At 40.1% G+C, this 71,162-nt stretch overlaps 1 protein-coding gene and 1 long non-coding RNA gene across 2 annotated transcripts; both read left to right on the forward strand.

Annotated features, from left to right (window-relative positions):
* The first annotated feature begins 10,829 nt into the window (after positions 1–10,829).
* On the forward strand, positions 10,830–11,813 carry LOC122049335. Its single transcript, XR_006130931.1, has 4 exons — positions 10,830–11,129; positions 11,211–11,423; positions 11,516–11,608; positions 11,707–11,813. It is a non-coding gene; the product is annotated as an uncharacterized LOC122049335 (long non-coding RNA).
* A 31,670-nt stretch (positions 11,814–43,483) lies between these two features.
* Positions 43,484–54,059, forward strand: LOC122046497 (toMV susceptible protein tm-1(GCR26)-like). Its single transcript, XM_042607218.1, has 3 exons — positions 43,484–43,961; positions 52,924–53,568; positions 53,845–54,059. The coding sequence occupies exons 1-3, from the start codon at positions 43,836–43,838 to the stop codon at positions 54,055–54,057; spliced, it is 984 nt and encodes a 327-aa protein (XP_042463152.1). The 5' UTR covers positions 43,484–43,835; the 3' UTR covers positions 54,058–54,059.
* The last annotated feature ends 17,103 nt before the right edge of the window (positions 54,060–71,162 follow it).

The following is a 71,162-nucleotide window of genomic DNA, read 5'->3' on the forward strand; positions in this document are numbered from 1 at the left end:
TTGATCAAGTTTCGATCAACTGAACTAAAGCTACATCAGCAAAGGGATGAGAAAAGACCATCAAGTGGATGAGCATTATCTGCTACATCATTGGTTTCTAGTCAATCGAATGACCTATCTGGTCGATCGAAGGAGCCACATCAATAGCTTGAATAGAGACTATAAAAGGAGGTGAGGAGCTCAGCTAAAGAACACACATCCATGAACAGAGCTTTAATTTCAGTCTTGAGCTTAAATTTCTATCTCAAGCTTTCATTATTTCCTTTCTTCTTGTATTAAATCATTGTAAGAGGTTTTTCCACCTCTGACATTTTACCGATGAGGAGAAGGTTAGCGGACAGTAGCTAGACTATACATAAGGATTTGGAAATAGTACCTTGGGAGTTATGAACCAAGTAAATCCTCTTATCCCGACTCTTTTATGTTTTATATTATTTTAATTTAATGTGTGTACTTGCTAAGCCGTTTGCAAGATAATAGAATTTTTATTGCAGGTACACTGCCCATCCCTTTCCTCTAGCGATCTAAATCACTTCTGCGACACCAACAAACTACGTAGTTTAGTAAATTGCTGAAAAATCTATCCAGAATTTATAAGCATTCATCCTAAAGAATTTATCCTCTTTATATAGAAAGGTGTTGATGATTTTGTGTAAAATATCAAAAAATGGTGAATAACCATAAGGGAATTTTTCAAAATTTTTAGAAATTTTCTGAGAATTTTTCGAAGCTCGTATGGCAAGTTTAAGGGGATCAAATATTGGGCATCGAGAAAACCTGTTTAAGGTACCTCATTTAAATGAGGAAAAGTTTGTTTTTTCTCTCTTTTTTTTTATTTTATTTTTCTTTTCTCCCCCGCCGAACCCATGCTCGTGCCCTAACCTCCTCGCGCCGAGCCTCTTCTCCTCTCATGCCCGATCTCCTTTTTCCTAACCGGCGCCACACGCGACAGTTCCTTTCTCCCCCACATACAAAACCCCTCGGCCAAGGGTCTCATTTCTTCTTCTCACCACTGCCTGAACCCCTCCTCTGCCCCATCGTGCCGCGGAGATCCCATATATCGTGCCAACGTCGATCTGCCGACCACCAGTCATTGGGCATCAGTGTGGGCAACCACGAAGTGATTGGATGCCACTGGCTCAGAGCATGTTGCGACCGCGATAGGAGCAGCGGTCGTCTCTCACAGCCGCCTCACGCCACCAGTGCTCTGCCACTTCGCCGCCACTTCGCGAGCGCCGACGCCGATTGACAACCATCGCCTCGCACCAGAGCAACCTCACCCTCTGCACGAAGGAGACGAGCCCTAGTCTCACCTCACGTGCCCTAGACTCATCACCGAGCCTTCTTCTTTCTTCATCCAATAGTCGTCGACAAAGAGGGAACGAGGGGCACCGATTCAGGTAGGGCAGATTTGGGTATTGCACTATGATTGGGATGTTTGTATGAGTTGTTGGTTGATCACAGTGATATTTGTCACTATTGTTTCCGCAGTAGCTTCTTCAAATTTTGACAAGGAGTTCTTCAGGATTGGATCAGCGGCTGAGGCATCGGTTTTGGGTGAGTTTTGTAGTATGTTTCATGGTTCGCCTAATCCTATATGATGGGGGGATTCGAATCCAAAGTAGTGGTGATACGATTTTGGTTAATTGTTAGGTTTTGTTGCAAAAAGAAAATTTGTAGGGTCAGTAGCATTAATTTGAGCCGAATCATAAATCAGACTAGGATTTTGTTTAGCTAGTTACCAATCGGAATTAGCTAAAATTTTATGTTGGATATTACAAGATTTTGATTCGAGACAATGTCTCAACGAGGGATCTATTTCAGATACGATCTCTTATTGGAGGCAGGTACCTTGACTTATCTTTTAGATAATGTCATGTTGATATGCTTAATAGATTGTAACAAGTAGTAATAATTATATTTATATCTGCATCGGTATGTCACTATTTGTTTCCGAGCATATTTTATTTGTTACCTGTTTAGCACTCATGCCCCTGTTTATTAATTATGTTATAGAGATAGTGACATACCATGTCATGTGATATACCGAACTAGTCATTTATCATATCTGCCCTGTGTACCTAGATCTGATTATTTGATCTACGCATTTTGGTATATATTTTTGGAGGTAGATAGGATCAGGATATTTCCAACTTAGTGTCATGCATCATCTCGCATGATTGCATGTTGTGCGATTATTGACTCCATTATTGTTGAGCACATCACCAGTTATATGGATCTGCACACACAACCACTCATGGGTTAGTGATTTTTATCAGGCAGGGTGTGTTGCAACAAGTTGCTTTGGCAAGGGCTCCCCTGGTCCACTCATGGATAGTGTGACGCAGCGTGGTAGCAAGACAAGGATCCTTCTTTTGGATTGTCTCAAGAAGATGAGAGCATTGAGCTCTCCCACTTATGATTTGGGGTAAGGAGGATAGGTATACTCCGACAGCATCCCGTCCACTCGATGACTCAGGAACAGTGATGACAGAGTGCACAGTTGTCACAGCCCTACCCACTCGATCTCACCATTGTCTGTGAGACGACTGACTGGCGTCAGGGGTGACCAGGACAAGTTACATCATATGCACTGACTGCATTTATTGCTTGTGTTTGCTTCACTTTTTATGCTGCATATTTGGTGAATGCATATGTTTGACATGCATACAGGATTTATGATACTCTCGGTCTGACGACCTTGTTATCCCTATACTAGGTCCTGGTTAGTACAGATAATCCTTCTCCTTACAGTTTTACATTTTTCATATGATATATATCTAGGAGACTGTACGCATATTTATTATTAGTTGTTATTTCTTACTATGCATGTTAGTAGTTACCCGTTGAGGAGTTGACTCACCCCGTTGATATTTCTATTTCGGGTTGAGGTTGTCCGTAGGATTTCCAGTCGCTAGTTCGCCCTCCATATTACGAGGATTTCCATTTTGGATCTTTTCTTTGGTTTTCTTATTATGTTATCGTCTATGTTTTCAGACTTGTATCTTTTTGGCACTTGGATCTTGTATGGTCCTTTATTATCGATGGGTTTTCATCTAGTATATCTTTTTATATACCTGCCGGGACAGCAGAAGAGGTAGGTTTGGATGTATGTTGGTGATTTGAGTTTTATGAGTGTAGTTGAGTAGGATATAAGATTTGAGTTTTATGGGTGTAGTTGAGTAGGATATTGGAGATGATTTCCTTATCGTTGCTTAGGTTAGGGTTTACTATTATATTGCGTGGTTGTCACTTTTATTTTATTGTATGTTTCCAGTCGTGTTGGTCGTGTATGGTTATGTTGTATAAAGTTTCAGATTGTTATTCGTACAGGGGAGATGCTGCCGAAATTTTCTCTGACAGAAACTCCCCCGGGGAGTGACATTTTGTTTAATTGTTTGTAGAAGAAAATTAATTTATGTGGTATAACTAGTTAAAGAGGCTTGAAAGTTTTATAAAAGAAATTAAGTTGAGCCATCAAAATAGTGGATGATCTTGAGAGTCGAAGATAGTGAATCATCAAAGTCTGTCGACCATGTTGTCGAACATGGTTCAGAGATTAGCTTGGAAAAAAAACAATAGAATGTCTTGGACAAAAGTTGTTAACTCAAGCTTGGCTAAGATCTTTAGCAACAAAATCATCAAATTATGATAGATCAAGCCCTTTAACTTATTACAATTTTAACTACACATGGTTTCATCTGGTAAAAGGTGATTTGCTCATCCCAACGCCCCCGCCAATCTATCCTTAGGTCAACACGAATGAGGTAAATCACATATGACAACTAACCATTAGTACAAATAGCAAAATATGAAGGAGGTATATTTGAACACACCGAATTTCATATTTTTTCTAATAAGATTTTTTTTATCTAGGGCCTCATGTCTTGAATTTCTATGTAAATTGTTATATTTATATTGTTTTTATTCGTTTTGACCTCTAATGATGCTAATAAATAAGTCATGTTGATCTTTTTGTTCAACTTAATCAACAAGCATGAGTTAGAGAAAGTGTGACAAATATATTATAATGGGTAAAAAATTAATTTCGATGGTAGATACATGTATGCCCTTAGAAAAAAAAATTTCTCTCATGCTCTAGCTATCTGGCGATCGGTTATAAGTTGACGTTGTGATTTACATTTCTTCACATAACATGGGGACAGATGGTGAGAGATTTCTGGATAAGTATAATCATCTTTTACTCCAATGAGGTAAAGAAAGTTGACCCCACAAAATAGATGAGTTGGTACTTGAATGAGGTGTTGTTCCAATGGGTCTCGGGTTCGAATCACAGCGGCAACAATAACAATAAAGTTGCCCCGTGCAGATGCCCCCCTCACATAAGAGACCTCTTGGTAAGTTTAAAATATAATTTACCTCCCTTCACATGTTATGGGCCCCACAATGGAAGAGCCATCGGAGTCGACATAATCATCTATTGCTCCATTAACTTAAGAAAGTGAAAGAATACAAAGCATTGTATCCATATCAAAATACTCAACACATATCTATCCTTGACAAGTATATGCCCCTTGCAGTTTTAGATCGTGTTAATCCTACTCACCCACCATTAGTGGAACATGCCATATTTCTATTATATATATATATATATATATATATATATATATATATATATATATATATCATTCCAATAAAGGGGAATCAACCTTTTTCTTTGGAAAAAGATAAATCAATATTTAAAGCATCTTTAATGCTTTCTTTTAAATTATCTTCTCACTTTATCTATAAACAAGCTGATCCAATCTACTTTATATTGTAACTATTAAAAATGCGGGGGTGAATAGACGATAATTATGAAATAAAATAATAAAGAGCAAGAAGAAACTATTGTATTACGTGATTTGGTTGTCCCTATACATACGGTTATAATCGATAAGATGGATCACTCCTTGAAGCACTTCTATTTTTTGGAATTCTTTTAGATATGGAGAAACCCCTTACAAGCTCTTAGACTCTCTTCTTATGAGTTTGAGAATTTTGAGCACAAGAAGAGAAGAAAATATAGCATAATGAGAGCATAGTTACGGAGAATTTGTGAGCAAGAATGTGAAGATTTGATAGTTTTTCCATGCCTCCAAACCTTTGTTTATATAGAGTCTTTCTCTGCTTCAAGGTTAGTTACTGGTCTGCTATTCAGGTCATCATTAGTGGACTGATATAAAGTTATTAGAGATGATTAATTCCTCAACCACTGGATCTCTGGTTGTTTCTAACGATTGTTATTAGATCAATAGCTCCCTATTGTTTTCTCAATGACCAATTTACTGCTTACACAGTGATCAATAGAGATCTAATCGTTTCAGATAAATGAATCTATTTCAAAAAAATTTTGTTACATAAGTCAAATGCCTAAATGCTAAATCTTACTAGATGATAGATTAGATTTGAATTGACTAGCCAGTTGGCTGCCCCCAAAACAGAATTGAGCAAAATGGTTGTTCACTTCTATTGGTGTATGAGTCGACTACTCATTATCAGTTAACCGAATATGCCTAATAGAATAACTCATTGTGTTGAATTGGATTTGCATAATCTACTGATAAGTCGACTACCCAATTGACGGTTGCCTGGCCAAGATTAAATAGAAACCTTCTATTGAGTCCTGAGTCCACTACCAATTTGAGGCAGGGTCTACTTGACTACAAAGTCGACTCAAGGACCAATCGGCTGAAAACTTCCTTTCAGTCAACTATTCTTTTAACTTGATCACTTCTAAGCTCAAGACTGCTTTCTAGGTCTAATCCTCATAATCCCTAAGTTACATGTGCACTCACACCTCTGGAGCTCACATTGGTGCCAAGGAACCTCCTCATTCCTCTAGGACTTTCATATTGTCAAGAAATTATCAAGTCTATGAGCCTTCATCTCGCAAAAAAGAAGCTTCACGTCTCTAGGACATCATCTTGCCAAATCTTTGACCTTTATTTGTATATTTGGTCTTCCAATATTACTCCTAAAATTTATGTTCTATTTTCGTACACCTGCACACTTAACATATACATGAGTAAATAAGAATTACTTAACTTAAACTTTATCCAAACATCATAACACTATGTTGTGTTGGTACAGGAAGGACAATATAATTAAACTTGTATTTTGACGTTGACAAATAGTTTAAAGTTAAACTCTGGTAATATGATAGCTTTGTTAAGTTTCCATATGACTTAACAGGAAAATCCTAGTAAATCAAGTGGACAGGAAACTGGGCAAATAAAGTTTTATAAAATCAATTGGATTGGACACTAGGTAGAGGAAATCCATATGGTTTAGCGGGACCGGACATTTGACAAGACGGACTTGATGGGTCAGTGATGTGTGTCAACTACAAATGCACGACTATTGATGCCCTAAATATTATTCACTCTCTTTAATATTTATACGCATGTGGGTGGTCTATCTTGAGATAACCGGTATAAACTTTTATAATTATATAGGCATGCTTATCCAAACATGACACTTACTTTCAAGGTAGCCTTACTACAGTAATTGCTTTCTCAGGGAGGCAGCTATCACGATGTCCCATGGTCCTCTAGGTGTTATCCCCTACTTCATAATGCCAAATTGGGATAAACTCAGTAGGCTCTCTATGATAGCCAATGGTGCTCTCGTGAGGTTTTGGATTAGTTTCGTGAGCAATCCACTACAACAAAAATATATAGCTTTTCGCAGTTTGCTATTAACAGCGCACATTAAAAGCACGTCGTTAATAGTATTATTAACGACGTGCATGTTGATGCGCGCTGTTAATAGTATAAACTTGAAGAAGACGTACATTAAAAGTATGCCGTTAATACTATAAATATTTAATAACAATAACAGCGTGAAAAAATAGGCACCTGTGAATACTTTTATTTATTATCAACAGCATGTGTGATTAGTTTAAAAAAAATAAGAAAAGGCAATAATAAAATAAAGTTATCTTTAAAAAAAAACAAAAAAAAAACAAGAAAATGTAAGTAATCGTTGGTTAAAAAATAAGTAAAGAAAAATTAAAGTAAAAAAATGCAATAATAATAAAATAAAGATATCTTTAAAAAAAATTAAATAAAAAAACACATTGATTAAAAATGTAAGTAATCGTTGGTTAAAAAATAAGTAAAGAAAAATTAAAGTAAAACAAAAATGTAATAACTAAATAAAAAATACCATTAAAATCAAAAGAACGCACGAATTGTATTAGGTTAAAAAAACAAGTCGAAGTCGACTCCTCTCTGCCTCTCTGCATTGACCATCGCCGGCCGCACGACTCCACTCTGTCTCTCCGCACTCGTCGTCGTTTCGCGCAATACTTCCTTCCATAGTTTGTAGAATCGCGATCCTACGTAGAATCGATTTAGGGTCAGGATCGGATCGGTCAGGATTGGATCGTAGAATCGTACGATCCTACCAAAAACCCTTAAAATCTTATCATACATGATTAATAATTAGAAAAATACTTTAAAAACTCATTTACATATAAATAGATAACTAATTTTGCATATATGTGCAATCATTTACACTCAACACCTTAGATTACATAATTACATGTACAAATTTAAATTAACTAGTAATTTAACTACTATTCTCACATAGTAATAATATTTATATTTTCATATCATAAAATGAAAGAATATAAAATTTCTATTAACACAATAATAATAACACATTCAACGTCAAAAATATTTCCTTGGTTTATAAGATGATCCAATTTAAAGGTCAATAAAGCACCTAACGTACATAACAAAAGTTATTGGATCCTTTGATTCAAATATGAACGTCGAAAATAATCTTCTAAAGATTGGTTGATGTCACACAATACTAGACAATAGACATCCAAAAATTCATCATTTTGGGGGAAAATGACAGAATATTATTGATAAAAAACTAACTAAAAAATAATTAAATATATGTTTAAATAATTTAAAACCCTAACAAGATGAAAAAAATATAATAATAAAAAATAAAATCTTCTAGGCATCCGAAAAGGATTTAAATAATATTTTTTGGGTTTGAAATAGGGTGGTTAAGGATAAACTTTGAAATTTATTAAAGATCTCTGAACGAGCTTTGATTTGATATATTATAGGCCCCGTGGTTCAATCCGAGTCAAAAGTTATGACCTCTCAAAGCTTCCACCGATCCTGCTCCGATTCTGCTCCGATCCTGTTACGATCCTACCGATCTTGTTCCGATCCTACCGATCCTACCGATCCTGCTGCGATCCTACTGTAAAACTCGATTCTGCACGATCCTGGATCGATTTTGGGTCTTAGGATCGTAGGATAATACGATCCTACGATCCGGATCGCGTTTGCAAACTATGCTTCCATCACTCCGCATCGTAGGACCACAGCAAGAGTAAGCAAGCCCTCGACTAACCACTCCACACTCTGCATCAAGCCAAAAGCTCAAAGCCAAAGGTAACTCTAATCTCTAAGTCCCTAAACTTATTTGGGCGACAATGTTTGATGCTTTCACTTTTTGTGAACTTTGTTCGACTTTGATTGTTGTACGCTTAAATGCTCATTTTAGAAATGGATCAAAGATTTTTAAATGCTCTGATTTAGCAGAATCAGTTAGAGATGATCAATTCTATAGTGTGGTGGAGGAGTTGGATTAATAATTACAATTTCACATCCTCTTTTTGTGAGCGATCTAAGTAAAAGATTTTTATAGTTTTGATTGCTTAATGCTTCGATTTGTTGTCACCTTTGCTCTACATCTTGTGTGTTACATGCATAGAATAGACTGAAATGCACGTTGATTAGCTTAGAATTAAAATTGAGTACTGATCTTGTGTGTTAATACAATTCTATTAGTTATGTCACCCTTGCTCTACATGAAATGCACATTATTTAGTTTTTGGCATTGATATATTTTGTTTGATCTTTTGACACTAGTATATCAATTGAGACAATGATTGATACGGGTAACAAGAATGAATGGACGCAAAAATAATGATTAAATATATTAAACTAAAAAGAAAAATTATCATTCTTTCAAGTATGTGAATAATACTTTGACATGGCTAGGAATATTTATTTGTTTAAAATATAATGATGTAGGAATCAATTTTTTATATTTAAGTTTTTTTATTTATTATGTGGTATTTTCTTATACAAATATATTTTGATAAAATCTCATAATTATTTCATATAAATGAAAAGGTTTATTCATGAAATGAATAAGGAATGGATGCATCTGCCTTCAAGCCTTGTACCTGAATATGAAGAAGGGGTACAAAAATTTATTACACAAGCTAGGAACTATGTAAAAACACGTGAAGTAATCTTATGTCCTTACAAGCGTTGTAAAAATAAAAAATATATAAAATTTGACCAAGTGTACGACCACTTAATTATTAAGGGGTTTGATCCTTCTTGGGTCTTCCATGGTAAAACTTATAACTCACAATCTCAAGGTGAAGGTAGTTCAGGAGGAGTTTAGAAAGAGGATGAATGTAGAGAGGCATATCACTTATTTAAGGATGTTTTTATGCCGGAAGAAAAGGTTGGACACACTATAAGTCTGAGGCAAAAGATTATGAGTTTGATGATTTATTAGAAGACGCAGAAACACCTCTCTTTCCTGGTTGTACAGCTTATACAAAGTTGTCGATAGTCGTCACACTATACAATTACAAGTCTACTAATGGTCACACAGACAATAGTTTCAATGAGCTCCTTAAGATCTTAGGTGGACCATACTTAAAGTGAGTGTAGTTAATTTCATATTGTTAGTCTTGATCTATTATATATCTTATGTATTCTAACATCTCCCTTCAATGATTTTAAATAGGATGCACATTGATGAGCTTAAACAAGCAAATCGTCATTTCTCAAGTAATGAAACATTGTTACAAAAGAAACATATGAAAACATTTGCTGAATGGTTATCAAAACAGGTTTCTGTTAACTCTTCAAACCGAATTCAATGGCTAGCACACGGTCCAAGAAAGCATGTTACATCTTATATGGTATATATTGTAAATGGACATCGGTTCCACAGAATTGATGTTGGAAGGTCGACACAAGATAGTGGTGTTTCAATTGAAGCTGATACTGTTTGTCAATCTAATGCTAATGACAATTCACATACAATAGGAAGATTATCATACTATGGGGTTATACGAGATATTATTTTGCTAGATTACTATTCTTTTAAAGCGCCTATTTTTAAATGTGATTGGGCCAATCCTGGAACTGATATCAAAATTGAAGATGGTTTTACACTGGTCAACTTACACCAAGGATTAAAAACTTTTGAAAGTGATCCTTTCATTTTAGCATCACAAGCAAAGCAAGTATTCTATTCTAGGGATAATGATGAATCAAATTGGTATGTGTTGCTAAAAGCACCGCCTCGAGGTATTCATAACATGGATGTGCTTGAAGAAGATGCTTATACGTCATCAACACCTCTTGATGTGTCCCTACTTGAGATTAACATTACTGAGAAAGAACCGTACTCAAGGAATGTGTGAGGGAATTGATGTGATTGAGACATAATGGAAATTTTCAACTATATATTTTATAGTTATTTATTTTGATTTATACATGTTCTTATCAATACTTGCATAACTCTTTATTTAATGTTTCAATATATTTTTCTGCTTATTTATTTTCAGCAATGCATCATGTCATATTACATGTTTGAACAGGTCATTACATAGCTTTCAAAAGACAAATAAAATGGTAAAAAAAAACGTAGCAAAGGATCTGTAGCTGAAAATTCAGGTAATATTGTATTTTATTTTAAATCTTTGATTTATTTTACTAAATACATTTAAATATCTCTTTTTTCCTATTTTATAGGAAAATATAACTAATAGGTTATCGACAATGGACTCTAACAATTCATCACAAGATTTGCATGGTAAAGAACCAATTGGTGATGAGAAAATTGATAAGAAAAAAGGATGGGGTGCGTCAAAGTTGAAAATGGTTAGTGGCCAAGACAAGTGCAAAGAGCTAGAGCGTAATGAGTTTGGACAGCCGATTGGAGATAATTCAGTGAAGTATGCTTCTTTCCTAGGTTGCATGATAAAGGAATTTGTGCCATATACATTAGATGGATGGAATGATATTGATGAAGAAGTGAAGGATAGGATGTGGAGTTGTCTTCAGGTACTAGATTTAGTTACTTAATTTTTCATTTCAATTTTTATAACAAAATGAAGACATATTTTTGTGTTATTTAATGTACAGCTAACTTATAAAGTTGAGGATTGGGAAAAGAAATCAATTTGTCAAAAGTTAGCTAAATTGTGGCGTGATAGAAAATCCAAATTGCAAATACTTGTACAAGAAGCCAATACAAGTTAAGTGGCTTCACGAGATCTCAGTTTGTTGAAGCTTAAATTTATGGACCAGAATCAGTGGGACTTGTTTGTACAGAGGACATTATCATCTACCTTTCAAGTAAGTGTTTATTTTCTTGTTATGGTTGGGTAAGAGACTACTAAGTTTTAATATGTTGGAGAGTTTGATTATGTGATTTTAACTAATCTTAGGAAAAGAGTGCAAGTTTTAGAGCAATGAGGGAAAAACAAGTCCACATTCACACAATGAGCCGGAGAGGTTATGCCCGTTTAACTCACATTATGGTAATTATTTTTAATTTTTTATAATTTAAGTAATAAGTATTGATATATGTATCTTTTGAATATGTTGTAATGATTTTGTATATATTTCTATATTTAAGGAAAAGAGAAGTCCAGTAGATACAAAAATTACGAGATCACAAGTTTGGATTGAAGGTCACAAAAAAAAATGGGGAACCTAGTACTCAAGCTGTTGGAGAGAAAATGGCAAGTATGTCCACTCATTTTAGATTTCTTTGCCATTTTATTCCACTGATCTTGTTTTTCATAAGCATTTATACTTAAAATCTCTATTTATACTCTTACCATTGTCTCCATAATATCAACTCTATAAAAGATGGTTCAGCCAATGGTGCTCTCGTGAGGTTTTGGATTAGTTTCGTGAGCATATCCCTCATGTCTCGATCTTTATGGGTCATAGAGTTGGGTTTACCTTTCGATCCTTCTCCGAGTCCCAAGAGATATAAAGATGTACAGTTAATGTCATTGATCCTGTCCGAATGCTGAATCAACGGACGCTGGGCACGTGGCGCTCTCCGAGTCGCTGATGTAGATCTCCGGTTGGTCGTACGAAACTCCGGCGAACCTGCACAGAAGTCGGGCCGGGAAGGGGTTCCCGGCGACGACCCTCCGACGCTCCAGTCAGGCAAGCAAGTAATGAAAAAAGTGGCTCCAAAGGTGTTGAACGCGTACCTCCGGCGAAATGTGAGGCCCTTTATATAGAGAGGTGAAAGAGCTCCTGCACGTCCTCCGAGGCGCCTACGTGTCCGCAACCCATACCTCGGTATGTGTCTGTCAGAAAGCTTACCTGACGCCATACTGCTGCAGTCCACACATGTCTTCGATGGGACAACAGAACACCTCGTTGTCAGACTTGGAGTATGGCCTAGCCATAGGACTTGACAGCTGTCATAAGATGTTCTTGTCCTTCTCTACCTACCACAGGCCGGCCGGACGGGGAGTCCATCCGGCCAGCCCTCAACTTACGCGCCGGTCGGACGGCGCTCATATCACGTCCGTCCGGTCAGCCCTTGGCCTCAATATGCTGGGGATATTTTCGGTAGGGTGCTATGTAGGGACTGTTTAGCAGTATATCACCTTCTCTTAGGCCTTCCGCTCGGCTCTTTGCTACTGTTATATTGAGCGTCGGAACCCCGACTTCTGTCGGGGCGACTTTTGCCATCGGCTGTTCACCGGTCGGCCGGCCGGGAGGTCGGCTCATCCTTCTCCGGTCGACCACCTGGCCTTTTGACTCCCGCGTGGCATTGGCATCTCAAAATGGGGGTCCCCTGTTCTAACCGCAGGATCACTTGCCTCCCCATCAAGTCTAGTCGAAGGAGGCGAAGTCCGACTGACTGGACTGCCAATCTGACAGTAACGACCGATACATTAATCCGCTCGGCCGGACTTAGGGATGCCCATCCGTTCGGCGGTACTTTGCCCATGCCTAGCGTTCCCTTGGAATCCATGCCCCATCTTCTCCCCTACTGCCCATCACGTGGGCTGCGCACGGTAAGGGGCGATCATTAAATGCGACCTATATTCGGCTGACACGTGGCGATCATGCTTTTGTCAGCGCATGGCGGTGGCGTCACTTCTGATGGGACGGTCGCCGTTTGAAATGAACGGCTGGATGATGGCCTCGTTCTTCACGACCTGGATCGGACGGTGGAGGCTGCTCCCGGGCGGCAATATAAAGCCCACGACTCCTTTTTCGCCGCATTTTTCTCTTCATCCTCCTCCGGCGCCCCTCTGCTCTTTTTCTTCTCCGGCGACCTTGCTCCTCCATTCTTCGGCAACCCCCAGGCCCCAGTCGATCATCCCTTTTGCTCGTAAGACCCTTTTCCTCACTCCCTACGTTTTCTTCTTTCTATTAATCGTTTCATTCAGTCGGTTTCCTTTCATTCCCTGCTCGAGCCTTCCTTCTTGGTTCCGCATTCTTGTCTTTTGGCCATGACTAGCACCTCACAGTCGACCGGCGGCGCTCCTGGTCTATGGTACACGACCATGGAGAGCCGTTTTGACGAGGAGGACGCGTTGCGTCTCGCTCGGACCTATGACATTCCTTCCGATCATCACATAGTATTAGCCACACCGGCCGATCGGCCTCATGAACCGCCGCCCGGCACCGTTCTTTTCTTCCGAGACCAATTTTTGGCCGGGCTACGCTTTCCACCCCATAAGTTTTTCTTGCAAGTCTGCAACTACTTCCGCATCCCGCTCGACCAGCTAGTTCCAAATTCCGTAAGGCTGCTGAGCGAGGTGATAATTCTATTCAAACTGAACGGCATTCCCCTCGACCCCAAAGTTTTCCATTACTTCTACTACCCCAAGCAGTCCGAGTGGGGAACTTTTGTTTTTCAATCTAGGATAGGTTTCGTTCTTTTTGATAACATGCCGAGCTCCAACAAACATTGGAAGGAGCACTTTTTCTATATGCGTTTCCCCGAGCCGCCGACCTTCCGTGTCAAATGGCAGACGGCGATGCCCGCGCAACCAGAGTTCGGCAAGTTTAGAGGCGATGCGACCTACCTTCATGCAGCCGATCGGCTGGTCGGGCAGCGTTATCATATCGACAAGCTGCTCCTCCCAGGAATACTGTATATATTCGGCTTGTCTTCTACCCCGGCCGATCTGCCCTGCAGCATGAGTAAGTTCCCTTATCTTCCCGTTTGTTTTGTTCTAACTGATTTATTTTTTGCTTCTGCAGCTGAGGTCATGTGGCGCGCCAAGGAAACCGAAAAGCTCAAGCTGAAGGCCGCCAATATTGAGGCGGTGAAGGATAGGGAGGTCGTCGAGCGGGGCTCGACTTCAGCTGGTCCGGCCAGCGAAGAAGGTGAGGGGACCCAAACTATCCCCGAAGCCTTAGACGCCCCTGCTTCTCACGACGAGGCCGCGGGCGACATAGAACCCTCTGCTCAAGTCGAGGTAGAGGGTCGTTCGGCCGACGACGTTCCTCTGGCAACTCGGAAGCACAAACAGCCGGAGGCAACCTCTCAACCAAGTCCATCCGATGAACCGCAATCCGAGCGGGGCTACGAAGCTCCAGTGTTATCCGGGACGGTCTCTATCGAGAGTACCCCCACACCGCTCGGCTCTCCAAGGGCAACCTCTGAAGCGCCGCCCTCCAGTCCTCCAAGAACACTGCGACGTATTAGGCGGTTGGGCAACCATCCTTCTTCCTCCACCGGTGAGCCGTCCGGTAAGGCTGCTGCTTCTAAAGGTGATCCGAGCGGCCCGAAATTGATAAAAACCGTCCTGCGCCTCCTGTCGGAAGAATACATGGCGGCCGCCGATCGACCTGTTGTCCCCGAGCAGCAAATTACGCTTACTGGTCCTCTTGCCAAAGCTTGGGAGGATGCTCGGCTTAGAATTGCCATGATGACTCCCAGTCAGCTCGACGACAGCAATTTACAACAGGCGACCGGGGTATGTTCTTTTGCTTTGTTGGTTACTTTCGATCAAGCTCCTAACTTGCTCGTATCTGCTCGCAGAACTGGGTGGAGCAGATTGCCATCAGCAATCGCCTAGCCGAACTGGAGGACGAGCTGAAGAAGCTCAAGGCCGCTGGAGAAGGCTAAGAGATTGTTGGAAGCCGAACGGGGTAAATCCTCTGGCTTGACGAGTGAAGTGGCCCGCCTCGAAGCCTTAGTCAAGCAGCGGGACAAGGAAGTGAAGACCGCGACCGCTCGGAAGCTCAAGGCCATTGATGACATGGACCTGATGAAGGTAGAAAATCGGGGGCTGGAGCAGCGCGTCAAGGATCTAGATGCCCTTCTGGCCACCGAGAAGGAGAGCCGCTCGGCCGATCTGCTCAAATTTGAAGGAGACTTGAAGGATCTCCAGGCCGCCAACGATGCTTCCCGAGCCGCGCTCAAAGAGTATCAGGATGGGGAGTCAGCCCGCTCTGACGAAGTGAGGAAGGCATTTGTCCGTTCGGACGAATTCGGAGAGAAATTCACCGACAAGATTTCCCTCACTTTTGAAGAGGCGATCAAGGCGGCGGTGGATTACTTGAAGACTAAAGGCCACCTTCCCGCCGAGCTGACCATCCCCCCAGAGGATCTGGCTACCGTGATGGGCGCCATTCCCGATGCTCTTTTTGATTTTGACGCGTGAGGAGTGTTTTCTATCAATTTTTTTGTATCCTCGCCGTTCGGCAAAACTTATTTTTGCTGTAACTTCTTTTGTTTGCCCAGCGTTTGGCGTAAATAGATCATCTTTCCATTCTTGCAACTTTTATTTTGGCAAGAAATTTCTTTCGTCATGTTTCAAGTGTTCGTTAAAACTCCTCCGCTCGGCTTCATACTCTAATACGGAATCAAGCCAATTGTTTTCAGAAAATGTCTTTCACCATGCGCCTACATAGCCGCTCGGTGCGCAAACGTCACACGTTCACGTGCACACATCTTTAATTCTTATTAACCATCTTTTGCTTTGCACCTTACCTCAAAGAGGTTTTCCATATATTTTTGCTAAGCGAGCCGCTCGGCTGTATGTTGGCCTCAAAGTGTCGGAATGTATCACGTGGATGGCTATCCGCTCGGGCGCTTATAGACGCCGCCTCCTCGATATTTAACGAGCTCGGCGGTCTTCGGGCGTTTATAAACGCTCGTCTCGATATTTAACGCCGAGCTCGACGGCCTTCCGCTCGGACGTTTATAGGCGTCTCTCGATATTTAACGCCGAGCTCGACGGCCTTCCGCGGGGCTTATAGACGCCGGCTCGTCTCGATATTTAACGTCGGAGCTTGGCGGTCTTCCGCTCGGACGTTTATAGACGCCGGCTCGTCTCGATATTTAACGTCGAGCTCGGCGGTCTTCCGGGCGGGACGCCGGCTCGTCTCGATATTTAACGCCGAGCTCGACGGCCTTCCCCTCGAAGCTTTATAGACGCCTCGTCTCGATATTTAGCGTCGAGCTCGGCGACCTTCCGGATGTTTATAGACGCGCCGTCTCTTGATATTTAACGTCGAGCTCGACGGCCTTCCGCCGGGCGTTTAGACGCCGGCTCGTCTCGATATTTAACGTCGGTCATATATTTTTGCTCGGCGAGCTGCTCGGGCGTATGCTGGCCGGCTCGTCTCTCGATATTTAACGTCGGAGCTCGATGGTTTTCCGCTCGGACGTTTATAGACGTCGGCTCGTCTCTCGATATTTAACGTCGGAGCTCGACGGTCTTCTTAAGGCTAACTTCAATACTGCTGCTCGGCAAACCCGTTGGCCATCCTTTCAATTAATTTTGCTTCCTGCATTACAAGGACATGGGCGACTAGAATATACAAAAATGAGATACATCAATGCACCTTTCACCCAGCTCGATAAGGCTGGAGATGATTTGCGCTCCAAGGTCGGTCCAGCTGCCGCCCGTCTTCATCCTCCAAGTAGTAAGCGCCCGAGCGGAGCTTTTCGATAACCTTAAAGGGGCCCGCCCAGGGAGCTTCCAGCTTGCCGACATCGCCGACCGGCTTGACTTTCTTCCAGACAAGGTCGCCGACCTGGAATGATCTGGGAATTACGCGCCTGTTGTAGTTTTGCTTCATCCATTGACGATATGCCATCAGTCGGACGGACGCCTTGGCTCGCTCCTCATCAACCAAATCTAGCTCCATGTTACTCCGCTCGGCGTTGCCCTCATCGTAACACTGGGTCCGGACGGATTCGACCCCGACTTCGACAGGAATCACCGCTTCGCCGCCGTATACCAGATGAATACCCAGCTTCCTCCCAAGTGATCGAGCCGAGCGCGCAAAATGCGAAGAATTTCCTGATTGGCTACCTCGGCTTGACCGTTACTTTGGGGATAGGCCACGGACGTGAAGTGTTGCTCGATGCCATAGCTTTTGCACCAATCCTCGAGCAACTTCCCTGTGAATTGCCGCCCATTGTCGGATATCAGTCGACGAGGGATGCCGAACCGACAGATGATGTGTTGCCATATGAATTTTTTGACCATCTATTCGGTGATCTTGGCTAGCGGCTCAGCCTCCACCCACTTGGAAAAATAATCGACCACCACTAGCAGAAATTTCCGCTGCCCGGTCGTCATTGGCAATGGACCAACAATATCCATTCCCCATTGATCGAACGGACATGAAACTGTCGATGCCTTCATTTCCTCTGCCGGTCGGTGGTAGAAGTTATGGTACTTCTGGCACGACAGGCACGTCGACACGGTCCGAGCGGCGTCTGCTTGTAAGGTTGGCCAGAAGTACCCGGTCGCCCGGATGCCCTCCGCATGATCCTTGGTGTACTTCTTGGAGGATGTAAGCCAAGTCCTCCGAGCTCACGCATTTCAACAGCGGGTGTGAGAAATCCTTCTTGTAAAGCTGATCGCGGATGAGTGTGAACAGACCAGCTCTCCTCCTTAGCAGCTGGGCCTCATTCTGATCGGACGGCGTGGCGCCCGAGCGCAGAAACTCCGTGATGGGTGTCCTCCAGTCGCTCGGAAACGTAAGGCCTTCCATACGGTCGACATGCGCCACCAGCAATACTTGTTCTATTGGCTGCTGAATGGCGATCGGCGTTATTGAGCTCGCGAGTTTGGCTAACTCATCGGCCGCTTGATTTTCTGCTCTGGGTATCTTCTGGACAATAACTTCTCTAAAATTGGCTTTAAGCTTCTCAAAGGCTTCAGCGTAGAGCTTGAGCCGAGCACTGTTGATTTCGAAGGTACTGCGAATCGAAATAAAGCGTTACCGAACATGGCGGCCATGAGGGCTTCATACTCGCTTCATTGTTTGTGGCTTTATAATCCAACGGATAAATGCATCTTTTCTTCTTGAGGGAAGAGCAACAATCCCGCTTCCTAGCCGAGTGGACGATCCGTCCACAAATATTTTCCACACGGCCTCAGGCTCTGGCCTTTGTATCTCGTCACGAAATGTGCTTTGATTGCCGAGCGGGGCTTGTATTGGATGTCAAATTCACTTAACTCGTCCCATTTGATGAGTGACCGGACGCTCGATTGATACTGCCGAGCGGGCTATTGGTCTTGACAATGATGGTATCGCCGAAGTATGGGCGAGAACCGAGAGCCCAGTGTAGCGAGATTCAGCATCTTTTAAAATATGACTAAGAAAATACACAGGCTCTTCTCCGCTCGCCCTCACTGGTGCCGAGCCGATTGCTTGCTCGGTTGAAGACAAGTAAATACACAGTGGCTCACCCGCAGTCGGCTTGGCTAATACCGGGAGAGAGCTCAGATATGCCTTCAAATCTTCGAACGCCCGGTCACATTCTTCGTCCCAGTGAAACTTAGTGGCCTTGCGCAGGATTTTGAAAAAATGGAAGGCTCCGGTCAGCGGTTTTGGAGATGAATCTAGACAGAGCAGTTATCCGACCGGTCAAACGCTGCACTTCCCTTGTATTTCTTAGAGGCGGCATGTCTTGTAGAGCTTTCACCTTGTTGGGATTTGCTTCGATTCTCCGCTCGGTCACTATGTATCCCAAGAAACGTCCTCCTTTTGCTCCGAACAGACACTTCTGGGGATTTAGCTTGACTCCATATTTGCGTAGCGTTAGGAAGGTTTCCTCCATGTCTTTGAAGAGATCGGCCGCTCGGATGGACTTAATGAGAATATCGTCCACGTACACTTCCAGATTTCGACCGATCTGCTCTCTAAATACTTATTCATCAAGCGCTGATAGGTGGCTCCCGCATTCTTCAATCCGAACGGCATCACATTATAGCAATAGGTGCCGTCGGCCGTGACGAAGCTGAGCGGCACTTGATGATAGCCTTGGTAAGCGTCGAGCATACATATTAATTCGCAGCCGGCCATAGAGTCCACTAGCTGATCTATCCAGGGCAGAGGATAAAAGTCTTTCGGGCAGGCTTTGTTGAGATCCCGAAATCTATGCATACTCTCCATTTGTTGCCCGGCTTGGAGACTAATACTACGTTAGCCAGCTAGCTCGGGAACTGCACCTCGCGTATATGGCCGGCTTCCAGAAGCTTCTCCACCTCCTCCCGGATGATGGCATTCTGCTCGGCGCTGAAATCTCTTTTTCTCTGCTTTACCGGCCGAGCATCCGGTCGGACGTGGAGCTCATGCTGCGCAATACTTGGTGAAATTCCGGGCAGCTCATGTGTCGACCAGACGAAGACATCATGGTTTCTTCTGAGGCATTGGATCACCTCCTCTTTCTGATTTGCCTCTAAATCGGACGCGATGAATGTCGTGGCCTCCGATCGGGTCGGGTGTATTTGCACTTCCTCCTTTTCTTCGTAAACTAAAGAGGGAGGCTTTTCAGCTATAGCATTCACCTCGATCCGTGGTGATTTCCGAGCGGAACTTGCTTCTGCTCGGACCATTTCAATGTAGCATCTCCGAGCCGCCAGTTGGTCTCCCCGTACCTCTCCCACTTTGTCTTCGACGGGGAACTTGATCTTCTGGTGGAAGGTGGAGACGGCCGCCCGGAACTCGCTGAGCGCCGGTCGTCCCAAAATGACGTTGTAAGATGAGGGAGACTCCTCTCCCAGCGAGATAGCCAGCCGGATTTGCCCGACCGGCAGGACTTCATTGCCCGTAAACCCATAGAGAGGGGTTGTCATGGGCAGCAGCTCGGCTCGGTCAATTTGTAGTTGATCGAACGCTTTCTTAAATATGATGTTGACCGAGCTTCCTATGTCAATAAATACGCGGTTAATAGTGTAGTTGGCTATTACCGCTTTGATGAGCAGAGCGTCGTCGTGGGGCACTTCAACTCCTTCCAAGTCCCTGAGCCCGAAACTGATTTTGGGTCCCTCCGCTCGTTCTCGGCTACAGCCGACTGCGTGGATCTGGAGCTGCCGGACGCTCGACTTTCTGGCTCGATTGGAGTCTCCTCCGGTCGGCCCACCAGCTATGATGTTGATCTCGCCTCGGGAAGTATTGCTTCTATTTTCTTCTTCCCGAGCGGACGGTCGGGACCGTTCTCTTGACGTTCGGCGATTACCCTGCCTTGGAGAACGATGCCGATCGGGAGTCTATTGCTGTCGCCTATCAGCTCGCGTCCGATCAGCTTCATTAGTTCTCTGTCGCCTGTCGACTGAGGGAGACCGTCGGCTGCCATTCCAGGGCACGAGATGAGCCACGAAGGGAAGACATCGACAATCCCTTGTGTTGTGTGTATCCGTCCGGTGGAAGGAGCAGAACATCGGGGTCCATTTCTTCTTTGGCTTGGGCCGGGCGGCAGCTACCTCTGAGCGGCGTGCTGTTTCCGCTCAGCAGGAGGAGCCCGCTCGATTGGAGTTTCTTTTTTCCTGGCCGCTTGCGCTTCCTCCACGTTGATGTATTCGTTGGCCCGGTGTAGCATGTGGTCGTAGTCTCGGGGCGGCTTTCGGATGAGCGATCGGAAGAAATCCCCATCCACTAGGCTTTGTGTGAAGGCATTCATCATGGTCTCCGACGTGGCCGTTGGAATATCCATGGCCACTTTGTTGAACCGCTGGATGTAAGCTCGGAGCGATTCACGGGCTTCTTGTTTGATGGAGAACATACTAACGCTGGTTTTTTGATAGCGCCGACTACTTGCAAAATGATGGAGGAAGGCCGTTCGAAAGTCTTTGAAGCTTGTGATGGATCCGTCCGGCAACCTCCAAAACCAACGTTGAGCCGATCCAGATAGGGTGGTGAGGAAAACCCGACACTTTACCCCATCTGTGTATTGATGCAGGGTTGCCGTGTTATCAAACTTGCCCAAATGATCATCCGGATTGGTGGTTCCATTGTATTCGCCGATCGTTGGAGGCACGTAGTGCTTGGGCAGAGGATCTCGTAGAATAGCCTCTGAAAATTGGCGATTAATCCGCTCGGGCGATGAGTCCGCTCGAGGGGCTTTTCCTTTTCTGTCATCTCGTCTCGGCATCTCATCAGAAGAAGATCCCCGATCTCTATGAGTGGGTGCGGCTTCGGGGGTGCGGAATAGAGCCCGATGAAATGCAACGGTGGCAGGTGGTGCTTCCGCTCGACCGCCAGACGCTGACGTTGCTTGCTGCTTTGGCCGCTCGGCTGTTGCTTTCTGTTTTTGCTCCATGAGCTTGGCGGCCCTCAACTCGATCAGAGCGTCGAGTTCCTCCGTGGAAAGCGTCACCGCGTGTTGTCGTCCAGCCTCGTCCATTGTTTCTGTTCGGATGTAGGAGCGTTCCCACAGACGGCGTCAAATTGATCCTGTCCGAATGCTGAATCAACTGACGCTGGGCACGTGGCGCTCTCCGAGTCGCTGATGTAGATCTCCGGCTGGTCGTACGAAACTCCGGCGAACCTGCACAGAAGTCGGGCAGGGAAGGGGTTCCCGGCGGCGACCCTCCGACGCTCCAGTCAGGCAAGCAAGTAATGAAAAAAGTGGCTCCAAAGGTGTTGAACGCGTACCTCCGGCGAAATGTGAGGCCCTTTATATAGAGAGGTGAAAGAGCTCCTGCACGTCCTCCGAGGCGCCTACGTGTCCGCAACCCATACCTCGGTATGTGTCTGTCAGAAAGCTTACCTGACGCCATACTGCTGCAGTCCACGCATGTCTTCGATGGGACAACAGAACACCTCGTTGTCAGACTTGGAGTATGGCCTAGCCATAGGACTTGACAGCTGTCATAAGATGTTCTTGTCCTTCTCTACCTACCACAGGCCGGGGCGTCCGGCAGGCCGGCCGGACGGGGAGTCCGTCCGGCCAGCCCTCAACTTACGCGCCGGCCGGACGGCGCTCATATCACGTCCGTCCGGTCAGCCCTTGGCCTCAATATGCTGGAGATATTTTCGGTAGGGTGCTATGTAGGGACTATTTAGCAGTATCGGGGCGACTTTTGTCATCGGCTGTTCACCGGTCGGCCGGCCGGGAGGTCGGCTCATCCTTCTCCGGTCGGCCACCTGGCCTTTTGACTCCCGCGTGGCATTGGCATCTCAAAATGGGGGTCCCCTGTTCTAATCGCAGGATCAGTCATAATAATGGATATGAATGGATATGCAATAATGTTGGATTATGGACAAACGCATCATACAATAAGAAAAGATAAATAAGTATATAAAAACAATGTCAACAACATGTCAGACTACTTTCTCATTCTAGAATTTAGAGTACTACTCCATGAGGATGGAGTTACAACTAAAAGATGAAGGAGAAGACATTCTATAACTAAAATCAAAGAGAAAAGAGAAGAGAAAGGTTATTCGTGTATTGGTCGTTGTCTTTGTAAAAAACTCCAAGCTTTACGATGGATGGAAACTCCAACGGCTCCTTAGAAATGGCTCTGTTAGAGTTCCCTGTCATGGAGAAACACCTCCTCCCTTGAACAAGAGCCTATTAGGGTTTTTATAGCCCTCTAAACATGTCCAAATCTGTTAAAACCTTCTAATTTGTCAAGGCGCCACCAACAAGCCACGATCGTGTTGCTCCAAGTCAGTAGAAGATTACCCCAGACACAACAATGCTGGGTGGCATGGCTAGACCATGTCTAGCCCTAGGTTGATGAACACGGTTGTGCCCACAGGCATAGCCTAGGCATGACAAATGTTGATCAAGGCAGGAGGAGCATGACCGTGCATGGGGACACAACCTATCCATGTCAAGTTCCGTAACCTCCAGGAATTACTCCGTTTCACATCTAACTTTGGCTGGAGGAACACGTCCATATCACGGGACATGACCATAGCATGTTTCTTTCTATGAATTCACGTTTCAAGGCATTTTATCTCCAATTAAGCTCTATTTTCGCATCCTGTCAATCAAAAAGCTCAAAGAGTAGCCCTCCTAACTAGTAGAGTGAAATGATGCAAAAAATATAAAGTATGAAAATTATGCTCATGTGATGAAATAAAATGCATGCAATACAATACCAAAAACTATGCATGAAACATACACATCAAATACTCCCAAACTTAAACTTTTATTTGCCCTCAAGCAAAACCTACAATCTAAACATATGTATGAGGGATGCATCGTAATTCCTAATGAATCAATATAATCTTATCATGTAGATTTACTAATGAGTGAAGATAACCAAATTGTCCTAATGTGGCAAAATAGAGTGGCATAATAGAAAGTTCTCCGTGCTCAATGTAAAAAGTAGCTTAACTTTCAAGTTTCAATCTCCAATCATAGTCAAATCATCATCAAACTGTATTCCTAATGCTATCATCGATAGAAACTTACCTGTCACATGCTAGGTTCATCCCCCCACCCCCAAAATGCAATGTACTGTCTACACAATGTCTCAAAGGGGTATTCAGTATCAAAAGAAACATGATAAACATTTTCCTACTAACCTAACTCAGTTTTAAAGGGGTATCATATCTTTTTCACTCACGATAATTATTTTTTATCCCATTTTCTCTCTCTTTTTTTTACATTGCTCAAGAAAACTCTCTTTTTTCTATCACAAGCACAATCTTTTTTTTCTTGGAATTTTAATTTCTTCCAATTAGTACCATGATACAAGTTTTTTCAATAACCAAAATAGAGTAAGGGGTTACCTAGCAAACAAGAGTACTAGTTCAGTTTTATGAATCATAACTCATCTCATATGCATATCAACTTTTGTAAAATATTATATCCAAATAATAATTAAATAATAAGATTATTTGAGAAATAATCTTATTGGATTTTTTAAGAAAATTTAAGAATTTTCTGGGAATTTATCGTAGCTCGTATGATGTATTTTGCGAGGATGCATTTATAGGCTTGGGAAAAGCCTGTTAGCCTGTTTAGAATACCAAGAAAGAGAGAGTTAATTGAAAAATCAACCTTAGGTTTAATTAAAGATACCTAAGTTAATTTCCTTTTTTATCTCCTTACATTCCTCTCATTCCCTCCTTCTCCCGATTTCCCCTTCTCTCCCTCTCGCTGCACTGATCCCTTCTCCTCTTCCTCGAACCCGATCGCATTCCCCAACCAACGCCCCCCCCCCCCCAACACCTTCCTCGCAGATAAAACCAGTGGCCAAGGAAAAGCCTTGAGCCCTCTCCCTTCTCCCCGCATCACCTTCCCCTCCTTTGCACGTCGCCGCCTCGTCGCAGAGACCCCAATCGTGTCGGTGCCACCTACGACTCAACTTCCCATTTCCTCCACCCATCGCCCTAGATCCGTCCAGTTGTCTTCCTTCCGAGTCACCACTCCAGCGCAGGTTGATTTCCGGTCAAGAGGAGAGGGATTCAAGCCCTAGCTTGGATCCTCCGCTACTACCACTGCGACAACCGGTCAGTAGAGGTTTGAACCCTAGATTTGATTTTTTTTTTTCCATCGCTGATCTCTGCCCTGGAGCGATCGTCGCACCTCCTTGCGCTAACGACCAACACCGTACGCCTTCTTCTTGCTCTGATGGTGCCCAAACCAAGTTGGTCAGTCATCGCTTCATCATCCTTTTCACTGGCTAGACCTCTCGGTGCCCTGGTGCTGACGCCATTTCTTCTGCCCTGGTTCATCTTCACAGAAACAATCAGATTTCATCAGAGAGGAAGCTACGAGTTGGAATCGGGTAATACGTGTTTGATTTCGGATTAGTAGGATCTGGTTATATTTTCTATATTGGGATAGTTAGCTTAATTGACTGACCGACCTTTGTAGCTCCAGCTATCCCTATTGAGGCTGATCTACAGATTGTGCCACTAATACTCAGCAGCAAGGTGCTTCGGCTGGGAGTCAACAGAGGAGACTCCTATATTGGGTGTGTTGTTGGACTTGGTTCATGTTTAGCATAACCGATACGAGTATAGGATGTTTATGTTGGTGCGGTTAGCACCCCTCTATCGAAATTCACGATCCAACAGTTTAGGGTTTAATTGGTTTAATCTGATTGTGAATGCTTGGGGATATCCAAAACCAAAGTAGTGGTTGTTGTTTAAGAAGGTATTGATAAATGAGTATGATGGACCTAATTTGGGTTAGCTAATTTGGTTGGATTGTTTAAGATAATCCAAATTGAGGTTCCTAATGAAATTAGGATTTAGTTTAGCTAGTTGCATTTAGACTTTGCTAAAATTATATACATGTTGTATAGGACTTTGATTCAAGACGAGTGTCTTGACGTGGGATCTATCTGATACGATCTTCATTTTGAGGCGGGTACCTTTGACTTATCTCTTTTGATATTATCATTTTGATATGCGTAGTTGGTTATAACTAATAGTAATAGTTATGTTTATATCTGCTTGGTATCTCACTACTTGATACCCATAGTATGCCCATATTATTATCTGTTATGCATTTATGCTTATGTCCTCTTGATTCTTATCATGTGCACTTATGTTCATAGTAGTAGTGACATACAATGCATTACCGGGTTACAGGTCTTGCTACTAGATATACTTGGCATGTGTACCTAGGTTTATTACTTGGCATGTGTACCTAGATCATTGTTATGGACTCGATTTTTCTTTTGGTACACATTATGAGGAGGCTAGTATTTTTAGGAGTTACATGCTTTAGTGTCATGCACCATTTTGTATAAATGCATGCTGAGCGATTGTTGGCTCCATTGTTGTTGAGCACATCGCCAGTTATATGATCTGCACACACAACCACACATAGATTAGTGGTATATCAGGTAGGGCGTGTGCAATTTTGCTCTGTCAGGACTCCGCTGGTCCGCTCATGGGTAGTGTGACTGTAGTGTGGTAGCGGGCAGGGATCCATTCTCTTGACTATGACATAGGGAGATGAGAGCTTAGGCTCCCCCACTATGTTTAGGGTAGGAGGATAGGTGTACTCCGACAGTATCCTGTTAATTCGGTCATTCAGGAGTAGTGATGGTAGAGTGCACTGTTGTTATAGCCCTACCCACTCGGTCTCACCATTACGTGTAAGATGACTGACTGGCGTCAAGTGTGACCATGTCATTTACATCATATGCATGGATTGCATTTATTACTTGTGATTGCTGCATTTTTGTATGCTGTATTTTGGTGGTTGCATATGATTGACATGCATACAGGAGACATGATGTATTTGGTCTGATGACCCTACACCTGTTAGTATGGTTCATACCCTTATGTTCGGATAGGAGGTCCTAGTGAGTACAGTTTCTTCTGTTATTCAGTTTTGCATTACCTGTTATTATTTAGGAGACTGTACTGCATGATTATTACTGATTGTTATATCTTACTATCCATGTTTAATTGATACCCGTTGAGTTCTTGAACTCACTTTGTTATTTATTCCTATTTCAGGTTGAAGTCGCTTGGAGTATCCTGTCTGTCGGTCATACGTCACATCCAAAGACTGTTTCCAGTTCATTTATGTTTTATTTGGTTTATGCATTTGGTGGATTTAGCATTATATATTTCGGTTTTGGTTCTGGAGTGTTTCTACGTGGTATCGGGTATTGTTTTGTTGTGTTGTGTAACCTAGCCGGCTAGAAGTCTTTGTTGTTTTGGTTTGTATGAGCTTTCTTTCGTTTTGTTTTTCCGCTGTGTATTTTTAGTACAGCCGAGTGAGCTGTTTAATATATATAATTACGTGATTGTGATATTTTGTTCCAACCGAGTAGGCTGAGTATTTAACTGTGTAGTTGTGTATATTTCAGCCGTACTATGTATTCTTGTGGATGTATGTATGATTCAGATCGTCACCTGTACAGGGGAGATGTTGTCAGATTTTTATCTGCCAAAGACTCCTCTAGGGTATGACAACTTTCAATGTCAAGCATAATATGAAAAGAGCCCCTAAATAAGTAGGCCAACGTCAAAACTCTTACGACAAAAAGCAAGGCTCAATTCATGCTACTACTGATAGAAGAAAATATATCATTAAGCATACTAACATACTATCACAAGAACAGAAAATCTATCATGCTAGAGTCAAGCTATAAGAAATAAACAAACAATGCATGATGACATGTTAAATATAATTATGCAACAAAGTAAAAAAAAATGATGATGTAAAAAGAAACATGATGAAACTATCAAAACTAAACTAAAAACTAATCAAAACAAACCAACTAAATATCAAAACAAACCAACTAAATAACTAACTCCCCCCTCCCCCAAATAAAAAAAAACTTAAATTTTTCATGGTCCCGATGATATACAAATCTAATATAGGGAGGAGGAAAACAAGGTAAGCGAAGAAGGTTACCTAAATATTTGTGTCAATCACATATGTTGTTGAGCTACTGATTGGCCCTCTGCATCAAGCTACGGTGCTCCTTCTCTCTCTACCACTGCTCCTCCTCACGACATCAATGCATTTGCCTTTGAGTGGAAATACTCACTAACATGCGCGTATAACTCATCCTCCCACTATACATGCTACTCCACTCTATGGTACTGCTCATCCGAGATGTGTCACGCTCCTTCCAGAAGCATCTATGCTTAGTTTGCTCAGCCTAGATGGTGTCGATGGATGTGCAAAAATCTAAATCAAATCCATAGTGCTCTGCAGAATAATCACCAAAAGTAAAAGAATGCCTAGCAAGGTCAAATCTATTGGACGACGACTCAGGAAGCTCCATCAAGTGAGGGGCTTGTGCGACATTGGTCATGAGCCAATTCATTTGGTTTCAAACAGTGGTGCGCTCAAGATTGGGCAACCAAAGGGGTAGATATTCTCTTAGAACTAAACAATAGCTCTGACCTTCTCTAACAATCATTTTCATCGCCAAATAAGCCTCAAGATAAACCCGAACTACCTTTAGCAATCTCAAGTTCATTAAGATCACATCCTAAGATCATAGCGATGTGTGTATCAATCCACCAAATATAATATTCTCCGTCGAAGCTTTTCCAATTTTGACTAGGTGCTAGATAAATTGAGATCCTGCATCAATATTAGTATTATTAATCATAGCCTAAAAAATTAACAAAGATCCTTCCTTTATGGAGCTTGATCAATTGTCCCAAACATCCTTAGTATTGTTGAATGGACCAACTCAATTCAGTTATTTCTTGGTTATGCCACATTGTAGAGTCATCACAACTTTGGTGCCAACTTGGGGTTTTTTTTTTCTTGATATCAGAAATCTATTTCTCCCATTCTAGTGGTTCTTCGGACTCGTCGACGAGTAGACTGAATCCTTTCTTTATGACAAACCATATATCAATCTCTGTCTTCAAGTAATACTTCATTTGTCCCTTATAGTTGTTGAAGTTATTTCCGTCAAAAAGGGGAGGGTGAATTGTATTGTATCCCTCTTGATGGGTCATTACTAAATTTAAAAAGATTTCACCAAAACTTTTTAAGGTCTAGTAAGTAGCATAATAATAATAAAAAGAATGATGCAATATTTAATGATAGAAACTCAAAAATCGATTAAAAAGATCTTTTGTAAAAATTTGTTAATAGACTTCACCACTTATTATTTTCATAATTATTAATTACGAAGTAATATATGATAATCAACTTCAATTATAAAATTGATGTAGTAAAATATCATTTTAGACTTCATATGTTAAAAAAAATACGTACTTCATTTCTATTTTCAAGTGACATTTACTTATTTATTTGATGAAGTAAAATAAAATTTATAATTTTTAAAGTGTTGAAATAATAAGTTGAACTAGTTAAAACATTTTCCCTTCATTGTTTAACATTTTTCCACTTAGTAAAATTAATACACTCGATTTCCATTTTACTAAAACCCTTGGCCGCCAATTTTTTTTTGTCTACGATGATTCCACAACCACCGCAAAGAGCGTCAACGGCTTTATTTGAAAGACAAGGTCTGAAGCCTTTTATTTTAGTATTAATTTGGTGTTTAAACTAAATCTCGTCATCTAATTTGTGCATTCTTGTCAACAGAAATCTTCATTCCGGGTTGTGTCTTCCATAAGGGGAGAGAGAGAGGTGGGATGTGGGAGGAGATGATTAGAGTTTCACAGCTCGAGCTCCGATATTTTCGTCATTTTTGTTTGATTCTGCAGTAACTCTCCAATTTGAAGCAATAGGCCGCTTCCCATGGATGAAACACCAATTTTGGCTTCTTCTTCGAGCCAAAAGCTCCAACTTGAAACTGATTAGGTCAATGCTAGCTCATTTAGAGTGCCAATTTTCCTTCTGCAATCAAAGAGAATGCATAGGCTTGTTGTTCTCCTTTGCATTGCTTTGTTGTTCATGTTGTTGAAGTTTAATAATTCCAAATTAGTAATGTTGACATATACTTTGCTAGGCGGTCATGGCGCAAAGTTTGACTAAAACTTTGTATACTGCTAATATATTCAGGTTTAAGGAGACAATGATTCTGTGTTATTTTTTTCTATATAAGGTCATATGTTGATATGGGTGCCCCACATGGTTGGCCTCACAGCCATATGTAAAGAGGTAAATCAATAGTAAGGGTGCAACTGTAAGTAAAAAATCAATAAGGTCTCTTAATTGCAAAGTGCTATTTTCACTATGATGCTATTTTAGGAAGAAAATTATCTAAATAGGAAAATAAAATGTCAACTCACATCACTTCTAGAATTTCAAAAGAGGAGACCTTTGTAGATTTAATTTGTCAAACTATGCTAAGTTGAAGCTGATGATGATTAGTGATTGACAAATTGAAATGCTATTTCCGAAGCATTCTTCTTATTAAGAGATGAATTTGTTCCTTAGTGGCTTTCAAACAAAGATGAAATTTGAAGTTCAAATCAGCCATGAGATATGAATGGCACATGGATTCCACAAGGTTAACTCAGAGGCTTCTCAAGGGTGAAATGGCAAAGCGAGAAAGAAATGTTTATGTTTTAACTTTTTCGATATGTTTCCACTCCTACAAAGTAGGCTTCGATTCATTTCTAGTGAACTATTGGGATTATCATTTCTCCAATTTTTAAAACATGAATTATGTTTTCATTAATGTACTAATAATTGTGAAATCATGTAAGATGTTGATTATTCTACATGACACAGTTTATTCAAACTCAATCGGTACTCATTTTGATATGTGTGCAGCCCATCAAATAGTTTCATTGATTATATCTGTTTGTATGAACATTGTGCTAATCAGTCCATTACAAATCTTGTGCAGTATACAAACTATCCCCAAAGTAATTGTAGATTCTTTGGAATTTCTGAAATTTAGCCGCACCATTTAATAGGACATACTTGTTTATATATTATTTTTTCTTTCCAAACCTTGAGGGATTGATTGCCAGTAGCTAAGTCTGTATTCATTTATTAGCAGTTTAGCTACTTGTTTAGCTTGATCATTCTGCATCTTGTGCTGAGTTTGATTCTTGGATTTTTTTTTTCCTTGTACAAATAAATTGTCTTAGGAATTTAAGCAATTTATGTTTTGTCAATCTTTACTGAGTTGAGATAAGGATTTCTCTTATATCACGTGGAGACAACATTCACAAGTATTATAACAGCTATCATTAATAATTGCTTACAATAGATATTTCTGTACAAGAAGATGTCATGTAGCAACATCACATGCTTTGTGTAAATAATGATATTTTTCTAGTTGTTATAAACTAGTGTTATATATGAAACGGAAAGGGAATTTTGATAAACATAAAACACCCTATGAAGAGCCTTGGCCTATCCTAACTTATTCAAAACTTGTTTGTGGGAACAATTATGTCTTGGTTAGGAAAGAAATATGCAGATTATTTTGAGCTTGAAGAACTTGTTGCTTAGGTTTGGGAGAGATTCAAATATGGTGCATTGCTCACCCAATGTGATTATAAGTTTAAAGACTATTCGTTGTTCCTTTAAACTGGCCATTTGCAGAAGCATTCTTAATCTATTTGTTGTGCCTTTAAAGCAGTTGTAGGTTGAGTCTCTGTTTTCATAGGATTGATAATCCTATTTTTCTTTTCCTAATATAAATCAGTTCTTCAAAATTGTCATTTCTATTTTAATCAATAATGTTGTTTGGATAGACTTTTAGTTTAACAAAGATTCTTACAAATATCATCATGCATGTAATTAGGGAAGAAATTCTTACATATCTAAGTAGTTAATATACCTGAACTTTTAGTTCCTTTCCACACTTGAAATCGATGTTGCGAAACATTTCTAACAGAGATTTTTATTATTTGAGTATAATTACCTCTACAAGTAATACTTGAAGGAAGAAAATAGGATTGAGTATGTCTTATTTATAGATCCCGGTGACATATCAACATTCAGTGTAAGCGAAGATGACAGTAAATTGTCACAACATATTACTAGATATCTACTTCATCTCATACAATCTTGGGTAAGATTTTAATTATTTATTGATTCCTACTACATGTTAGTCAATGTTATATTGTCATTTGTGCAGATATCATTGGATCCTAATTATCATAAATGAATAAAAGAATATGATATATTTATTGGACTATATGAGTAACATAAATTGAGACGATGTTTGAAAAATTATTATTGCCAAGTAGTATATTATGTTAATTGTGAATGCATTCACTTACAAATATGAAAAATATTTTTTTATTTTTTACAATGTAATGGGGTTAAGATGTATAATGTCATATTTTTCATTTTTTACAATGTAATGGGGTTAAGATGTATAATGTCTCAAGGGGTATTCAAAAGGACCAGGTTTTAAACAATTAACGGTATGTATTGTGACTATATATTCTTATTATTTAAATTGTGACCAATTGCATTACCTTTTTAATTTTATTAGATTAATCTAAAACAAAATGACGGTGTTGAATATGGATGTTGTGTAATGTAATACATGAAAGAAATAGTCTTAGATGAAGATTCATAGTTGAAGAAGGTGGATTTCTTCTTTATAAAATATTGAGTCATTTTGCATTAAGTCTCAAACTTCTGTTAATATTTCTAGAACTTCTTTTCTAAGGTCATAATAAATACATCTTGATATGTATTGTTGTTTGATTGAAGTAAAATTTCAACCTATGTTATTAACATTATACTTTTATATTTTCGTTTACAGCATCAATCAAGAACTAGTATTATAATTAATCTCAATATGATGAATTAAAAATGAATAGAGTAAATTCGTCTACTCCTATGTAAAATACGGCAACAAAATAATAAATAAATAATTTTATTGGGAATTTTAGGGATTTTTAGAAATTTTCTGAGAATTAATCGGAGCTCGTATGACGTATTTTGAGGGGATACATTTATAGGCATAAGAAAAGCCTGTTTGGAATACCCGGAGGTGGGAGTTGATTGAGAAATTGATCTAGGGTTTAATCGAAAAATCCCGAAGTTATAAAAACACATCCCGTGCCCTAGCTCCCAAAGCCTCCGCCGACCTCTTCCTTCCCCGATCCCGAACCTCTCCTCACGTCGTTCTTTTTCTTCCTCTCCCTCATGCACTACCCTCTCCCGATTCCTCGTCACCGCACGCAGACCATCGAACTCCGACTCTGATGAGCTCTGATCACCGATCGCCCAACACCGTTCGACGTCGTCCGATCTCTCGGCCTGTCTTCATTCACTAGGATTTTTCCAACTGTAGATCCTACATTTTGGATCCAAAGTCCCTTGGAAGATCCTACATGTTTGATTTCGCTTCTTCTTCCTCAAGATCTTCTAGACAATGCTAAAGGACAAAGACATGACTTTTCAATCAGGTTCTTTGTCATTATGTGTATGTATTTATTTTCTTATGTCATATTTTCGATGAAAATGAAAATTCATACTCATATGTTCTTGCATTTCCTATATATGAATTCTTATACGGTTCTTAGAATCCATGCGGCTTAGATTTTATAAGAGAAAACTAACATAGACTTGTTTTTCGAGTTTTTTTTATTTCTACGAAGAATACAAAGAACGACGAAAATTGTCACATTTTAACTTAATTTTAGGTAAAATTATGATGGTTCAATCGATTACTTTGGTCGAGCAATCGATTGTTGAGTCTTAACATTTTGAACATAAACGATCGAAATTCAATTAATTAACAGCCTTAAACTCACTATTACATTAATTATCAATCGATTAAAATTATTTTTAATTGATTGAGATTATTTTTTATTAAATTTATATTTTTAATCGATTGAGATTAACGTTTTAATTGATTAAGAAATGGTATGTCACTGTTTCGTACCATAAATCCTGAAATAGTACGTTCCTCTTTCACGATTTTTTTTATACTGTTTGAATTGAAACCGTTTGTCATGAAATAGTAAACAATAAATTACTATTTCATGTAAATTTAAACGAAGAAAACTTAGTGTTTCAGTGTAAACAGTATAAAGAAATTAAAAAAAAATAAAGAAAAAGGCACTATTTCAACTAAACATTTCAAAAAAAAATTAAATAAATTCTATTCTAATGATTAAGGGATAAAATAGTATTAAATAATACTATTTAATTATAGAATTTAAAAAATGTTTTGGCTTCTTAAGGGAGGACTCGATATATAATCATATAGTCGTATATAGTAAGTTTTCGGATTGATTGGGATAATCTATTAGATCATATCAATCAATTATCATAAAGTATCAATCGATTAATAAGTCTAATTTTATATTATTAAGGCTAATTAAGTAATTTCTGTTTGAATTAAGTTCTTAGAGTTTTCTTGGGTCTATCTACATAATGTGCTACTAAGTTGAACTAATGTGTCGGCCCAAAGGAAGGCACCTTAGGTAGGCTTAATGCATTTTGTGTTGGTAGACGTATATTTATGCTAAAAGTAATCAGCCCAAAGGAAGATTACTTTTATGCCAAATATACGCACAAGGTAGCTTACAACTATGGAACAAAATATTATTTTGTTCAAATCATGCACAAAATATGTCGACCCAAAGAAAGACATATTATGTAGCTGATTAAGGTTGTTGTGAACTATAGACCAAAATATAACTCATATAAAGTATTATATTATGCATACAATAGGTCGGTCCAAAGGAAGACACATTGTGTGACCAATTAAAACCTGAGTTATATCATAGAGTATCGCTAATAAATAATGTGTCGGCTCAAAGGAAGGCATATTATGTTATACTTGGTATCTCATAAATAGCTCATTTATGTGCATTTAAAATTTTATTTTATTTGCATAATTTTATGTTGCTTAAATGTTCTTAGCTTTAGTTAAATCGTGAGCTTAAATAAATTTCTCTCCTTAATTTCAGTGCAATCTATAACTGTCGGCATTAATAACATTCCAAAACTAACTGGTTCGAATTTTACTGAATGGAAAGAATACGTGATCGTAGTCTTAGGTTACATGGACTTAGACTATGCATTAAGGAATGATCACCCCGTACCTTTGACCAGTGCTAGCACTATAGAGTAGAGGGCTGAATTTCAGCTGTGGGAGAAATCAAATCGCATGTGTCTGAGTATCATGAGACTTTCCATACCGGTATCAATAAAGGGCTCAATAATAGAGGGAGGAGATGTTAGGAGTTTCCTGAACCAATTGGCAGACCGATTCACCTCAAATGAAAAGGTCGAGATTGTCACACTTCTTACGAAGTTGGTAACCATGCAATACAATGGTAAAGGAAACATAAGGGAGTACATTATGGAGATGTCCAATATAGCGACAAGTCTAAAAGTACTAAAACTCGAAATGTCTAAGGGTATGTTAGTGCATTTCGTCTTGATGTCTCTGTCTGCATGGTTCACTCCTTTTAAGATATCGTATAATACTCAAAAGGGAAAGTGTGCATTGAATGAGCTTATTGCTCAATGCGTGCAAGAGGAGGGGAGACTGACGATTGAGACATCTGAGAGTACTCACTTAGCATCTGGTTCTCAAAGTATTAGCAAGAAGCTAAAGAGGATCAATAACAAAGGAAAACAAACTGCAGATTCTAGAGGTAATGGTCATAAGGAGCATAAAAAATAGGATAAGAAATCCACTTATTTCTTTTGCAAGAAGAAAGATCATATGAAGAAAGACTGTCTCAAGTACGTCAACCGGTGTGTAAAAAAAGGTAAACTTCTCAACTTTATTAGTTCAGAAGTCAATTTAGCTATTATATCCACTGACACTTGGTGGATAGATACTAGTGCTACTACTTACATAAGTGTCACTATGCAGGGTTGTATCTGGAGTCGACTTCTGCTTGATGGTGAAAAATATATCTATACGAAAAATGGAAAGAAGGTTGCAATCGAGTCTATTGGTGGTTTTAGGCTTTATTTAGGAACCGATGTCTATTTAGATTTAGAAAATACTTTTATTATACCGTCTTTTAGATATAACTTAATTTTAATTTCTTGTTTGTATAAATTAGGTTATTTTTGTTCATTTAGAAATGGAATATTTAGTATTTTCTTTAATTTAATTTTGATTAGTAATGGTTTCTTGATTGATAAGCTTTTAAATTAAACACCTTTACTCCTACAATTGACAACGTAATAATGCATAGTATAGGTATGAAACGCAAATTAACCGACGAGAATTCTTCCATGCTATGGCATAACCGTTTAGAACATATGTCCAAACAATGTCTAGAAAGGTTAATGTCATATGAAATTCTTGATTCCATTTACATGTCAAACTTTGATATCTGCATAGAGTGTGTTAAGGGGAAAGACCAATAACAAAAGGAATAAGAGGGCTAGCCGTTGTAATGACATTTTGGAGCTAATGCATACAAACATTTGTGAATCATTCCCTAAGGCATCTTGGAATGGACACGCATATTTTATTAGCTTTATAGATAACTATTCTAGATTTAGTTATCTGTACCTTATTTATGAGAAGTCGCAAGCTTTAGACATGTTCAAAATTTCCAAAACCAAAGTTGAACTTTAACTAGGTAAGAAAATTAAAGTTATCTGATACGACCATGGAGGTGAATATTATGATCAATATAATAGATCAGGTGAACAACATTCAGAACCTTTTACGAATTACCTTGCTGAGTATGAAATTGTGCCTCAGTATATCATGTCTGGTACTCCCAGTCAGAATGGTGTAGATAAACGTTGCAATCGTAATCTAAAAGATATGGTAAGAAGTATGATGACTTTCACTTCTCTACAAGAGTCTTTGTGGGATAAAGCACTCAAGACTGTAGTTTACCTACTCAATAGAGTTCCTAGTATGACAATAACTAAAACCTCATTCTAGATGTGGACGGGTAGAAAGCCTAGCATTAGACATTTACATGTCTGGAGTTGTCCAGCTGAAGCTAGGCCTTACATGCTTAACGAAAGAAAACTTGACTCAAGAATAGTTAACTGTAATTTTGTAGGTTACTCTGAGAAATCAAAGGAATATAAATTTTATGATCCCTCTAAGAGATCTTTCTTCAAAACGAGAAACGTCAAATTCATTGAAGACAGTGGGAGTGATAAAATTAGGGAAATATCTTTGAGGAAAACATTAGTAATCCTCTTGCGGTCACTACTAGTGCGATCAGTAACAGTATATTTACCATACCGCTATTTTTGGGAATCACACATCCAGTGAGTGTAGTGAACTAAGATATTTTCATGATATCTCTAATACAATTGGAGGAGTCTACCACTGAAATTGAAGTATTGCCTCATATTGATGAGCAAGTACCTCAACCATCTCAAACACAAGTACCTTTAAGACGATCCACAAGAGAACTGAGAACCACGAATTCTCGTGATTATGTTTATCTCCAAGAGCATGATTTTGACATAGGATTGAAGAGTGATACTATATATTTCCAAGAAGTCAAACAATACTCTAACCCTGAAAGGTGGATTAATGTTATGCAAGAAGAGTTAAAGTTTATAGCGGACAATAACGTTTGGGAACTTGTCGAATTGCTTGAAGAAAAAAAACTCGTTGGTTGTAAATAGATATTTAAAACCAAGCATAATTCAAGGGGCAATGTCGAAAAGTATAAGACTCGTCTTATTGCCAAGGGATTCACTCAGAAAGAAGACATTAATTATAAGGAAACTTTCTCCCCTGTGTCGATGAAAGACTCCCTTAGGGTAATCATGGTACTTGTAGCTCATTATGATTTAGAGCTATATCAAATGGACGTAAAGACTGCATTCCTCAATGGAGACATAGAGGAGTCTATATATATGGTGCAACCAGAGAACTTTGAGTCTAAGGACTCAAAACACCTAGTATGTAGATTAAAGAAGTTTATTTATGGTTTAAGACAGGTGTCCCATCAGTGGTATCAAAAATTTTAGCAAGTGGTTACCTCATATGGTTTTAAAGAGTACTTTATTGATCAGTGCATATATGTCAAGTTGAGTGGGAGAATGTTTGTTATACTTATTTTGTACGTGGATGATATATTGCTTACGAGCAATAATGAGGGTTTGCTATTTCAAACCAAGTCATTTCTATCTGGTAATTTTGAAATAAAAGATCTTGGTGAAGCATTCTTTGTTTTAGACATACAGATCTATCGTCATCATTCAAGAGGTATTCTTGGACTTTCACAATAGGCCTATATTGAAAATGTGCTTATAAGATATGGTATATAGAACTGTACCCTAGTGACACTTGTGTCAAGAGGTGACAAATTCAGTCTGCAGTAGTGTCCACAGCTTAAACTTGAAATAAAGGAGATAGAACAATTCTCATATCCGTCAACAGTGGGAAGTCTCATGTATGCATAAATTTGTACTCCACCAGATATAACATTTATAGTGGGGATGCTAGACAAATATGTTAGTAACCTAGGATCATCACACTGGAAAGCGATAAAGAGTGATGCAGTATTTGCAAAGAACTAAAGGACATATGCTCACATATAAGAGATCAGATCACCTAGAGATGATTGGATATTCAGACTCTGATTTTACTGAATGTTTGGATAGCAAGAGGTTCACTTCAAGCTATATCTCCATGCTTGCTGGAGGGGCTATATCTTAGAAGAGTATCAAGCAGACGCTAGTAGTCACTTCTATTATAGAGGCAGAATTGGTAGAATGCTATGAAACATCTAATCACGGGATTTAGCTATGGAACTTCATCACAACATTGTAAACCATTGGTGGCATTGACAGACCGCTGAGGATATACCAATTGTTGGATATAATTATCCCCATTAGGTGGGTTTATCTGTAATTAAGTTGCACATGTGAAGACTATTCGAACTCTTTAAAGTGATTTAACTTATGTTTAGTGGGTTTTGGGTTATTGGATGTGAGTTGAATGTGTAGAACTCTTTAGTCCAATCTATTATCACCTGTGGGATGATAACAGATTGGTTGCCTATATAAGGGGAGGTCCCCAAGGGTTTAAGGTATCATCTTGACCTAGTTTCTTGTTCCCCATTGACAAGAAGCCTTCCGGCGCCACCATCCCCTAAGCCCCTTAGAAGATCCTTCCTATTTGCTTCCGCTTATTCTTCCTCAGGATCTTCTAGACGACGTTAAATGACAAAAACATGACTCTTTAATCAGGTTCTTTGTTATTATGTCTATGTATTTATTTTTTATGTCATGTTTTCGATAAAAACGAAGATCCATGCTTATATGTTCTTATATTTCTTATATACGAATTCTCATACGGTTCTTAGAATACATGCGACTTAGGTTTTACAAGAACTATAATTGATATTTTGAGCCTCTACTTTGAGTTGCTATTGTAGATCTTTTTCGACCAACCGAACCAACTCATACGCTCAATCGATTCATAGTTTATCCTGCTCGATAAACTTATTAGATCAGTTTATTAGTCGATCATGCACTATTCCATTCGATCGAACATTATCCACTCCAGCTTCCCATCTAGGTTCATCTGCTGACTTGATTTGTTTAGCCGCCCGATCGACTTCCAGTCGCCTAATGCTTGCCATGTCAGCACCTCAAGTCTTATCTTTTGTCACATCATCTACTTGAGGCTTATTCCTTGCCACGTCAACCACCACATTAGCATCACAGTGCTTATCCATTGCCATGTTAGATTCTTAGAGCTTACCCATGTAAGGTCATATGCTAAGTCAATACTTATCTGTCATTTGTATCAGTTCAGTCTACCAACTCAACTATCCAATCAACCGATAATTTGTGTCCGATCACCCAAACCATCTAATTGATTGGAGTATATTTTCTACAAAACAAAGTTAGCACAATATAAATAATAATACATAAAATGCATATTATAAATTGACAGTAAAAATGATTTGATCTCAACTTTGAAACATAAATTAATTTCTTGGTCGAATCAACAACTAGCTATAAAATTACTCTCGTCTGAAGTCAAAGATGCTCCTCACAACCTTCTGTTAAGAAAGACCTATCCTAAACTTACCTTGCTTACCTAGCTAAATGTTTGTTTGAATTTCCTTTGCTTAGTGTCTAATCTTCTGATCCACCAGGGCTTCCTTTCACTTGATGTCTGATCCTGCTAACCCACCAAGTCTGTCTTGCCATATGTTTGATTCATCAATCCATCTAGTCCTCCTTTGCTTGATGTCTGATCCACTTTATCTACAAAGATTTTCTTGTGCCTAATTTTTGGTCATCCTGACCCACTATGGCTTTCTCTAGTAAGTGACACGCACACTCAACACCACGTTAGTTCTCAAAGCTTTACTTTAAACTCTTTATTATCACCAAACTTAGGTTCAATTATCTAGTGTTACTTGCACCAACATGAAGTTTTAAAGGAGTGAACTTTAGTCTAGTGTGAAATTCTAGAGGAGTGAGCTCTTTAGGTGTAAAGTCTAGGTAAGTTAAAGATAACCGGATGTTTGGCAAGTGTGGCAATCATAGAGGAGTAAACTCTAAGTAATTGTAAATTCTAGGAAGGTCAAAGGTGATAAAATGTTTAATTAGTAAGTATGTGAAGTCCTGGATAAGTGAACTCTACGTAGGTTTGGAAGTTCTAGAAGAGTAAAATATAGGCAGGTGAGAAGTACTAATAAATTAAGTAGATTAGATATTAGGTAAGTGATGCCTTATTTGTTTTGTTTGCCTAATTCTTTTGTAATATGTAAACCTTAGTTTTTTGAGCGACCCAAAGGAGTTTCTAATAGACTGCACTTTCAGGGGAGCACAAAACTAGTTCAGGCTATCAAATAATTTGGTAAGCACAAACTTCATCCAGAAGATGTGGCGGAAGATCAAGTTTATGCCAATCAATCGCAGAGTGATCCAGGTTACTAGAAGACCCGATCAACATAAAAAAAACATGGTTTATTTGGAGAGATAAGCCTACATGGAGAGTACTCCAAGCAACTGGAAGGGTTTATCAAGTGACAAAAAATGGGATGCTAATAGAATTGGAAGATAAGCCACAAAGAATGGGGATCCGATAATTAATTCATCTGGGTGATGGGATAAGGGTTCCTGTCCACCAAAAAAAGCACTATAAAGGGCGAGGCTTCAATAAACTCAATATTCATACATCTTCCATCATTTTTTTTCTTGTTATTGCTCTGTTTGTCCCAAGAGAGTGTTGTTGCATTCAGGACCTAAGCCAAAGCGATCTACAACTACTTTTATTTTAGTAAAGTTATTGAGTTTATTTTTTATTGTATTTTGTTTATTATTATTGTTATCATGTCTCGTTGGTGAGAACATATTTATAATAAGCTTCTTCACATCCAAAAAGATTTCCAAAAGGGAAAGGTATAGTGGACTTGCAGTAAAACATAGTTGTCGAGTAAGAACTTGGATTCCAAACCACATAAAAATCCTAGTATTGTAATTGTATTTGTTTTATTTTATTTTATATTTTCAATGTGTACTAACTATTATAGATAAGCATGACCAAAGAAAAGTAAAAAACAAGTAACTGCTATTCACCTCCTCTACGACCCACACAATCCTACAAAAGTTAGTTGTCATATTGGATTAACACGTTATGTCAAGCGTGCACATGCAAGAAAACTTGAGAGGTAATATTACGGGTGCAATGTGAAAGATCAACCGGCATTTGGAAGGTCTAAATGAATCCAGTTTGATCAAACATTTGACACATGAAGTTTTACAGTTGCAAGTAAGATTGGAAATCCAACAGGTACTGTAAGTTAGGTGGAACAGACACCAGATGGATCAGAAGTCTTGGTAGATTTTGATGGACTGTATACTGGTAGACGAGAAGTCCTTATAGGTTCAAGTGGATCGAATACCAAGTTGATTAGAAGGCGTTATAGGTGAGGTTAACTGAATACCAAATAAACTTGAAAGTCCAAAAGGAAATCTTCTTTCATATAAAAAGTGAAGGAGTGAAATGTATTTAGGCGAGGGTAGATACATCAAAAAGTAGGTGCTAAATTGACCAAGAAACTAACAACTGTTTCAAAGTGAAAATCACTGGATCAATCTAACGTCTCTTCAAGTGTACTAATTCGTATAGATGATGAAATTTTGACTGATTTGTTTTTTTTTCAAGATACTATCGAGTAATATTACTATTCCAATTAACTAAGTTTCAAGTTTGAATTATTATAATTTAAAATAAGATAAAGTCACGGTCAGTCTGCTTAATTATATGGTCGTATCACTAATTAACTAATTAATGGATGATTAAGTCAATGATGAAAGTGATCAAAAGTTAATACAACAAATCGTAAAGTTCGTACGTAGCAGTCAATTGATGGAGCAAGTTCTGCTTCCAAATTTTTTTTTACGATCTAGTACAAAGTAATTTTTATACCACATCTTCTACTAAATCGTTCGTCCCCAGTGCTCTTGTCGCACCCGACCCCAAGTCATCAGGAGAGAGGTAAATCACGGTAGACGAGAGGGCAAGTGGTGGTGGGATGAGTTGCACAGGGTCCAGGGATTTATACCCCGACAACACCGCCAGGGCCGACCCTGGAGGAGGGCGGTACTCGGCGATGGCCCTGGGCCCATAATTTGAGAAGGCCTCAATTTTTTTTTTTTTAGTATTATGTATTATAGGCATGTAATTGAGGCCTTGAATAGTTGGACCCAAATTTATATTTCAGAATCTTTTGATATTGTCTTTTACTTTTATCTTTTAGGCATGTAATTGAGGCCTTGAGTAGTTGGGACCCAAATTTATTTTGGACCTTTTTTTTTTCTGCCCCGGGCCTCCTCGGTAGAAGGACCGGAGCTGAACACCGCGGTTCGACCCCGCGACCTCATGTGCCAATTGTATACCACCCTTTATCATCTCGGATGACCCGTGAGATCACCATATCTTCTATTCTGGAACTTATTAGTGGTGGCCAAGGTATAAAAGAAGATCTTAAGATCTCATATGATAGTATCTCACGTCTAAACCACCGCATCCATATTAAATATTTATATTTTTTTTTCTTTGTATATTTTACCTTTATTGTAATTTTATTTAACAAATCTTTTGAAAATAAAATTATTCTAACTTTAATTCAAATTGTGAAAGCATTTTAAATTATATCTTCTTCTTTTATTCCAAATGATAAGTTTTTCAATATAAAATTTTAAAAATATTAATCTAAAAAATTTGAAGATTAAAAATGCTATTCACATTATGTTCTATCTACGTAACCTTGTCCTTATTAGCAACGTTTAGCATCTCCTTTAGATTGACCTTATAAAACATATTTCTATTCCACAAAAATATATCACAAGTAGTCTTTGTGCACTAATCTCCATTAAATGAAGGTGTGATGTAAATTATTCTTTTGTTATTACTTATTATGCAATGAGGGCTCAATGCAAGATAAAATGAAGGACTCAATGTAAAAAAGTTTCTAATATAAAAGAAAGTACTAACATGCCTATATTCTCCAACAAAATACACAAAATATCTCATATAAAAAAATTTAGACTTACTCATCTAGAGTAAAGAAAAAAAATATAGAATGTTAGTTGTATAACTCTATAATAAAGATATCTCAATTGGTTTGTAATAAAACTATATTTTATTTAAGTTATTAAAAGAGAAGAAAAATAATCTGAAGGTGAATAAAAATATTATTCAGATTAACCGTTTAACTTAAAATTAGCTTTACGAATTATTTTAGAATAAATAAATAAAACAAATAAATTAGTTTCCAGGGTTTCGTTTTTGTCGATAATTAAAAACATAGTGTTGGGCCCGTTGAGAGCAGTGCGGCCCCGACGCAGAACTTCACGCGACCGTGCAGCTCCTGTTGCGCATAAGTGTCGCTTAATTATTATCGTCTTGTCGTCTTTGCAGGACCGTACGAGGCACAGAAGAAGCGAGAGAGAGAGCGACATATTTCTTCTCTACCAAGCTCTCTACTCCTCGAGCGAACGAAAGAGGAAGAGGAGCAGTTATTCCGATCGCACCAACCGTTGAGATCAGTGCGGCCCCGACGCAGAACTTCACGCGATCGTGCGGCCGCTGTTGCGCATAAGTATCACCTAATTATTATTGTGTTGTCGTCTTTGCGGGACCGTACGAGGCACAGGAGAAGAGAGAGAGGAGATATTCCTTCTCTACCAAGCTCTCTACTCCAATCGCTCAAGCGAACGAAAGAGGAAGAGGAGCAGCGATTCCGATCGCACCAACCATGGACCAGATCTTCCACGTCTATTGCATCGGGACGTTGGACACCAAACTCGATGAGCTGTGCTTTCTCGCAGATAAACTTCGATGCTATCTCGATGCATTCTCCAACAATTCCACTTCGGTCAGGGTAAGCGAATCTTCCTTCTGCGACTGGCATTACATTTTAAAGTTTTTTTTGCTTTAACTTCTTATAATATAATGAATAAAACCACTTTTAGTATCCCATGAATGATGCATGGTACAAAGAAATTCCAGAAGTTATAAAGGAACTTCGTTCATGGACTTCAGAACAGGAGTTGCACTTGTGTGGTCGAATCTTTCATTGTTCCTCAATAGCTCAGCGGTAGAGTGGTCGGACGTTCACTGCCTGATCATAGTTTTGAATCCTACTTGGCGATTTGAAATTAAGGATAGAGAATGGAACTAAATAATTTGCATTGACCATTATGAGTAGGTAATCAATTTGTTCTGTTCTATGGCAAAGAGTTGAGATCAGACTACCTTATTGTTTGGCTGTTCTAACATAAGAAAGGATTACACAATGAAGCTTTTGTCTTGGCTGGCTTTCTTTTACTTTAGATTGCTTAAGAATAGCTCATATGTTCACTGCCAAAATCCCATTTAAAGCCTTCGTATAGATTTGCTACCAACAATTACTGCTGGAATTCACTCGATTACTGGACTATTATTAATTAACCTTAGTTGATTGATTACATTAGTAGAGCCAATTTAACCTACATATGGTTGACTACCCAATTCGTAATGGTTACTTGAGTCAACTAATCCTCTATCCAGTCGACTAATCTCCTATAACATCTAAGCCATCTAACTATCATAGCCAAATCTATCAGATCAATGCCTCTCTTCCTGTATTATTATAGTTCTAGTAGTTGACTCATCTTCCCTATCAGTAGATCTTGCCTCAATTTCCTCGTCTTCGAATCATGATAAAAATAAATTTTGGTCTTTGGTAATCCAGCCTAAGTCAATTGCCTGGTTGACTCAACCATCAGCCCACTCAAACCATACATAGTTTACTAAAACATTACTTGACTGAAACCATATGTCGGTTGGCTGAAACCTTAACTCTAACCCATGCTAAATAAAGCCCTTGTCTAAGTTAAGTCTATTCGAACCCAAATTCCAAGTCACTTGTAGACTCTTGTCTCACTAAGGTTTTTTGCCGAGAGGCCCATGCCTCAAGGACTTTCTTATCTATTAAGAATCATCGTACCCGGTACTTCATGTGCCTAGAGACCATATACTTCCTCATTTATGTAATATCATTCAACCTTGACCTAGGTTAGGATTTCCATTACCTAGAGGTCTAGCTTCCAAGATTTCATCCTTTGCTTAGTGTCAAACATCCTTGAATCACCAAGACCTCCACTTGTCCAACCGTAGGTCACCAAGACTTCCATTGCCTAGGGAACTAACATTTGAGTTCATCCTTTGTTTAGTGTCAGGCATCATTAAATCACCAAGACCTCCACTTATGCAACTTTTGGTCAATCTTAACCCATCAGGATTTCTATTTACCCAACCTTAGATCCACCTTAACGTGCTAGGATTTATACTTGCCCAACCTTAGATCCCTTTGACCTTATAGGACATTCGCTTGCATAGTGGTTACTCCTCTAGGACTTTCATTTGCCTTACATCCAGCCAATTTTGATGATGAGACTTCATCACTTGTCAAGCATCCGGTGAGTTGCTTGAACTTCCATCACTTGCCAAAGATCCAATGAAATTTGACCTGCCTAGACTTCCACCACTAACATTTGTTAAGCTTTCTTTTTGCCAACTTCTCAATGCACTTTCCACATTATGAAATCGATGTTGGACGTTCCACTTGCCAACTCGTTGTTGGACTTTTAACTTGCTTACTTTTGGACTTTCTATCTACCAATACTTGTAGAACTTTCTCCATTGCTAAGTGTCTAGTCAATCTTGGCCCACTTGGACTTCATTCAATATTAAGTATCAAATCAATCTTCACCTACTTGACCTATTGACCTAACTTAAACTAATGTATTATCTAAATATTTGGACAAATATATAGTTCAAACATCAAAATAAAAACAGAACCAAGGTATGTCCTAATTGCTCTAACACATTTCTCTATTTATATTTCAAACTTGATATTTTTTGAGCTAACAAAATTTGACCTGAATGATCTATGAGTAAAGTTTCTTTGGTTATGCTATTGAATTCCACTTTGATCGTGTCTAGTATTAGAAAGCCTCGTATTGTGCTAAGTTTAGCAATTGTTAGTTTTCCAAATCCATCTTCCCACTTCAAGATGTTTTTCTTTTAGTGTGATATTTTGTTCAATTGGATTCACATGCAACTAAACTTTATGTTTTATAAGGTATTTTGATGTGAAGAAATTCTAGAATGTTTTAATTGTTGAACTGAACTCTATTGCTTTCCCATTGTTTCTTTCATGATTTTCAACTTTGTGCATGAGGAGTATTATCCTTAGAATAATTATCAACCATTTTAGTCCCTCTGTCTTGAAATTGAAGTTTTTTACATAAAACATTTGGACAATACTAGAGTGAAAATGATTATTAGAAGCAATGCTCATCTTTTATTTTCTACCATTTATGAGAAATATACTAGTGATAACAGTTGTACACTTGATTGTAAATACTATATACTATAGGGTGTAAGATATAAAGTTACAATAATGAATAGAAGTACGTGTAGAAAATTCTACCAAAGGATAAGAAAAATCCTAATAATTTTTCCATTATTAACATGGTGTTAGATCTGGATTCCCATTACATCCTACCAAGTTAAATAGCTTTGGTAACAACTCGTGTAGTGTCCGAAAATCCGAAGGTTTAATTAAGAGGGTTCATTTGATTTAATTAAGAATTTATTAATATAAATAGATTTAATTAATTAAGTTAGCCTACAATTATAAAATTTGGATTAATCAATTATATTTAAAAAATAATAGGATATAAATATATAAAGACTTAGTATTTATATAACCTATGTGTATACATTTTTATATAGATTATTCATCTAATTAATAAAAAAGGGCAGCCCGGTGCACGAAGCTTCCGCCATGTAGGGTCACAGGGAAGGATCCATTGTACGTAGTCTTACCCTACAATTATTTCTATATTGATTATTTATCTAATTAATATAGAAATAAAATATAATAATATATTATATAATATAAATTATATAGTATAAATAAAATTAAATAAGAAAAATATAAGATTTATATATATATAGTGCATATAATAACTAAGAAACTATAATATTATAAATTATATATTTGCATTATTATGTATATATATATATATATGAAATTTGATTCAATATCAAATTGACGACTTAGTATGTATATAAAAATTTATATAACATATGGATATAAATTTTTATATAAAAATTTTCATGACTTAGCATAATAAAAATTTATATGAATCAGTAGGACTTAGTATGTATATAATCATGGATATGAATTTTATTATGTATAAAGACTTAATATGTGTATAAAAATTTATATAACGTATGAATATAAATTTTTATATAAAAATTATATATGACTTAGCATAATAAAAATTTATATAACCATGAATATAAATTTTTATTATGTATTAAATTTATAAATACTTAGTATGCATATATATATATATATAAATTACACATGACTTAGCATTATAAAAGTTATAAGACTTAGTATGTAGATAAAAATTTATATAACATATGAATATAAATTTATATGACTTAGTGGATAAAATGTAGACAAAGTCCTAAGCTCCACCTCTTTAAAAACCCTACCTCCAAAAGCTCCATCCCCTTGATGTGTCGCTGGCCCTAAGGTGCTCCTCCTCCCCATTGTTCTCCACCGATTCTAGAGCTCCAAGGGAAGACAAGAAGAGGGAGTTAGTATCTAAAGATTGAAGGCATGTTCTCTACTTGAGTTATGTTTTTGTTAGTTCTATGTTTTGGTGTAGTTTCAGATCCTATAGCTTGATGTCTTGGTTGTTTTCTTTGTGAGTGTGATGCTCTAGTTTGGTTCTTTTCTTATGCTCCAATTTGCTTGGATAGATGTTGAGTTTCGGATATTGTAAGTAGTGGTTTTAAAACCCCTTGTTTAGCTTATGAACCTTGAGTTTAATTCAGATTTTATGTGCACCATTCTCATAGTTGAATCCGGTTTTATGGCTAATCATCTTAGTTGCAAATTCTATTTTTATGAAAGGCATACATCTTAGTTTAACCACTGATTTTAGAGGTTTCTTATCTTAAGGATAACTCCATAAATGCTTGATGTTCTTCTATGTGTTTACCCTTATAGATTAGAGAACTTGGTGTGCTCAATTCATGTTATAGAATTTCTAAGTTTTGGATTCTTTTGGAGGAGTTTTATTCACTAAGTTTAGGAGTTAATTATCTTGACGAATCTCAACAATAGCTTCATGCTTTTCCATGTGTTTATCCCTTGAAATCGAAGAACTTTACATGCCCTAACTATAGTACAAGACTACCATGTTTCGGATTTTATAGGAGAAGTTTAACCACTGATTGAGGAGTATTTATCATGATGTTGAACTACCATTTGCTTCATGTTTTCCTAAATGTTTTCCCTTATGGATTAGAGAATTTGGTATGCTCAAAGTATAATATAGAATTTCCAAGTTTCAAATTTTTATAAGAAAAGTTTAATTTCTGTTTTAGGGGTTATCTACCTTGATGAATCTCTACAATGACTTCATCTTCTTCTCACATTATGCTTATTTTAGTTCCTCAAGTTCATGTATGGTTGGATACCTTAGATAAGTTTTGGATTTCATAGATTCCGATGCTCTTTTGATCATTTAGGAGATGATAGCATGTTAGCTCCTAGAACTTGTAAGTTTCGGAATTTGCTTAGTGTTCTTGTGCTTACTCCTGCTTCACATTATGATAGTTTAGTAAGTTATATGTATGATATGAATTTGCATGCTTATATTTAGGTTTATGATTATGCCATGCTTAAGTTGCTATGCATGCTCATGCTCTGTTGTTGCACTCGTCTATGCTTAAGCTTATGATATGAATTTGCATGCTTATGTTAAGATTTACAATCATATCCATGTTTAAGTAGTGATCAAGCTTATGTTAAGTGCATGATTATGCTTATGTTCATATTTATGTAATTATGTTAGGGAATTTGTATGAAACCGTTGCATGCATGTAGGTATGAGATGTACATATCAAAATCTAACACAGTCATTGTATGAATATGGATAACCATGTTTTAACGATTATGCATGTTATGGATTTCATGATAATTAATGAGTATGCATGTTATGGATTTTATGATAATATTATGTGGGTGTATGTCAAAGGTTAATTAGATAATTATTATGAATGCAAGTTGTGTGTGTGGCAAGTCTATGTTCACGTGTGGGTGGAGTTATGAGCCGGAGACCTAAGCTCGGGGAGCTTACCGATTTTATTATGGGTTGAGTTATGAACTGGGGACCTAAACCCGGAGAGCTCACCAAATCTATGTGGTTGAGTGTGACCAGTGTCCATGCCCTGGAGCTCACAAAAATTCTATGTGGTTGAGTGTGATCGCTGTTCTTAGCTCGGAAGCTTACCAAAATTCTATGTGGCTGAGTGTGACCGCTGTCCTTAGCTCGGAAGCTCACCAAAATTCTATGTGGCTGAGTGTGACCGATGTTCTTAGTCTGGAGCTCACCAAAATTATGTGATTAAGTGTGATCGGTGACCTTAGTCCGGGAGCTCACGAAATCTTAGGTAGTTGAGTGTGACTAGTGACCTTAGCCTGGGAGCTCATTAACCCTATGTAGTTATGTTTATTTTCATGCTTAGCTTATTTACCCGCTACAGCTCATATTAAGTCTATTCTTATGTATATGTTTATGCCATGCAAGTATACATATGCCTATGCTTATGTACATGCTCATAATTATGTCCATTTCATGCTTAGTTTATTTACAAGCTTATGCTTATGTTTACGCTTGTATGCTATGTCAACGCCTGTGCTCATGTCCACAATATGTAGTAGATAAGTCCTAAGTGACCTAGACTTAGACCGGGTATCCATTAGCACACTAGATCATAGGCACTAACTATTGCATAATACAGTTTTGAATATGTTGAGTCTCTCGACTTATAGATTTTAACTTTTTTAGATAATGGGACGAATGAGACAAGAGGCATTGACCGAGCCGGCTTGGGACAATGGCAGTACAACCCAAAGACCTTCTAGCTTAGTTTCCGCATTAATTAGGTGTTTTCTTTGAAGAATAAATTCCGAATTGTATGACCAGTACCGAAGGTCGTTAGTAATTTATGTTTTAAGAGCTATCAATGTATCTTAAGTTGAATTGAGAACTCATTATGGAAGTATGTGCAAGTGATGCCCATAGTTATGTATATATATATAAATGAAAAAAAAAACTAGGGATGTCACAACTTGATTCATTGGCTTTACCTTTTAAGCTCTATATGTTACATAGTGATGTGTCCTTACTACTAAATGTTTGGGTTGCCTTCCACTCTTGGTGCCTATGAGCTTGCTAACACCCCCCTCCCTATTGTGGATTCTTCATTTGGCATTGCTCATGACTTCACAAATATCTACAACACCGCTTGGTTGTGATCATTTGCAATGCCACTTTCTCATGTCCACCCTAGTGCCTTGCTTGAGGTTGATTTCCACTTGTGCAACTCCTAGTTCTTTAAGAACTTAGAACTTGATCCTTAATCCTTAATCCTTCACTTGATTCTCTTTTCTTTCCTATACCTTTTCTAATGAATAAGAAAACATTATAGCTATTGCGGGATGCGAATGATTTTTGCATCTCCAAAATAATCATGGAGTATGACAATGGTAACGCTAAGGATGAATCAGTTGATACCAAATTTGAAGAATCATGGTTTTCCACAAAGTAAAAGTGCGTTAAAATAAATATACAAGGTAGAAGCTTGAACATCTTCTCTTGGTAAATTAATAAACTTTCCATTTGAAATTTGAACTTATGTTTATATAAGTTGATAAATTTGCATTGCTACCGAATTTGAAGAATCACGGTTTGCCACAAAGTTAAAGTGTGAGAAAGTAAACATACAATGCAGAGGCTTGATCATCTCTTGGAAAATTAATAAATTTTCTATTTGGAAATTGAAATTATGTTTAATTAAGTTGGTAAATTTGTGTTCCTACCCAATTAGTACAATATAAGAGTAGATCAAAGGTTACACTGAGATTTGATACCACTTAAGGTAGTAAATGTCCTATTGCAAGTAGATATAAAGTGGTAAATTTAATAGTTAATTTTCCCACAAGAAGGATGGATGAAGGCACAACAAATTAGGATGGTAGCAGAAGGCTGAGGGGGGCTAATGGTGGAGCGTCAATTGCAAGAGGTGGTATGTGTGGGTATGGATCTTTGTAGATTTAGAATGGACTTGAGCAGAAAAGCCTTTGATGGTGGAGTTTATAGGAGACTTTGAGAGTTATCTCAAGATAATAGCTTATATTTAGTGTTGATAGACTCATTGGATCTTGTGGAGGTGGCTAGTTTAGTGGTGCAAGGTAGTGAGGTGAGAATTGGTGGCTGACGGAGTGCAAGGAAGAAAAAAAGGTGGTGATAGAGGATATCTTGGTGGATATGAAATGATGGCAAAGACAAAGGTGCAAAATTTTGCTAGTTGTGGGGCTGTAAAAGAAGAGGATGATGGATGAGGTTCACAAACAGAGAATGTTAAAGTGTCCGCATATACTAAACAAGAATTTGGCTTTGGTAGCAAACTCATGTAACATGGTGATAAGCAATCTAACACAGAATTAAACCATACACATGACAATGAAAAGTTACAAAGAGAAATTCTATTTTGTAAATGATGATTAATATAGGGATAAAAATCCCTTTTGTAGATCCAATTGAAACAATATCGGTGATAAAACAAAAATATTCAAGGAAATAAATAGTTGTGTACCTAAAGAACTCAATCAAATTAGGGAATAAACCAAATTACAAACTGTGAAAGGAACCAAATTTAACTTGTACCAAAATCTCGGTACAATCTGAATTAAAGCAATTACCAACTTGGAGAATTCTTTTTAAGAGTTATTCTCCTAAAGAGGAGAACCTACTTAAATAAACTCTTACAACTATAAAAATATTTAAAAATTGAATTCCTCATTTGCATCGGGGATAGTGGTGAGGCAGGCACATGATATAATGTCAAATGGTATGAGCTATTGTTTACAAGCTATAGAAAGAACCAAATTTAACCTATACCAAAATGAACTGAAATAAAACAATTACCAACTTGAGGAATTATTTTAAAGAGTTATTCTCCCAAAGAGGAGAACCTACTTAAATAAATGTATAATTATAAAAAATATTTTATAAAAATTAAATTCCTCATTTGCATTGAGGATAGTGGTGAGCCGGACATATGAGATAATGTGAAATGATATGAGCTATCATTTACAAACTATGAAAAGAACCAAATTTAACTTATACCAAAATCTCCCTACAATTGGAAATAAAACAATTACCAACTTGGAGATTCTTTTAAAGAGTTATTCTCCTAAAGAGGAGAACCTACTTAAATATACTCTTACAATTTTAAAAATATTAAAAATTTGAATTCCTCATTTGCATTAGGGATAGAGGTGAGCCGGACTCATGAGATAATGTGAAATGATATGAACTATGCTATTTAAGCACTTTTATGGGAGTGCAATGGTATCATTCCTCAATGTTTTATCAAGGAAAGAAGCATTTGAAGTTTCTTCTGATGCCATTTGGAGTGATGTTGTTAACTTGTGTGAGGTTGACTACTTTATCAGTATTGTGGTTTCAGTATAGACAAACATTATTTGGTTCTGGTTAACATACTACAAAGAGTTGCTTATTCAAATTCTTTATATTATTGCTGATCTATTACTCTATTTACTTCTCACATAAACCTTCTTGTTCAGCATGATTCTTAAGATATTCATTCATATCAGGGTTGAGTTGCAATGGATCATGGTGCCTAATTATTGTAGAGGTTGTTTTACCATATTTAGCTTTTGTTTTTGTTTCATGGCATGACAGGTACAGGTTAATATTGTTGATGTTTCAACTAGCAATAAGAAAATCGAACATCTGGAAGGATTTTCTTTGGTCTCTAGAGAGGCTATCCTTTCAAGTTATTCAGCTGTGGCAAAGCAACTACCAGATGACAGGGGTAAAGCAATTGCTGTTATGGCCAGGGCTTTAGAATGTTTTCTTAGAAAAGCTTATGAGGACGGCAACCTTGGTGGAGCTGTAGGCATTGGTGGCAGTGGAGGAACTTCATTGATTGCTCCTGCATTAAGATCTCTCCCTTTAGGGGTGCCAAAGATGATAGTATCAACTGTTGCTAGTGGTCAAACAGAATCCTATATTGGAACATCCAATTTGATATTATTTCCATCAGTTGTTGACATATGTGGTATCAACAATATTAGCAGGCTTGTTTTGTCTAATGCTGGGGCAGCTGCTGCTGGGATGATTTTTGCAAATTTGTCTACATCTGACAATTCTACTGACATGACTAAGAGAACAACTGTTGGCATCACTATGTTTGGAGTTACTACACCATGTGTAAATTTTGTGAAAGAAAGATTGGCAAAAGAAGGATTTGAGACGCTTGTATTTCATGCAACTGGGGTTGGTGGTAGGGCTATGGAGGATCTTGTTAGAGAGGGACTTATACAGGTATCTTTTTGGCTCTGTCAAAATAAAAAATAAATTGGAATAATTTATGTCTACTTTCAAAATATCTAAGCTTTCTTTCTCTACCTACACCAAACCACTAGGTCAATCTTCTACTTTGGATTCAGTCTCAATTATTTGTACAACAATTAGAAAGTCTCTAGTTCACATTTCATTTAATAATTCACTAGCTTAGTGTGCTTATGTGCTATAATTTGAAACTATTTGTTTAGGTTCTTTTGACCTTCTCATTTAATTTCTGTTTCGATCGACTTGCAGGGAGTCTTGGATATTACAACAACTGAAGTTGCTGACTATATAGTTGGAGGAGTCCTGGCCTGTGACAGTAAGAGATTTGATGTCATTTTGGAAAAAAATGTTCCTTTGGTTCTCAGCGTAGGTGCCCTGGATATGGTTAACTTTGGAGCTAAACATACAATACCTTCTGTATTTCAGCTGAGAAATATTCATGTTCACAATGAAGAGGTTTGATCTGTTATTGATTTGGTTCATTAAGTTGTTCGTTGTCAAGTATTGAAATTTTTTCTAGGCTTTGATTTCAATTGAATCCATTCTTCAAATCTGGAACAAATACATCTGAATAGATATGAATAATAGTATTTTTGTTATAAAATCTTTCATAAGTTATCAAGAATTTATTTTGATGACGATACTACTAACATTAAGATGAAATATCAGATTTGCTTATTGTTTCATTGTATACTTTTCTCTTTTAGTTATTGGGCGGGAGGGTGTAGTACAATCAGGGGGAAGAAAGTAACAATATAATTGCACAAGAAAGATACACAGCTTTATGTTATTCATTGTCAAGATGAGAGTTATGTCCACAGGCAAAGGCAATGACTTTCACTAGCCACGAAAGGTGTACAACTAAAAGTAAAAGATCACGCCCACAAACTTTGTACTCACACCTCGAAGACTCACTCAAGCCCTTTTATAATGTTCACCACATGATGCGAAATGCTATACAACAACCTTCATATTGCCACAAGAGATTCATGTCAAAGGTCAAATCTCTTAATGTGATTACACCATCTCAAAAAGTCATCAATGCCTCCATTTTTCAAAGTGCACTTATCACCATAACTAATTTCAAAGAGTCTTGATGAAGCTAAAGCATTATATGAAGAGGAAAAGGGCCTTCATGTGGAGAAACCAAAAAACCAAAGATTAATCTTGAAGAGACTCATGATTCCAAACAATCTCCACCTTGCCGAGGATATCTGCAAAGTCCAAGAAAGACTTGCTCCATCTCATTGAAAACTTCCTCCATAATAAATCAGTTAAGATGATAAAGATTGATCAAACTTGAGAGATAAATAAACTTATCTGCAAAGTCCAAGAAAGACTGGCAATCAACGGTAGCATGATATATTGACAGCCAATCCATGCTAAGTATGACATCAAACTCGACCATCTCCAATACTAAAAGATCTACCGTAAGTATCATGTTGTTAAAGTCTAACGGGCAACCTCTGATCTCCTGGGTGACGTCTAAAGTATCACCCGACGGTAGGGAGACAGTCAATCGCCGCAACCTAACAGTAGGTAATCTACCAATCTCCCGCATAAAGGTACGGGATATAAAAGAATGCGAACTACCAGTATCAATCAAAATATCAGCAGTAAATGCATAAATAGAAATCGTACCGCGGAAAACGGATCCGTCGGCCCGCTGAGCATCCTCTCTGGTAATCGCATGAACACGACCAGTCTCTGGCGGAGGAGGAGGTGGTAACACTGCCAGCGGTTGCTGCGGCTGGGCAGAAGCCTGCCACTGAGGCGCTGCTGGACTATGTGCCAAATAAGACGAGAGGACGGTGATCGATATCGGCACTGGCCGGATCGAGTCCGATACATCGGAGTCCTGATAATAAGGTCCCGTGCAAACTGGGTGCTGAAGCACTGGAGTACTCCCGCCCAAGCATGCCAAATGCCGCTGAGGGAGTCGCCTCGCCGACACTGAAGATTGGGCTTCGCCTCCTCGATACGCCTCGATCGACTAGATCGCCCCTCGACCGACCTCCGCCGCACAGCCTTCACCGACAATCTCGGCTCAGGTGGCATTGCAATAAAAAGCAAACCGACCGTCCCAGAGCAAGGGGGTGAGGTGATCTCGATCCACATCTCAAACAATGAGTATCACCGAAGGTGGTCACGGTCACTGAGAAACCGGAACGCCTCAAGAAGACCGCCGATTTCGAGGCCTACGAGACGCCCAAGTACTCGACCGACTGCTCGCGATCGCCCGAGGCCGGTCTGCTGTGGACTCAAGTTCGACCCATACGCTTTTTTCCGTCCGGATAGCTGCTCGCCGAGCTAACTCTATCATCAAAGCTCGATTCAATGCATCGGAGTAAGATGTAATCCCTAATCCGCAAGCTGTATACGCAGATAACCATCCAATCCTCGAATAACTGCATCATGCGAGTCCTCCGCAACTAACTCGACAAAACTGAGCCAACCGGAGGAATTCAAGATATACTCCATCGAGCGATTATTCTACCTCGACTCATAAAATCTTTACGAGCCATCCGACAGGGAAAGAAACGGCCTCAAAGCCTCTCCGAACCTCGTCCATGCGACGTTGCGTTCACCAATAATAACGAGTAACCCACTGTGCATTAGCTTCATCCCAGAACGGTAAGCACCACCGCTTTCTCCCACCGAGCAAGCCGAAGAAAGTCCGCCCATAGTCTCTATCCACGACAGAGCCATACTGGATCGAGATCTCCGCGAAAAGAGTGAAACGAGTCTTCATCGACTCGGCCAAGGCTGGAATCCTAGCTCGTGCAATGAGCTGTGTCGGGACGACTGCAGGAACTGGCGGAAACACTGGAGCCGACCCTACATGTGGTACCGCGGAATAAACCGGAGGAGGAACTCCGTCATATACCGGAGCATAAGTCGCTTGGTACCGCCTGGGGACAAAAGTGGTGGCAATGAGGTACAGAAAAAGGTACGGATACGGTGCATGCCAGTAATCGGGGCACCGTGCCATTGTGTGTCTGCACATCAGAGGTCCAAGTGGCGGTGGTCCGAATACGCCGTAGGCTACTGAGCATACGTCGGCACACCAACGGTACCCACGGTACGGTAAAGTGGTAGGCGTGATACCGCTTGTGGCCAGTAGGTATTACAGAGCTATCGGATTTGAGAGCCCATGCTCCGCATCCCGAGTCTGCCCCGATCGACAGTTTCACTAACAGGGGCATCTCCGCATATCCAGATCCTGGTCCTCGTGACGTGGTCGCCCAGACCACGCCTCGCAGAATATTTAGTAGATCGCCTCATATCTCGTAAATTAAATTACGATATCAATACAATATAACCAACATAAAATAACAACCTACCTATATTGCTCTGAGATGTTCCGTCCGCCGCTCCCACCTCAAAATTTGAACGATATATCACGGAATCCAAATAAACCAAACGGAACCAAACACAACCATATAGAAAATCCGATAATGCCCAGCATGACTCGCTAACCCAAATATCCGTAATACCAACAAGAGGTATCCGATAAATCTCGAACACCAAAAGTGTATCCTACCCGCTCGATACCAAATAATAAATTGGTATCACTAACTCAAAATCCAAAATACGAAACAAAAGATCGAAACTGCTCCTGATACCACTAAATCACACGCCCCTTAAGAGTCTCGTCCGAGAAAATTTTCAAGATCTCCCTGCATTTACTGACAATCAAAAATTTTCTACAAGACTAAATACTCAGCCACACGCGGCTTGAATCATAACAATAATAAAATCAATCACCACGCAGTATATATAATCATCGACACAACCACGCAGAATAATAATTCTGACTCAAAACCACCCTACTCAACTACACTCGAAAAGCTCAAAACCGATTAACTCACCTCTTCTCCCATCAGCAAGAATGTAGTAGAATAAAACCAAATCCAAATCCATCGATATAATAAAATCTATAACATGTCCATAAGCAAATAAATCCGTAATATAACAAGTTCAAATAGTCTAAAACAGAAAGAAACCAAAGAAAACCAAACATATCCTGAGGTCTCAGGATCAGACTACATGCAGTGAGGACTAGCGACCGAACTCCCTCCAAAGATCAACCCGAAAATATCAACAACGGAGGCGGGTGAGTCCAACACTCAGCAAATGATATGCAAAGTAAAGAAATAACACCTAACACTAATCACGCAGATTCTCCGATATAAGAAAGATATAAATACGATCCAAGTAAACAGAGAAGTCAGACTAACCAGTCCCGAGTATAAGGTCAAACAACCGAGTGGTATAGAATCAGATGACGCCAAACATAGTATCCAAACAATACGCAGATATAAACGCAAAGAACCACAAACACAACAATAAACGATACGATGCTAATGTCATCTGGTCACCCCCGACGCCACGATTATCTCATACAAACGCGAGGCCGAGTGGGTAGAGCGACAACCGCACTCGTCACTACTCACGAGTGACCGAGTGGACGGAATGCCGTCGGAGTACACCTATCCTCCTACCCCAAATGGGGAGCGAATGCCTCAACTCCTGACTCAAAGACGGGAGGAATCTCACGGATAACACGTCAGGTCACACTTGCCGACCAACGGTGTTTAACAGAGTCCTCAGCAACACACACTACCGAATCGACCACTAACCTGAGTGGTGGTGTGTGAGATCCACGAATCACGTGTGCAAGAATAATGGAGCGGATTATCGCGACAGATGCAATCACGCAAACGATGTATGGCAATAACCATATAAACATCCCGACCTAATCCATATATATAGAAACGCCCTGGGTCAAAGAATCATATCAAATCAAGGTACAAAGAAGGTATAAAAACCTAGGTCCTGAACATGGTCAAGCATGGCATATCACTACCCCCTATAAGCATGTATAAACAGGTAAAATATACATGTGATGCAAATCAATCAATCAATCAAGCACGTACCAAGATTTGGGTAGTGATTAACCGAAATAGATAAGAAACATAATTAATGAAACATGTTAATTCCATTACTAAGCATATCAAAGACAACAAAAGTCAAAAGTACCCGCCTCCAATAGAAATGTCCAAATCCGACATCGAGATACTCGTCTCGCGTCAAAGTCCTGAAATACCAATACACAGATATTTTATTTAGCTAAAAATTCTAATGAATTGCTAAATAAAATTTCCAACACAACTTAGGACAAAACCCTAAGTCATAATCATTAACCTACCTAATTAAACACAAATAATTTAGTTACTCAACCTATATCAAATAACTAAATCAGACTCTTAATTCAATTAGGAAACCCTAATTGTCGATTAACCTTAATTGATCATCAATTAACTTGTCCACATAAAAACCTAGATCCACCCAACCGTTAAACAAGAATCTTACCTTTCACTGCTCTCTAGGTTTTGTCTGTATCGCCAACACCTGCAAATATTCCAGCCAGTATAAGGATTCTAGTGAAGTTAAAATGATCACACAAGAGATCGAATCCACACTTACCCCTAAGTGTCTACTGATGACTCTCAACAACCCAAAATTTCCGACAGTCAGGACCAATGAACAGCAACACTCAGCTAGTACTCATGGCAACCGATGCTAGGGCTGAGGCTTAGTCGACAAGGGCAGAAAGCACTAAGCAGTGGCGTCGGCACTGCAGAGGTGCGGCGGTCGTGAGCACAGAGAGAAGAGGGAGTCGGTGTCGGCCTGACCTAGAGCGGATAGCGACACTGGTTCGAATCAAGAGACAGCAGCGACACTATGGTGGTCGATGCTGAGGCACCAGAGGTGAGGCGCTGCTCCGTGCGTCGCCGGCAACAGTGGCGTCGGGTCGGAGTGGCGGCGACGCGGCTAGGGATCGGCTCCGGTGCTCGAAAGAGGGAGAAGGATGTCTCGGTGGCTGGCGGCTCCTGGTGCGGCTCGGGAAGGAGGATAAGGAGAGGCCGACGTCGATGGAGGAGGTGAAGTGCTCGGTGACGAAGAGGAAAAGAAGAGGGGAAGAAAGGAACCGTCGGATGGTTAGGGCACGACACGCGCGGGTTCGGCAAGAGAGAAAAGAAAAAGAATTTAAAAAGGAAAAATCAACTTTTCCTCACTTAAATGGGGTAGCCTAAACAGGCTTTTCCGGGCCCCGTTTTTATCCCCGTCAACTCGTCCGTACGGGCTCCGAAAAATTCCCGAAAAATGTCCAAAAATTCCGGAAAATTCCTTTATTCATATTCGCCTATTTCCGGTATTTTACATTCTCCCCCACTAATAAAAATTTGGTCCCCAAATTTCATTATCTACCATCAGCAATTACTAACAACAGCTATAGAGTATAAATGCTGAACGGTAAACTAAATCACATACCTCAAGTGAAAAGATGGGGATATCGAGCTCGGATCGTATCCTCGAGCTCCCAAGTAGCCTCCTCGTCTGAATGATGCTGCCATCCGACTTTAACCAGCCGGATAGTCTTGTTCCGCAACTGACGCTCTTTTCGGTCGAGAATCCGTACCGGAACCTCCTCATAGGTAATGTCAGCCGAATCGAACCGAATATCCGCCAAGACATGTCGGATCGTGCACGATCTCGACGGATACGTGAAATACATCGCGAACGCCTGACAGGGACGTGGTAAGCTACTGCTCCGATCCTCTCCGAGATCTCGAAAGGACCAATGTAGCGAACTTACCTCTGAGGCTAAATCTCTTCACCCTTTCGTGGGTGAAACTCGCAGAATACATGGTCGCCAACAGAGAACTCTAGTGGTCTCGTCTCCGATCAAGATAACTCTTCCGCGATCTCGCTCGACATCCTCCGTCTGATAGACGGACCAACTCGTGATCCGCTGAACTCCATGAGGTCCCAATAACGGGCCTCTCCAACCTCATCCCAAAGGACGGTGTCCGACAAGGTCTACCATACAACGCCTCAAACGGTGCCATCTCGATACCGAATGGAAGCTGTAGATAATCTACCCAGGAGCAGGATTAGTCGCCTCAACGCCGAATCCATCGACCGAACCAAGATCTCATCTGAAGCGGCACATCTGGACGGAAAGTCAGATCAAGACGGCTCAATCGCCGACTCTGCCAGAAACGAGACGCGAACCGTGGATCTCTATCCGAAATAATACTCAACGAACACCACGTAGTCCGATAATCTCTCGACAATACAAATCGCTTAATCGATCCAGGATCACCTCCGAATCGCTAGCGCGATTCGTTAATCTATCAACGACACCAAATCACAGACGGCCTCGCCGTGTCCCCGAACCCTACCACAAAGTCCATGGTAACGCGATCCCACTTCCACTCGTGAATAGAATCATCAAGTAATCCTGCAGTCTCGTGTTCACCTTCACCGATGCACAAGACATCTAGCTACGAACCGCGATGTCCTTCTTCATACCGCTCCACCAATAGAACGCCTCAAGTCTCGATACATACGGTTCCACGGACGGATCGCAAATCGAGAACGGTGCCTCCCTGTAATAGCCCCCAAGACCACGAGACCGAGGTACGATAATCCGCCTTTAAGTATACGATACCCTCCTCGCCTCGTAAACTCATCACGCTAAGCTATCCGATCGCTAATAAACCGCAAATGCTGATCACGGCTCGCGCCTGATCCTCGTCCCGATCGACGATCGAGCAACCATGGTAACAAGAATACCCCGCTCTGCTCGCCTCAAGATCTAACTCCGAGAAACTCTCAATCAAGTCCGCGACCGGCAAGCCAAAGTCCCTCTGACTTCTGCATATGCAACCACATTAGCTTTCCTGTGGTGGTAGCTAATGGTACAATCGTAGTCCTTCAGAACTCCATCCATCTCCTCTTCGAGATTAAGCTCCTTCGAGTGAAATTTGAGACTCTTTGCGATCGTGAGAATCTCAAATGTGATACCAGATAAACGACGACGCCAAAGCTTCAAAGCAAAGACGATGGCAATTAACTCCAAGTCACGAATCTGGTAGTTCTTCTCCTACGCCCTTCACCGACGAGAAGCATAAGAGACTACTCAGCCGCCCAAACCCCGAGAGACGCTACGGTGTAAAGTACACATCCTCCAAGGTAAAACCAAAACCGAGCCGACACTAATCTCCGCTCAGCTCCAATCCTCGGACTATACGAACTTCACGCCTTTCCCGGTAAGACGGTCAATAGCAATACGCGAGAAATCCTCGACAAAACGCCGGTAATATCCGCCAATCCCGTAAAATCGCTGGATCTCCGAATCGACTTCCGCCTCCCAACCGGTGATGTACCGATCTTCCGAGGATCAATCAAATACCGCTAGAAACCACGTGTCCTAAACCCAATCGAGGATAGCGCACACGAACTTCGCAGACACATGTCGCCAAGAATCTCCAAGATCGCGCGAAGACGCCGCGTCCTCCTCTGAACGAGTGTAACTAATATGTCATCAATGAAAACGATAACAAACCGATCCAGATACTCCAAAACGCGGTTCATCAAGTCCATAAACACCGCTGAGCATTAAGCCCAAACGGCATTACCAAAACTCATAACGACCGTACGTACGGAATTCGGATATCGTAATCTTCGACTCAATCGATGATATCCGGATCGCATCAATCTTAATACACCGACGTACTCGAGCCGATCAAACAAACTCGATCCGCTAATGGATATTTATTTCGATGGTAATCGATTCACCGCTCGTAGTCAATACATAACCTCATGGTACCATCCTTTTTCTCGACAGAACTCGAGAACCCCACGGTGAAACACTAGGGCTAATAAATCTCTAAAAGCTCCCGAGTCGAACCTTCACTCGCTCAACTCTTTTCGTGCCATACGACACGGAGCTGGATGTCGGCGCTGGAATCACCGCATAACTCCACCGCCTTCCGAGGCACATCCGACAACTCCACCGTCCCGGTATTCTCAAGAACGAGTTCCGAACTACCGCCTTCGACAACGATCACCCCAACCGCGAGACGACCCTGCCGGCCTTCAACGAGACCTCCTATGCAGCGAACTTCACGAGGAAGGTGCGCAGCCTGGCCACTCCCCTGTTCCCGGCGAGGATATATATCGACACCAATCCATGCCAAGTACGACATCAAACTCGACCATCTCCAATACTAAAAGATCTACCGTAAGTATCATGTTGCAAAGTCTAACGCAACCTCTCGATCTCCGGTGACGCCTAAAGTATCACCCGGTAGGGAGACAAATAATCGCCGCAACCTAACAAAGGTAATCTACCAATCTCCGCATAAAGGTAGTACGATATAAAAGAACGCGAACTACCCAAGAATCAAATCAAAATATCAAGCATAATATAGAAATCGTATCTGAAAACGGATCCGTCATCACCGAGCATCCTCTCGTAATCGCACGAACACGACGCTGGCGCGAGGAGGAGGTGGTAACATCGCCACCACGGGCCGAGGCGTAAGCTCGCCACCGAGGCGCCGGCTGACTGCCGATAAGACGAGAGGACGGTGACCGACATCGCGCACTGGCCGGACGAGTCTGACATCGCCTCGAGCTTGAGCATAAGGTCCCGTGCAAAACTGGGTGCTGGACACGAGTACTCGCCGGCACGCCAAATGCCGCCAGGGAGCCGCCCCCGACGCGCCAAGATTGGCCGCCTCCTCGATACGCCTCGATCGACTAGATCGCCCCTCGACCGACCTCCGAAGCCGCGCCGAGCCTTCACCGACAATCGGCTCCTTGTCAGGCTAGTCAGCAATAAAAGCAAACCGATCGTCCCTGCAGAGCAAGCAGTGAGGTGATCTCTCGATCCACATCTCAAACAACGAGTATCACCGAAGGTGGTCACGGCTCGCACGAGAAACCGGAACGCCCCAAGAAGACCGCCTCGATTCGAGGCCTACGAGACGCCAGTACCTCGACCGACCGCTCGCGATCGCCTCGAGGTCGCCCCTGTCACAGTTCCGGACCGGACTCGCTCAAGTTCGACCTATACGCTTTTTCCGTCTCGATATCCGCGCCGAGCTAACTCTATCATCAAAGCTCGATTCAACGACGTAGTAAGACGAATCCCTAATCCGCAAGTCAGTATACGCAGACAACCATCCAACCTCAATAAATCAGATTACGCGAGTTCTCCTCCGCAACTAACTCGACAAAATCGAGCCAACCGAGGAATTCAAGATATACTGGCCATCGAGCGATTATTCGCCTCGGACTATAAAACTCGCTTACGAGCCATCCGACAGATAAAGGAAAGAAACGGCTCAAAAGCCTCTCCAACTCGGTCCACGCGACGTAGGCTCACCAATAATAACCGAGTAACCCACCGTGCATTAGCTTCATCCCGAACGGTAAGCACCACCGCTTTCTCCCACTCGTGCAAGCACATAAGAAAGTTTCCATAGTCTCTATCCACGACAGAGCCATACCTTGATCGAGATCTCCGCGGAAAGAGTGAAACGAGTCTTCATCGACTCGCCAAGGCCGGAATCCTAGCTCGGCAATGACAATATCAAGAGTCGCTCGGACGATCGCAGGAATCAAGGAAACACCGGAGCCGACCCCACGTGGTACCGCTGAATAAACCGGAGGAGGAACTCCGGTCAGATATACCGGAGCATAAGTCGCTTGCAACGCCTGGGGACAAAAGTGGTGGACCTGAGGTACGAAAAGGTACCGGAGTGATCATCAGAGAATCGGGGCACCGTGCCATCGTGTCTGTACATCAGAGGTCCGCCGTGGTCCCGAATACGCTGTAGTCACATTGAGCATACGTCGGTACACTAACGGTACTCACGGTACGGTAAAGTGGTAGGCGTGGATACCGCTGGTGGCTAAAGTAGGATCTTCTGCAGAGCTATCCTGGATTTGAGAGCCCGGCCTCACAGATCCCGAGTCTGCCCCCGATCGACAGTTTACTATCAGCTGGGCATCTCCGCATATCCAGAGATCCGCTGTCCTCGTGACGGTCGCCCAAGACCACGCCTCGCAAGAATATTAGTAGATCGCCCCATATCTCATAAATTAAATTACGATATCAATACAATATAACCAACATAAAATAACAACCTACCTATTGTGCTGGAGATGTTCCACCGTCTGGCCTCCTCACAATTGACCTCAAAATTCAACGTATATATCACGGAATCCAAATAACCAAACGGAACCAAACACAACCATATCGAACTGATAACGCCTAGTTCGACTCAATGCAAACCGGCTAACCCAAATATCCGTATCACCAACAAGAGGTATCCGATAAATCTAACACCAAAAAGGTGTATCCTAATCCGCCTCGATACCAAATAATAAATCGTATCACCTAAACTCAAAATCCAAAATACGAAACAAAAGATCGTGAACCTGGCTCGATACCACTAAATCACACGCGTAGTCCCGTCCGAGAAAATTTCAAAGATCTCCCGCATTACTGACAATCAAAAATTTTCTACAAGACTAAATACTCACCACACGCTACCGAATCATAACAATAATAAAATCAATCACCACGCTATTATATATATATTTCACATACGATAAAACCAAGCAATAATATTCGACTAAAACCACCCTACTCAACTACACTCAGAAGCTCAAAACCGATATCCTCACCTCTTCGCCATCCAGCAAAAATGTAGTAGAATAAAACCAAATCCAAATCCATCGATATAATAAAATCTATAACATGTCCATAAGCAAATAAATCCAGAACATAACAAGTTCAAATAGTCTAAAACAGAAAGAAACCAAAGAAAAACCAAACATATCCTGGAGGTCTGCAGGACCAGCACTACGTGCAGTGAGGACTAGCGACTCGAACTCCCTCCCGACAGATCAACCTCAAAATATCAACAATGGAGGGGTGAGTCCAACACTCACAGTACAATCGATATGCAAAGTAAAGAAATAACACCTAACACTAATCATGCGTACAGTCTCCTGATATAAGAAAGATATAAATACGCATCCGAAGTAAACAGGAGAACGCAGTACTAACCAGGTCCCGAGTATAAGGTCAAACAGTCCGAGTGGTATAGGAATCCAGATGCACGCCAAACATAGTATCCAAACAATACGCAGATATAAACGCAGAACCACAAACACAAATAATAAACGATCACGATATGATGCCAATGATGCGTCTCCGGTCACCCCCGACGCCACCGATCATCTCATACAAACGCGAGGCCGAGGGTAGGTGCGACAACCGCACTCTGCTCACTACTCGATGAGCGACCGAGGGACGGACGTCTTGAGTACACCTATCCTCCTACCCCAAATCATATGGGGAGCGAACGCCTCAACTCCCAGACTCAAAGACGGAGGAATCACGGATAACACGTCAGGTCACACTACCCACGAGTGACCAACGGTTAGAGTCCCTCACCGCAACACACACACAATTAATCACCACTTACAACCCAGTGGTGGAAGTGCAGATCCATGAATCGATCGGCTCTCAAGAATAACGGAGCTGATTATCGACAAGACGCAATCACGCAAACGACGCACGGCAATAACCATATAAACATCCTGACCTAATCCATATATATAGAAATGTGCACCCTGGGTCAAAGAATCATATCAAATCAAGGTACAAAGAAGGTATAAAAACCTAGGTCCTGAACATGGTCAAGCATGGCATATCACTACCCCCTATAAGCATGTATAAACAGGTAAAATATACATGTGATGCAAATCAATCAATCAATCAAGCACGTACCAAGATTTGGGTAGTGATTAACCGAAATAGATAAGAAACATAATTAATGAAACATGTTAATTCCATTACTAAGCATATCAAAGACAACAAAAGTCAAAAGTACCCGCCTCCAATAGAAATGTCCAAATCCGACATCGAGATACTCGTCTCGCGTCAAAGTCCTGAAATACCAATACACAGATATTTTATTTAGCTAAAAATTCTAATGAATTGCTAAATAAAATTCCCAACACAACTTAGGACAAAACCCTAAGTCATAATCATTAACCTACCTAATTAAACACAAATAATTTAGTTACTCAACCTGTATCAAATAACTAAATCAGACTTTTAATTCAATTAGGAAACCCTAATTGTCGATTAACCTTAATTGATCATCAATTAACTTGTCCACATAAAAACCTAGATCCACCCAACCGTTAAACAAGAATCTTACCTTTCACTGCTCTCTAGGTTCTGTCTGTATCGCCAACACCTGCAAATATTCCAGCCAGCATAAGGATTCTAGTGAAGTTAAAATGATCACACAAGAGATCGAATCCACACTTACCCCTAAGTGTCTACTGACGACTCTCAACAACCCAAAATTTCCGACAGCCAGAACCAATAAACAGCAACACTCAGCTAATGCTCACAGCAACCGGTGCTAGGGCTGAGGCTTAGTCGACAAGGGCAGAAATCACTAAGCAGTGGCGTCGGCACTGAACAGAGGTGCAGCGGGTCGTGAGCACAGGGAGAAGAGGAAGTCGGTGTCGGCCTGACCTAGAGCGGAGGAATTCGCGGCGGTGCAGGCTGTGGCTAGGGCACGAACAAAAACCCGGCCGCCGGCGCTAGGGCATAGGCAATAGCGACACTGGTTCGAATCAAGAGACAGCAGCGACACTGTGGTGGTCGATGCTGAGGCACCAGAGGTGAGGCGCTGCTCCGTGCGTCGCCGGCAACAGTGGCGTCGGGTCGGAGTGGCGGCGACGCGGCTAGGGATCGGCTCCGGTGCTCGAAAGAGGGAGAAGGATGTCTCGGTGGCTGGCGGCTCCTGGTGCGGCTCGGGAAGGAGGATAAGGAGAGGCCGACGTCGATGGAGGAGGTGAAGTGCTCGGTGACGAAGAGGAAAAGAAGAGGGGAAGAAAGGAACCGTCGGATGGTTAGGGCACGGCACGCGCGGGTTCGGCGAGAGAGAAAAGAAAAAGAATTTAAAAAGGAAAAATCAACTTTTCCTCACTTAAATGGGGTAGCCTAAACAGGCTTTTCCGGGCCCCGTTTTTATCCCCGTCAACTCGTCCGTACGAGCTCCGAAAAATTCCCGAAAAATGTCCAAAAATTCCGGAAAATTCCTTTATTCATATTCGCCTATTTCCGGTATTTTACACAAAGAGGGCAACTCATTGGAGCAAGAACAAGAGCAATAGGACTTCGAAGTTGAGAGATGCTCAACTTTCGAAGAAGAGGTCCAAGAAGCTTCATCTTCAAAGGAAAACAATGAAAAGGGCAAAGAGGGAGCATACTCTTTGTTCCATATGCAAGAGGAAGATGAAGAAGTCTCCACCTCTAGGATTGAGGGGGAGAGACCTTTGTTGACATCGGATCAAGAAGGAGAAGCTTCTACATCCGGGTCAAATGGAGAAGAATATGTTGCATCCTCCAAAAATCAAGAAACACCAAATGGAGGAGCAAGTGTCATCCCTACACATGAAGGTAAAAATGGTTCAATTAAGAATAAAAATCATATTATATGTTTTGAGTGTAGAGAACATGGCCACTACAAAAGCAAATGCCCAAAATTGGCCAAAAAGAAGAGCCAAGTGGCACTAAAGGGCAAGGAGAAGCCCAAAGAGACCGCTCCCAGAACAAAGAAGAGCAAGGAGCACATTGTGTGCTTCTCTTGCAATCAAAAGGGACACTATTGTAGTCAATGTCCCAAAGGGAAGAAAGCGGTCAAGGCTCAAGGAGGAAGCACAACTCAATCGGGAGCCTCCAAGGTAAAACGCAAGGTATCATTTGTCGAGCCTACCCCGTTAAATAATGGTAAAAAGCATGCTAATTCAAATTTATATCATTTTAATGCTATTTACCATAAGAATAAGAAGCATGATAACATTAAAGAAAAACATATGGCTCTCCATGCTAAGACTACCACACCTAGGGTTAGGAAGGTAGGTAAAACTTTAGGCAATAACACTAAGGACCATAGTTATAAGCCTAGAAATAAAAATGCTCAAGGATTTAATGAAAAATCTAAGGTTGAGGAGTTATGGAGATAAAATCAAGTCTTGAGGTCAAGACTTGATAAATTAGAGAGGACTCTTAGAAAAATCACAAATAATACACAAGGGTCAAAGAGTCAAAACTTAGGTCTAGGAGCACAAAAACCATCCAATGGCTATAGAGGTTTGGGATACAAACCTAAAACCAAAAAAGATGTGCTTTCTTACCATAGAGTTCCATATAGTTATGGAACTAACCCTAGGCTTAGTGGTCAAGTCAAAAATACAAGGAAAATTATCCCTAGAAGTATTTTTGCAACAACAAACATGACTAAGACTTCTAAGAAGTCTAAGAAAGTCACAAAGAAGGTCACAAGGGAAGAAATCCCTAGAGTTGACCTAGAAAAGATGATCAAGGGCTCTAAGAAGCCTAACAAGGTCACTAGGAAGGTATCTAGGGAAGTTATCCCTAATGAATACCTAGAGCATCCAAGGAGCACCAATCGGTTTTGGGTTCCTAGGAGCATTTTCTCTACCCCTTAGATGGGTTAGAGAGTGTCAATTTCGATTAGAAGGGTAGTTAACCCAACTTTGATGAAGTTGACACTCGGAGAGCATTTTCAAGGTTATTGTTAACTTTTGAAAATGAAAAGGATTTTGATTTACTCTTGAAATGAGTAAAATGTGCCATGAATTGAGAAAATTGATTTTAAATTAAATTGGCATAAGTGAGAGAATCGTAAAGAAATGTCAAGTTGGGATTTTGGCATTTTATTGAGAAGTTAAAGGAAAATCTAAGCCTTATTTTAATTTGTTACTCTTTAAAAAAGTAATCTGTGCCAAAATTTGAGGAATATGCTTAATTTATATTGGCACAATGTAGGAAAAGCAAAGGAAATGTCAAAATTGGGTGTTGATATTTTCTTGGGAAATATTGGGCAATCTAGGTTTAAACTTTAAGTTAGCTAAGGCTTTAGGATACTTAGATAGGTAACCTAGGTATATTTTATTTATGCTAAAATTTATCATGCTTTGTTTGCCCATCATATGTCATGACATTATATTTATTCTTGCACTCATGGCTTATTATGAAAAACACAAAAATACCATGTCATGTCATACATACATCATGTAGTTATAGGAAATTTTCTTTTGAAAATTATTTATCTTTGATGTATGCCATAACATATCATGCATTATGTTTAATTCCTCGCAATTAAGGACAAATGACATTTATTAACAAATAACATCCTTGGTGGTTGTTCCTAACCTCAATAATAGACATGCTTATCCTAGATTAGGCAAAACCAAACTTTACATCTCACAAAAGAACTATAAAGTGACAGATGGTTTTGTATAATAGATATAAGTGAGATATTAGATGACGTAACAAAACTCAATATGTTGATTTAGCGTTCTTCTTCGAGTTTTGTTCATCAAAACACATAAACACATAGTGTTTCCAATTATGGAAAGCTAATGCATCGAGCCCAAAGAACATGGTCGATATTGGTTTTCAAAATCATTTTAAAATGTTTTTAGAAACCTCACCTTAAGAATCTTCGATAGTAGTCATCGAATGTTAGACACAAACTGTAAGAAAACACTAAAGTTTTTACAAGTTTTCAAGTTTGTCAATCTTGGAAAATAGAAAGTATTTTCATAAAAACTTTTTCCTCGATAGTATATCCCCAAGTAGTGTCATTAATTTTCACGATTTTAATTTTGAGAATTTGGGAGTTTTCGTCGATCGAAATGAATTTCAGCATCAGAGCTTCAATCGATCGATTGAGTGCCTCAATCGACGCGATCGATCGAGAAGGCATTTCGCGAGCTCGCTGGATCGATCCACCGATCGATCTATACATCGACTGATCGCTGGATCGAAGTGTTCAATCGATTCAGACCCAACTCTCGATCGATCGGGGATACCGATTTTAGCCGGGAAAGCTTGTTTACAAAACCATTTTAGTCTATAAAACCACTCCTAACCCCTCAAAACACATTTGTATACATTTAGGGGGAGTTTTCATTATGAAAACAAGGATGGATTGGTTAAAGAAGACTAAGTAGAGGTTTAGGTTGAGGTTTGGTTTCAATATTGAATTTTTGAACCTCAGAACTTCTAAATTTGGATTTCCTATATGTTTATGGATTCCAAGTCATTGTTGGTGCAATGACAGGAGTTACGTGCATGTCTTTAGGGGGAGTTACTCTTTAAGGACATGAAAATTTATTTTTCATACACCTTGGAAGGTGGTTAACCTTCTTTCGTGAAAATGCTCAAGGTTGGGCATTTGAATACAATGGAGAGTGAATATCTTCATTGTTCAAGTGGTAATGCTCAAGGGTGAGCATTAAGGAAAATGAAAGGTATGAGACTTTCATTATTGTATTGTGAGCCACGAGTGAAGTTGTGAACAACGTTGGGTAACTCTTCAAGAGGAGAGTTTTTGATGTATGCCAATAGGGGGAGAATGTGTGGTTAAGTTAGGCCTTCATTACCTAAAGAGGGAGTTTGCTCTGTAGGAAAGGGGGAGAATGAAGGAAACCATCATTCATACATTGGCATGAAGAAAGTTGAGGCTATGAGATTAGCCTAACTTAAAAGTATTGTCAAACATCAAAAAGGGGAAGATTGTTGGTCCAATATCCCTAGGTCAAGGTTGACCTGTTTGACTAAGCTTGAGTTGGCTCAAGTT

This window comes from Zingiber officinale, chromosome 2B, assembly GCF_018446385.1.
Source record: "Zingiber officinale cultivar Zhangliang chromosome 2B, Zo_v1.1, whole genome shotgun sequence".
NCBI lineage: Eukaryota > Viridiplantae > Streptophyta > Magnoliopsida > Zingiberales > Zingiberaceae > Zingiber > Zingiber officinale.

Excerpts from the sequence above, each read along its gene's own strand:
- LOC122046497 (XM_042607218.1), top strand. The coding sequence starts at position 43,836 with ATGGACCAGATCTTCCACGTCTATTGCATCGGGACGTTGGACACCAAA. Across the intron at positions 43,962-52,923 it reads ACAATTCCACTTCGGTCAGG|GTACAGGTTAATATTGTTGA; the intron begins GTAAGCGAATCT and ends ATGGCATGACAG. Across the intron at positions 53,569-53,844 it reads TTAGAGAGGGACTTATACAG|GGAGTCTTGGATATTACAAC; the intron begins GTATCTTTTTGG and ends ATCGACTTGCAG.